We start from the raw sequence: 72,089 nt of genomic DNA, 5'->3' as shown, positions 1-72,089 counted from the left end.
TCTCTTAGTGGAAAATTATTCAGTTCAAGTTTTGCATTAACCAAGATTTCCTTTATTTCATGTATTATTACAGTGGAGTGAATTAAAAAGCAAAGCACTGTAAACATCAAACAGGAGTCTTTGTGTAGGTTTAGCAACAATATAACATTTTAACACTGGCTCATAAAACATAAAGAACCTTTGCAGGGTTTGTGACAGGACCAACAATCAAAGTTACATCTTTTTCAACAGACAGGGATGGTAGAAGAACTAAAAAGTAGAATACATTATTGCTCCAGATACAATAACAATTAAGCATCAAAGAAGAGTCGGCTGACCCTGCTTTGATGGTGGTCAGTGCTAGTGAAAACTTATCAAACTGCATTATTTTTTTGTAGAACCAACAGTAATCTCACAAATTGTACCATTCCTTCTTATTTCAGCACACCCCCTTAGATCATATACAATCGTCTCATGTGCATGTGAAGCCAAAGTGGTGTGGAATGTGTTTTTCACCAGGAATATCTCCACACTTCAACTGTTGATAGCGTAAAGAGAAATGTATCTTTGATATATCGGTATGTGATTTTCACGGTACCGATGGTTTTTGTACAAGGCAGAACCAAAAACACATTTATGTGGATGTAGTACCTGTAGAGGTCCTCTAAGGGAAGCATAACCATGCCGTAACATCAGCCAATCTCAGAAATTAAGTCTACATTAGATAAATCATTTCTGCCTACTAATCCTCATTATTATGAGTGCTCCAACTTTATTTTCCAGACAATGTTCATAGAAAGGTTTCATTGGTATATTTCTGACATTTAAACTTCTGTATAGTTTACTGGTAAATACTGAAATACTAAAACACTGCAAATGCCTGTACAAACTGAAAGCCACAACAGCCAACCCCATGCCACATAGGGGTGACACTGGCTCAGATGGTAAGTGCAGTCGTCTGGCAGTCGGAGGGTTGCTGGTTCAATCCCACCCTGGGCGTGTCGAAGTGTCCTTGAGCAAGACACCTAACCCCCAAATTCTCCTGACAAGCTGGTTGGTGCCTTGCATGGCAGCCAATCGCCGTTGGTGTTTGTGTGTGTATGTGTGAATGGTTGAATAAAAGCATCAACTGTGTAGTGCTTTAGATAAAGGAGCTATGTAAATTCCTACCATTTACCATAACCTCAAACATAAGATTATTTATTTCATGAAAGAAGGGGGTAGGGGCGCATACTGAGAGTGATACAGTAATTTACTGTACGTGCCAGGCTGAGCCAATTAACCAAGCTCTCCTAGACAATTCTATAAATATAATAAGAGCTAAAGCATGACAATTTCATCTGCACAGAAAACAAAGCAAGCCCTGGCAGCAGACACGCTTATAGCATCACTACTGCTTGTATTCCCAACATGTGCTCTATATGGGGAGGTCTCTCGGTCCTGCTCGGGGCTGATGTCTGACAGGGTTTTAATTCCAGGAGCCCTTTTCTGCTTGTGAGTCTACCTGCGAGTCCCCCAAGCCATGACAAATGGAGATGTACGACTCGCACTCAGTTGGGGGGGACAGGGTCAGAGTTCTCCCAAAGCACTTACTTCCCACTGTCTGGAGATGAATAATCAAACCGCAGTGGCAGAGTGACCCCGGCATGATTTGTGCAAAGCAGCATTTTTACTGTGAATGCTAATTCATTGGAGGTTCTAGAGTGACTGAAATGTGTGCTTTTTGATCTGTCACTTTGTCGTATGTGTCTCAGCTACCGCACTTTAAAATATCATTATCAGTGACCATCAAAAAGTTTCTGAGATTTTTTACATAACACATATTATATTGTTCCCTGTGAAGGAGTACATGAGTAATATGTCAAATGTAGCTATATTTGTGTGGTACATGCTTTTCTGGACAAGAAAAATTCATTCATGGAGCAAATTTGTATCAACAATGAAATGTGTTTATGTGACGAGGACACCATGGAATTATATTATTTCTGATGAGGAGACCATTTTAATTAGCTTGCCTGGTCTCCGTGTCAAAAGACATGTTTTCCGTTTGTTCTGATTTTTAAAAAATAAAGCCCGCTTCCTGAGATTATGGATGGTAAATGTAATGGAGCTAGCCTGATAAGACTAACTGCTGCTGACAAGAATAAAAAACAAGATGAAAACAGAAGCAAAGATAAACAAGACCTTTTTCAGCTACATTTTTACACGGCCTACATAAAAGTGATATTTAAAACACATAATTGAAGAAACTATTGAAATGTCAATATTCTTTTGGTAGATAGATGGCCAATCCATTACATTCAGATGGGTGTCATTGATTTCGGACCAAATAATAGTTCACAGCAGTCCTCCAGGTCAAATGTATACATTCTATTTCTGCATTATATTCCAGATAAAATGCAACTAAATATAATTTGTGTGCCCTATCCCTGCTATAAAACACATTTTTACTGAGGCTACAACATGTTAGAACAAATTCCCATTGAGAATCCCTGTAAAATGGAAAGAAATAACCTAATTAGCCAAGTTCAGGACAAAATGTTTGATCTACTCAGCATGATAAATCCCCAGCCACTTTAAACATCTGCCATCAAACAGATTTTATCAATCAAAGTCTTTTTGATCTGAGGAAATATCTCCAGATATATCTGCAAAATTCTCCAAAACAAATAAAAAGAGCTTGACTCTCAGATATTGCCAGTCAGCAAGCCAGACATTATCAGCCATGTAGAAATCCTTACTAAACCTTCTCTTGAGCAGAGATTGAATCATTGCTTGCCAAATAGACATGCTTACCCATACCAACTTTAATCTCAGCAGTGCTAAAAGCAACCTGCTGTATATAAATAACCTTTCTCAAAAGGTCCCACCAAGAAATGGAATCCATGTTTCTGAGGACAGTGTTCACCCTACTGTGAAAAAAGTACTTTCACGAAAGACAAGGGTAACCAGATCAGATTCAGGCATAACAGCAGCAAGTGTAAGTGCAGAAATACACAATGTAACCAGTATGGAGCAAAATAATAAAAAAAGAAAGAGCTTAAATAAAATAGATAAATGAATGAGGATATAATTCAAATCTGCGATAATTGTAGTATAAATGATACATTTGAGTTCCAAAGCTACTACGATGGTCCTCTAGCTGTCTGACGCTATACCACATGCTGCACACCCAGCTGCTCCTTCTATCTTTGGGAAAGGACACACAGCCTCAACAGGCTCCTGAGTAGGCCTACTTTACATGCTGCCATCACATTTAATTTCCTCCCTACAGAGAGAGAGAGAGAGAGAGAGAGAGAGAGAGAGAGAGAGAGAGAGAGAGAGAGAGAGAGAGAGAGAGAGAGAGAGAGAGAGAGAGAGAGAGAGAGAGAGAGAGAGAGAGAGAGAGAGAGAGAGAGAGAGAGAGAGAGAGAGAGAGAGAGAGAGACTGTGTGGTGTCTCCCTCGTAGATACCCTGAGGGAGTTTTGTGGTGACTGATCAGTGCTACCAGTGTGAAAATCCACACCCTTGGGCTATCTCACCATAGGCAGGTACTGCTGCATAAAATGGCCCACAGAAATACACACAATCGCACCAGGGATTAGCCTGTCATTTCCTGCTCCGGGACACCAACTGCCCCCTGTAGGGAGTTACCCTCTTCATGCCCTCTCACCAATTTGCAGTTTCTCAGCTTTTGCCTGACAGAATCCAGCCAGGAGGTACCATTTTTACCAGTCCTGGGAAACAGGGAAAAAGAAAGAGAGATTGAAAGAGACAGTAAGAGAAGGGGACTGAGAGAGAGAGAGAGAGAGAGACATTAGCACTGAACCTCTGATCAGCTCCAGAATTATTGGCAACCTTAATAAAAATTAAGAAAAAAGGCTGCATATAATAAACAACAGCGATAATATGTGTTATGTTCAAACATATGGAAAAACAATATGCTTTTATTTAAATGCAATTACTCTCATGTTAAAAAAAAAATTCAGATAACCATAGGCGTCAACATTATTGACATGGTGAGGGAGGGAGGGAAGGATCACAGTTTGGAATTGTAGAGATTGGTTGTATCTTGGGGTCACCAAGTCTCAAAAAGAACCAAAAAATGGCACCTCCATGCCAACAAACTCTTTGGAATGGTGGCACAAAGACACCCCATACTGAGTGCAATAAACAAAACCATGCATCTGGAGTTTGCCACACCTCATTAGAATTATGACTGGAATAGAGTGCTATGGTCCAATTAGATCAAAATTGATCTCAACATAGACATGTTGACAGAAAAAGAGGAATGCATACAAAGAGAAGCACCTCATACCTAACACTGTCAAATATGGAGGTGGGTCGTTGATGTTTGGAGATGTTTTGCTGCCATTGGTCCAGGGACAGCACTTAATCCTTCTATTGCGTTAGGGTCAACTTTTAAGTTAATATATGTACTAAAATGCCATCTAGTTTTCAAATTTCACTCAAGCAAGATTAACCTTTGGGTCTTCATGCATGTAGACATACATACACACACATACAAGGAGAAAGAGACACATCCTCTTCAATGGTAAACAGATTCTTCAAAGAGATAATCCTGTATTTGGTATTGTCTGGTCATAAATATAATTGTTCAGGGTTTCTCACAGAGCAAGGAAGACCTCAACAGTTGAAGAATTCTCACCATAATGAAGAAAAACCCCAAAACACATGTCAGACAGATCAGAAACACTCTTCAGGAGGCAGGCATGGATGTGTCAGTGACTATTGTCCGTAGAAGACTTCACAAACATATCTACAGAGGCGACACTGCTAGATGCAAACCACTAGCTAGCTGCAAAACAGGAAGGTTGGGATACAGTTTGCTAAGAAGTACCAAAAAGTACCTGCAGAGTTCTGTGAAAAGGTCTTGTGGACAGAAGAGACCAAGATTGACTTGTATCAGAGTGATGGCAAGAGCAAAGTGTGGCTAAAAGGAATTGCCCAAGAGCCAAAGCACCTTCGTGAAACACAGTGTTATCGTTTGGGCAGGTATGGCTGGCACAGGTGATAGCTCACTTGCCTTTATTGATAATGTAACTGCAGCTAGCTGCAACAGAATTAACCTGAAGCATACAGAAGTATCTTATCTGCTCAACTTCAATCAAATACCTCCAAACCCATTGGACGGTGCTTCATCCCACAGCAAGGCAATGATCCCAAACATAAACCGGTCCATTCTTTCTTCTTAATGATGCTCCAAACAGTTTGTTTCGATAAGAGTATTGTTGGGCATACTGTATGACTCAGACTGTCGGAGAGTGAGTATGCGGTATTTTTATTTTTATTTGAATAAGCTAAATCTAAATTGCCAAAAGTCATTATTTTGACCAGTAAGAGGCAGCAAAGCTTCCACACTGACTGAGAAAATGCGACCAGAGGTCGCTCTATTGTACTTCCACTGCAGCTGGTTAGTTACTCTTCCCGTAACACACTGAAATTGAGAAAGAATAAGACAGGCTCAGTTAAAGAGCTTGCTGACCTGCTGTAGCCTATTTAAAACACCACTGCCATCTGCCTAGTCTTCCTGATGTTGCCACTGCATTTAAGGTCTTTTTAACAATTCCAGTGACTGTGGCTTCTGCAGATGAAACTGAAACTAATCAAGACCCCCAAACCTTAGAAGTCCCATGTCTCAAGACAGACTGCGCTAGTGTGTTTTTGGTGTTATTATTATCAAAAAAACACATTTTGATGCAACTTATCAAACCGCACATTCTGTGTAACCAAATCTACAGAACCAAAACCAATGAACTCAGTGTAAAAATATCATGGACAAGCCAAGGCTTTTATCAATAAAAACAAAATTATGGCTGCATGCCTGCAGAGGCGACCTCAGTGACTTTTAATCGGGAAACTATTAGGATTGATTGTCAGAATTTTTCTGTGAACTGGTGTCTAAGTTTACAGAGTTTACGGCTGATATAAGCGGTGAAGGATGATCCGGAGCAATAGTGGGTAGAAGGACTTACTCCAGGATGGTGATGTCCGTGCAATGATTTGAGTTCCAAGTCAAAACAAGGGGGGCAACCGTGGAAAACACTGACTGCAGATAAACTTACTTTCTTAGATAAAAGTTTTTTTGTTTTTTTTTCTTAGAACAGTTAGTTATTTGGTAGTCTCTGAGTGTTCAAGTGGTAAGAGATTATTGGCATTTACTTGGAAACTGGGACTAGAACATTTGGTAATTTCACAGCTCTTGAATCCTACAAACTCTGCTGAGGCAATTATATTTAATTGCAGCTTAATTGTTCTCTTCTCATTTCACATCATTAATGGACCGCATTGACCCTGGTGAAAGGCTAGCAGCTGAGAAACATCCTTCTTCACAAAAGACCCCAAAACATTCTCTCTTCTACTCAAGGGAATGCTTTCAGCTCTGCATTGTGGGTCCCATGTTAGCGGCTCTGCATTTTGCATTTGTTTGGCAGACACTCTGAATCAGTCCAATGCTCACACTATAAGTTATATATTATCACTTTCTGCAGCAGGGGGAATTAGTACTTTGTTGAAGAGTATTGCAGCAATTCCCCACTTAGGATTTAGACCTACAGCATTCTGGCTACAGATCCAGCTAATTGTGTACCACCGTCACCCAACACAGTGGACAACAGAAATTCACACCCTGTAAAATTAACCACCCATTAGTGTTGCTTTCTACACTATAAAGAAGTGTCTGTGTGGTGGACAAGATAAATCATTCACACCACAAAAATGAACCCCCCTTTCTAACTGATTTAGTTTTTAATGCCTAGCTTTTCTGGTATCATTTATTTTCTCTGGGTCTGTTTCTATGATCGCCTATCTGGTTTGATCCATTCCTTTATGGTGACATTTTTTTAATGTACTGAAGCATCGATGATTGGAGGTCATTAGGGAAGGGACGTGTCTCTAAGGGGGTTAAGCAAATGCACCTCCATTTTTCATTCTTTTCTGGCGGGTACGCATGTGATGCAAGGTAGCCTGGAAGAGCCCTGCACTGAGCTAATTTTGTACACTCTATGCAGATGGCACTACAATACATTTTGATGCAGTACGTCATTGTCCAGTCTACTCATTAAAGAATGAAACTGGCTACATGCTCATCATCATCTTCTGGATTAGAAATGTTTTTTTATAGCAAATAGATCCCTGAAATAATCCAAATTGTTTTTACAGTGAGGAGGTCCATTAAAAATGTAATCGTTCTGAGCTGAGTCTTATTCAGTCATGACCATTTTTTTCCTTCACTATTCCAGACAGCAAATTATTCCTTACGCTGTACAGAACTAGACATAGACACATTTAACATTTCAAACTGGACAGCATCACAGCTGGCTGAGTCAGCTGCTGCCCATATATTGGATCATTTAATTTAAATTTCAAACGTAATGAACGGAGACCTTGGTCCCTTTTTTGGAGTAAGAACCTTTTTTGGCGCCATGATTACACTAAAAAAGGGAAAAAAGCTGTTTTGAGAATCCCTGCAGGCCATATTTATGAGATGCAAAACGTAGCACTGCACGCCTGAGTGACTCCAAAACATCAACATCACACTCAAGAGGGAAGATAATAAAAAGCAATAAAGATTAGCAAAAGCACTGAGAGATATGGCTTCATTTTTTAGACTGCACAATGTTGTTAACCAGGAATGAAATAAATAAAAGGAAAAATTAACCTTGTGAGAGTCTTCATGAATGTGGAATATCATGCCTACATTTGTATATTTGGATATTGTAGAATTAATTTAAAAGAAAAAACGAATAAATGCAGTCAAGGCAGTTCAGTAGGCTATTAAGCAAATGGTCCACTGATCATTTTTTGGAAGGAGCTACTCTCAAACAGCAATTAAGAAACTGCAACGTCATCCACTGGTTAGATTATTTTGTAAATGACCTTGAACTGAACTTGAAATGATGTTCCCTAAAATAAAAAAAAGATTACTGTTAATACATTAAAATATTCTAAACATCAGGGAATAGCATGAAGAGAACAGGAAGGGGAGACACAAGGACAAGGGGACCATTAAACACAATGCTGGACTGACCTACTGTAAATATGGCAGCTATAACTATAGGTTTACATTACATTACATTAGTGGCATTTGCCAGACGCTCTTATCCAGAGCGACATACAGTTGATTAGACTAAGCAGGAGACAATCCTCCCCTGGAGCAATGCAGGGTTAAGGGCCTTGCTCAAGGGCCCAACGGCTGTGCAGATCTTATTGTGACAAGACCGGGGATCAAACCACTGACCTTGTGGGTCCCAGACATGTACCTTAACAGGACGTTTCTGGCCACAGAACTGCTGCTGACTGGATGTTTTTTGTTTTTCTTATTATTCTCTGCAAACTCTAGAGACTGTCGCATGTGAAAATCCCAGGAGATCAGCAGATTCTGAGATACTCAAACGACCCTGTCTGGAGCCAACAATCAGTCCACAGTCAAAGTCACTTAGAACTTAGATCACATTTTTCCCCATCCTGATGGTTGATATGAACATTAACTGCCACATGATTGGATGATTAAATAATTGCATGATTAAGTAGGTGTTCTTAATAAAGTGCTCAGTGCATACATCATGACATGCCATTGACAAGTGGTTCTCAGGAACTGCTGATAAGTCTCAGAAGAAGTGTATGGTAGAAGAAATAGCTTTCATAGCATATAAATATGTTTATTGCCAAATCACTACACCTACAGAAAATCGTCTAACAATTATCTTGGGCTTGTTGTGTCTTGTTGTGGTTATTATTAGCATGTATGTTAAGTTCAGCTTGTAATTTGTTGCTCATGTTGCGAGGAAAAAATGATTAAGTATCTGAAAATGGACTCCAACCTTTCACATAGAACAATACTAATTTATGTGTGAGAATACAAAACATAACAAATTCTTTATAAAGTGCAACTGTCCCTAATAAAATCAATGAGTAGCCTACTATTGAATGCAGACACTGATTAGATAGTTGATCAGGGCTGTGTTATTTTCTTAGATTCTTTGGCCATCGAAACAGCCAAGCATGGAAGGGAGAGAAGTAAAACAGAAGCCATAACCATGTGTCATGCTCATGTTGTTGTTGGTTCAATCAAACTGACACCGCACAACTGATTAAGACATAACACCCGGTGAGGAACGCTGGACCAAACTGAGTTTGAAAGACAAAGCAGTCACTCGATCACTGTCCCACTCCTTGCTTTCTCCCCTCTCTAAATTTCCCAATTCTCACTCCCCGGACTGGAAGACAGTAGATTAATCTTCCAATTTCCAGAGACTCCCGGAAACAATTTCTCAGACTTTGGCCATCCGTTTTCCTGCTCTTCACCCACAGAGATGGGGCTTCTGGGATCATGGGCATTTCAACTGAAGCCAACTTCATTACTATACATCTGTCTCTGTATTTTGGGGCCTGTTGCCAACGGCAAAGAAATACCCCATTGACCAGTGCAAGTTAAATACATCAGTATGGCTGTCAGCCACAGTCCACTTTAAGCTCAATGAGAACAAGAAAAAAGCACCACCCTTTATTTGGTGCAAAGTGCTGAGCATGCAGTGGACCTACACTCAGAGAGCACTTTATTAGTTTTTTTTTGACTCATGAAGTCTTCTGCTGCTGTAGCCTATCCACTGAAGAGTTTTGACGCACTGTGTGTTCAGAGATGCTCTTCTGCATACCACTGTTGTAATGTGTGGCTTTTAGCTTCCTGTTCCAGTCTGGCTCTTCTCCTCGGACCTCTCTCATTAACAAGGCATTTTTCTAGAGACTGTTGTGCGTGAAAATCAAAGGAGATCAGCGGTTTCTAAGATATTCGAACCACCCTGTCTGGCATCAACATTCATTCCACGATCACATTTTTTCCTCCATTCTGACATTTGGTCTGAAAAACAGCTGAACCTCTTGACCATTTGTGCATGCTTTTATGCATTTAGTTGCTGCCATGTGATTGAATGATTAAATATTTCCATTAACAAGCTGGTGTACAGGTTGACCTAATAAAGTGCTCAGTGAGTGTATATAGATGTTCCCAACATCAAAGGAACTAAATGGAGGTACAATCAGGGCAGCTTCAGAACAATGAGGTTTCCTATATCATACGTTCAGCAGTCTTAATACCTACCCTGTAATGGAGACTGCCTGCTCTGTTCTGAATAAAACAGAACAAACCTGGAAAAAAGTAGGAACATTTACCCAAAACTGAATTCAGGGGGATGCAGGGATTTGTACATGTGATAGCTTTTTACTCACCCCAGCATGAAGCTTTCAAAAAAACACAAGTGCACTTTTCCTTATTTCAGATAAATGGCCAGACACAATGACTTCATATTTTCCTTACCTGTAAGAGTGATTCAAGATTCTTCCACTGAGATCTCAAGGCCTAGATTGGCCTGGTCATCTGGATAATTAAATTCCTTTGATGTTCACGCTTCCCTCTTTGGACTATCGTGGGAAATGACACAAAGCAAAACCTTCAGGAAATAACTCCTGTTAAGTGGTCATAGAAACACACTCAAGGGAGAAAGCAAAGGACTGGGATGTAAATGTAATGGAAAAGTTCTCTAAAACCCCAAGAAGGGGCTGATCCAATCCGCCCCACAGTAAAAATGCAGCCAAAGGAAAAACATCAATATGTCAATGGCTATTTGAAAGAAAACAGTAACAGTGTCATCATTCTTTATTCTGCAATGTAGCCCTGCATGCTGCCATAAAACCTAATGGGGAAAATGATGATGAAGGATTGCTTCTCAGATGCTGTTTGAAAAAAAGAATGTAGATGGGCACTGGTGCACTTACAGAGAGATGTGTTCATAGCAAAATTATACATTTGTATCCGATATGCAGCATATCGCTCTCTGAGAGGGCACTGTTCTAACAACTCTGCCAGCAGGTGGAAAGTCCTAGGAAAGAAAGTGGTAAAAGGGAATTGAGCTTGTGTTGCTTCTGTAAGCTATGTAGCCACATAGGATCAGGCTTTGTGCTATGCAAATAAACAATAACTGTGGAATTGTGTTGTGAAGAGAAATAAGAGAATACGATTCTATCAATCTTGCTGTTGTGCCCCTGTGCAGTTGTATGCAAAGGCATTCCTATTTGTTTGCAATGGGGAAAACATGATCCTGTGAGAAAGGAAGAACAAATAAGTCAACTTGCACAGTTTCTTCCACTGTGTGCAGTGCATTCTGCTCCTACAAAGTGGGCTGCACTTCAGGAGACAAGGGAGACCACTGCCGTAGGTACACAAGCGTTAAATCCTTCCATTCACCCTGGATCACTGAAATGGGAACAACTGCTACTTTACACAAGTCGGATTAGGCAGAGGTTTAAGAAAAGTAAGATGTTAGAATGGCCCCGGTTCTCAGAAAACACCCAGACAGAGCCATCCAGGTGGAGTATGAAGAAAGGCAGTGAAGGAGCCCTTGTTGACATCATGAGAAGGAGTTTGTGGAAGATACGCAACACTGGCCAGCATCAAGAGACGGACGCTAGAAGCAGCTTGCTGCTTCGCTGCTCTATCCTCTGCTGAAGAACCACACAGTCCCCTCTCAGTCAGTCTACCCTGAGTGGTGCAGCATTTTGCACACCTCCTGCCCAACCACCTGACATACACTGCACTCCTGGCATCTCAGAGGGCCACAGTCTGTTCAGGGCTCTGCACTCAGCCGCCTTTGCTTCCCTCCCCACCACTGGAAACATGAGGGATTGCAACAGAGCTGGAAACCTTCATAAATAATGTAATGTGGACAATGTGGAGGTATTAGAACATTTTCTGGGGTGGTGTGGACCAATAGAAGATTTTTTTCATGGGGCCCAGACTCCCTGGTGGCACCCTGCAGGTCACAATGAGAGGTGATTATTTACATCCATAAGACCTGTGTTGCAAATAAATGAAATGCATAATATTCAGAGAATGACATTGTCATGCAGATGTATTGCTCATCAAAGATGAGTATTTGAAGAGGTGGTCTGAAGGAGAATGGCTTCATATTTCCTTGCTTATTAATAAATGGCTTATCTGGACAAATAGTTATTAGTGAAATTGTAAGGCTGGAAATCTGGCATTATCACTCAGGGCTGGTCAGCTTGCTGGCTTCCTCTGGTATTGTGGAATATGTGGCTGTAAAGTAATTTAGGAGCATGCACCATTAACCCCCACTATCTCCGCACCCATACGGGCAGGAGCCTGTGGGGGAAGACTAAGGCCTCCAGCCGTAAAACTCGTTACGACGGGGCAACATCCTTTACGGCACGGGAAGGTTTCAGAGGGCACAGCCTGTTGGGCCCATTATTCCCTTCAAACCCCCCTTTATTGCTCTCTCCCTCTTTTACTCAGTCACTAAATGATGTGTACAGCATTGGATGTTTCATGACAGTCAGTTTAGATAATATTCATGTTTGGTATTATTCTGATTGTTTCAGTGTGACTGGTGCAATGGTTTTATTTCTGCAACAGCAAACCCTGTACATCATAACCAACCAGGAGAAGCTGTGTGGAGCTCTGCCCCAGTGAAAGCCATGTGCCTCAACCCCCCTGCGCTTCCTGGGGAGGCGTGGCTCCAAATTACAGATGGGTGACCCATTTTTAGGGTTAACATCAAAGGCCAGATTTTGGATTTAAGGACAGCAAACTAAGCAATCTGGGAGAATGCAATCAGCCTCCCGTGCACTCCGTGCACGTAATTTCTACGTACAGGGTGTCTGTAGCCAGACTCCCGTATGTAGCTTTTATTACCAGGTATGACTTTTAAGACTCTGTAATTTGGTTTGCATTGTAATGTTTTTTATTTGAAACTAGTGTGTAATTACGTATGTAACCTGCCTGGTAAAATAAAATTGTTAAAACTTGATCTGTTTGGTTTTCCTTACTGACACTTAATGTTACACAGGGAATGCGTGGTTTACCCCCTCGAACTGGTCTAGGGAGGATGATTATTTCCACTTACTGTATCACGGCATATAGCACCCGTAGACCTATGTTGGTAAATCCCTCGCCTCCGCATGGTAGTTCATTCATGTCGAGCACAGCCGTAGCTATGTTGGTCTGCTTGGGTCCCTAGGCTGTAAACAGATATACCCGAGAGTAGCTATTCCTGCGACCTCTGTAATGACTACAGATAGCTAGTCAGTTTGTGAGACGTGCACATAACACGCGATGTGACATGCGGTGGTACCAGCAGAGGATTGTTCAGCGAGTTCTTCTCAGTACAGGATTCCTATAGCGATCAAGTCAAAATTATAAATAAGACATCCACTAAATGTGGACAACTAATCTAAATTATTATTCTAAAATGGAGTCAGATAAACGAAGGTGAATCTATTGGCCCTATTGTGGAGATTCTGGGTCAGCCCGGACCAGTAAAGAGCGGAAGGCAGAGTGGTACTACTGCCTTTGTATCGTGGTTTGTTTATTGGCTGATCTAGACTGTCTGCATAGGGGCCACTAATTTTTATCCCTATTAGTATTCTTTCAGCAACACCAGAAGGACGAGCACGCTGATACCTTCAGCCCTCGCTAAATTCCGTCGTTGGGTTAGCTGGGGTATTACAAAATGTTATTATAAATAAATATTGTTTCAATATGCAATGGACAAAAGGCAGAATGCAATCACCACCTCCAAACATAGCCTCATTTCAAGGCCGTAACTTTGTGTTGAACATTGGAGGGGCTTGCTAATAGCACTAACACTCTCCAAACTAACTGAAATAGGCTTACAGACTCATTTAATTTATTTACTTATTATTCCTTCTGTAATGTGCCTCTTCAGAGCAATGTACTTTCTTTGTTTTTAGACCATGCATCAATGCTGCTCAGACAAATAGTTCTTTAAATATATTAGCTAATCGATTTCACAGAATTCATTGGAACCAGCATTTGTCCTTGGACAGTAATGGGGTCAAAATAAGGGTACCAAACAAGATCTATTCATTTTTTAAACTTTTGACCAAAATTGAGCCCCTTGGCTCTAATGAGTCCTGAAAGAAACAAGACGCATGAAAAGCCAGAAGATACACACAGTGAGCCCTTTTTAGGTATTTATTAGACTTATTTTTTAGGGTTCTACTGCTGTAGCCTATCCACTTCGAGTTATGATGTGTTGTGTGTTCAGAGATGCTCTTCTGCACACCACTGTTGTAATGTGTGGTTATTTGAATTACTGTCACCTTCCTGTCAACTTTGACCAGTCTGGCCATTCTCCTCTGTCTGACGTCTGTCATTAACAAGGCGTTTCTGTCTGCAGAACTGCTGCTCACTGGATTTTGTTTTGTTTTGTGCACCATTCTTTGCAAACTCTAGAGACTAATGTGTGTGAAAATCCTAGGAGAGTTTCTGAGATAACCAAACCACCCTCTCTGCCACCAACAATCATTCCACGGTCAAAGTCACTTAGATCACATTTTCCCCATTCAGAATGGGTTAATGTTCACATCAATCTGTCCCGTATCTACATGACTATATGCATTGCACTGCCGCCACACAATTGGCTGATTAGATAATCACATGAATAAGTAGGTGTAATAAAGCAAAAATGTTCCTAATAAAGTGCTCGGTGTCTGTCTCTCTCAATTCAGTTAAATTTGCTTTAATGGTAAATTGCCAAAGTATACAATATTATAAGCATCAAAGATTAGAAACAAATGAACAGTAATCCATTAAAACAACAAAATCTCAAAAGCAATATTTCATTTGGAATATTAAAATCAAATTGTATTTGTCAAGAGTGCTGTAAAATTATGTATTTAATGTGTTTTTTATGCCAGCTTTTATAAGGACATTTGTAATTTTAGAAGAACTAATACTAATTTGGAGCATGAGACTCGTTAGTATGGAGGATATTTGGTGGATTTACAGTGACTCCAGAATTATTGCCACTAAATAAAAATGGAGAAAAAGGCTGCATATGATAAACAACATGGATAATGATCTATATTTTATGTTCAAACATATGAGAAAAATATACTTTTATTTCAATGCATTTACTGTCATGCTTCAATGTTTTTACTAAGTAACCTAATTTTCTTCTGAAAGCCAAAGGTAGCCTAACAATTATTGTAAATTAAATCAAACCAGTGAAATTGGCAATATTTAGTTAACCTCAGTCTAAAATAACTATATTGTGTCATTCCATCACTTCCTATTTCACTTGAGTATAAAGATATGCATGGAAATTCTCTTTGTCAACCATCAGCATGGGAAAATCCAAAGGACTGTCAGTTCATGGGACACAGATGGGTAATGGGTCCAAAAGAATATATAAATTGTTAAATATACCACTTAGCACTGTAAGGGCAATAGTAAATATTCATAAAACATATAGAATTGTTGCAAACATGACAGGAAGAGGATCCAAGTTCAATTTATCTTCACAGATGGTTAGGAAGGTGGTGAGGGAGGCCATAAGTAAGCCAATGATCGCAGAGATTAGTTATGTCTTTGGGTCACCAAGTCTCAGAAAATATCATACAATGGCACCTCCATACCATGCTATGGCCAGATGAGATCAAAATTCAATGCTTTGGCCATAGACACCATAGACATGTTTGCTGGCAAAATGGAATGCATACAAGGAGAAGCACCTCATACCATCTGTCAAATATGGCGGTGGGTCATTGATGTTTTGGAATTGTTTTTCTGCCAGTAGTCCATGTTCTGCATCCAGACTTAAATCCCAGAACAAAAACCTGTGGTCTGAACTAAAGAGGATATCAATGATTCTGAATCAAGTTCTGCATGGAGGAATGGTCAAAAAACCATCCAAATGTGTTCTCAACCCAAACCTTATCTCAAATTATAGGAAAAGGCTCATGGCTGTCATCTTTGCCAGGGGTTTTTGTATTAAATCAGGGGTGCCAATAATTGTGGAACCAGTTTTTTGGGGAAATTCCATAGAATCATTTATAAAGCACAGTGCTTTACACATGTTGGAAAATAAAGCTCTTGTCAATAACTGTATGTACGAAATACAGTATTTAACAAATTATCATAAATCCATAGAAAATCCACCAAATTCTTCGTCTTTCCTCCTGAGAATAACCAAATCACACAATTTTACCCTGATGCAGAAAGAGTGACAAGCTTCTTCTGTAGCATTTACAGGTCTGTAAGTATGTAAATAAAATGACAACCTACATCTTCCAATTTAGCAGAGCACAATCTTGCTGAAAGAGTGGCAGTGCGGCATGCGTCTTCAATATGGACGAGTGAGTCTGTTAATGGTGACGGTCACACATGAACAGCTCGTTCCTGCAGAATGAATGGTAATGGAGGAGGAAAACAGCTCTGCATCCGGGGACACTGTAACATGCCTTCTCTGCGCTTCCGTTTACGGCACGGTGAATAAGAGAAATGGCGACTCCTCTTCACAAAGACCAGCCGCAAGTTCAGCCATCAGGCACCGCAGCTCATTAGCATCAGCGCCTCCTCTCCCACTGCGCTGTCAGGAAGAAACCTCACACCCTGACCTGACACCATCGCTGTCCCTCCAACGTGCCCTTCATTTACAGTCACATTCCTAAAATGAAATTGCCGGTATACATGTACAAACTGTCACAAAATTGCCTGGTTGTCTATATTTGTGTATATGTGTGTGTGTGTGCGTGTATCCACAGATATAGCATTTGGTTTTAGTAGACCTAAGGCAGTGAACAGTACTATTCACTCTGCATTAAGAAAGACCATAAGGACCTACAGGGGTCCTCTTTGAAGTTCATGAGTTAAAAGATCACTTGACTAACCATGAATCATCTTTTTACTAATGTCTGTAACAAAAATACATTCAAGTGTGCATAAATGGGCAGTACAATCTCATTAACCCGATTTGAAACATACCCCTTTGATGATCATTAAATAATTAGTATCCATTTTCCAACTAGATATAATGCACCCATTTTTTAATGTACTCCTAATACTATGCAAATGGGTTAATTTAGAGCATATCCACCCATCTCCCAGTACCCTCATAATACACTTTACCTCAGGTTCTTTACTCAGACAGGCTCTTGCAGAGTTGTTGATTTTGGTCTTTTTCCATTTTCTGGCCCCTTAAACATTTTAATAGTCAAATGAGACTTAAAGGCAATTTTGGCTTCAATATATGCTATAATTCTTTTGATAATAAGTAACATTATTATTGTCAATGATCAGCCCGAGAAGGGACATTGCTTGTTCCTCAGTAATTATCAGTATCAGAGCATTCCTCATAAATAGTTATTCGGTTGATAAGTTAGTCATAAAGTGCTGGAGTAAGGTTAATGACTTACTTTCCAAATTTGGGTAAATAAAGCTTTGGCTGTGTTACCGGAGAGTTGGTGATCTTGGAGAATATCTCTGTGGGATTGGGACAGGCAGTGGCTGGTTACCATTGTCACTGCAGTACCCCTTCTGCAGATTCCCTCCCTTCGGAGAAAAGAAGCTAAGGCAAATATAGTTGAGACTTGAGTTAGGTGTTGTTCCAGAAAGCACCTTCCTGCCACAAATAATTCTGAATCGGAACACTGTCCCTTCCGATCTTCAACCTGAGAAATGTCTCCCTTTTCCCGACCATTGCTACATGATGCCCCTTGTGGCAGGGAGGAGCTGACATTCCAATGGCCACCTGTCAGCAGCTGAGACACTCTTCAAGTCTTCAAGAAGAAAACAGACCAGCTGTGACTCCATTTAGTCTGATGGGAAATAATGGGATAAAAAAAGAAAGAAACCAAAACAGGAAGTGAAATGCATTTACGATGTGGATGTGAGAACTAACAAAATGAGAGGTAATGTCATGATTTACTATCACTTTCTTCACTATCACTGTGAGCCACAATGCTCTACCATGCAGGCTGCCAGCATCTGTCAACAAACACCTTCCTGACTTAATGTAGGATAGGTAGGAGTATATCAGATCATGACACTAACCATATGATCACATCTGGTTTATCTAAACTCTGACCGGCAAACTCCTAAGCTTTCAGTGCCAGCTCAGTCGATCACAGTCACCCCACAGTCAAGCCTAACTGAGAAGCTGGAGTCCCATCTGCCTCATTATTATTGTAAAATATGTGCTGTATAATGGCTGGCTCCTTCAGTCTGGACACTCTCCACCTCCACACTCAAAATGAAGGGCCGTGCCCAGGGCTGAGCCTGGAGTGCAGGGCTAGCGGGAGCGGGAGGGGCTGGAGAGGCCCTGAGTCAGTGATCAGCTTTGCAGCCAGGGCCCGGGAGACGCACCGAGAGCGGCTCCCCCCACCACCACCGCTACTTAACACCAAAATTGATTTACACAGAGCCACAAATTGCTGTTGGGGGATTTGTTCGTACATGTGGTCAGGTAGGTCCCCTGAAGTCAAGCAGAAAGGCTAACGAGAGGCCAGAACCTTACACAGAAAGGAAGGAATGATATTTCACAACTCTCACTCATTTGCAACCATGTCAGGTCCTGGTTTTCCCAAGAGCCCCCCATCCCCCATCTTTAAAACAAAATGTTGTTGGTTCATCACAAGGCCCACAATGAGTTCCTTGGAGACCAATGAGGGATAGTGACCCCACGGTATACAGTGCCGTAAAAAAAGTGTTTGCCCCTTTCCTGATTTTCTGATGCCATCCATTATTTTATATTTCCCACACAGAATGGTTTCAACAAAATGTAATAATAGAAAAAGGGAACATGAGTAATCAAAAAACACATTTTAAAAATGTATTTAATAAAACATGTATCAAAGACCAAATAAATTAATCAGTTAGGTATTCCATGATCAAAGGAAACTCCAGAAGAGATGAGAAAATACATCATTCGGGAAAGGGTTACAAAGCCATTTCTAAAGCTCTGGGACTCCATTATCTCCAAATGGAGAACTATTGGAACAGTGGTGAATATTCCCAGGAGTACCTAGTCCCTTAAATATCGCAACAGATACAGCGCCAAATGCAGCAATAGATAACGGGCCAGAGAAGACGAGTCTAGTTGGTCCAGTTCATGCAGCAAAAAGACTTGTTTTCAGCATAGAATGGCTAGGCAAAATTTCCTGGCTTAAGATACAATAAAGAACTTAATGAAAGGAAGGTAGCCTACCATGTGTATTGTGCTTAGCGTGGAATGGCCAGTGCTGGTAATACAACATTTGCAACAGCCTTAGCTAACTTTAAACATGAAGCTGCGAAGCTGCATCATGACAGCAGAAAGCATGGCAAGTTTAAAATTTGTATCTTCTTATAAGCAATCACACAACTCATTCTCCAAACAATGGGCCTCATTTATCGGAAAACCATGAGAAAATGTATGCAACAACGTTCTCAAGATTCATGACACAGCTTTTCTTTTTCTTTTTCTTTTTGACACGCGTAGACACAGCATACGTGTGCATTTGTCTGTCACCAGCATATCCACATACGTCTGTATGTTGATAAATAAGTAATCGTAAATCAAAGGCGCGTGCACAAAATTTGTGATTAGCATAAATTGACGCCCCTAAAACACCATATGCATTTAAAAAGTGATAGTCGAAAAAACATACGCCAATCAGCCATAACACTAAAACCACCTGCTTAAACCAGTTTTTTCATGATTAAAAATGATTTAACTGTATAGACTTAATAGTGCATTTTATTTTTATTTTTTTTATTTAAATATCTTGGTACGTACAGATGTTCATGATCACGTCTATCTTAATAAGTGCTCCAGGATGTGTAGATTTTTTCATATTTAGAAAAAAATAAAGGGCCGCCATATTTAAAAATACATGGGATCTATTCCGACATAAATTTCACCACATGCAGTACCATGTAATTCCAACGGAAGGAAGAAGGGTGAAACTGACGTAGTAAAAATGCCATGCATTTTTAAATATGGCGGGTGATCTTTATTTCTTTTTAAATATGAAAATTTCTACAGGTCCTGGAGCATCTGTTAAGATAGACGTCATCGCGGACACCAGTACGTACCAAGATCTGAAAACATCCACCATATTGGTTTCACAGTTGGGATCCCACTCACCGTTTCATACTGTAGCTGTATGGACACAATAGTTGAGAGAGAACCTGCGGCAGAATCGCGGGCGTTGAGACGGCACAGAGGTGTCCTACATCGTCCTGTGCACTTGCATTGCAGTAAACACTGTGCTTCCGCAGTATCTCAGCATTCCACTCGCCTTTGCATATCGGTATTAAATCAATTTCATACCTTCCCTACAACTACTATTCTAAATAGATTTAAAATAATATTTTTTTACATTTACAAACTTTTCAATCATTGTTACCCCAAGAACCAAACTATACCATTTTTCCACGTCGATTTGGATAAAAGCGTCTGCCAAAATAAAATGTAATGTAAAGAAGATGAAAATGTTGCTAGCATATATTACAAACCTTATACAGATATATCATACAAGATTCTGCTTTTAGTTAATGAAATAAAATCATTTACTTTATGATGCAGAACAAAATACAGTTTGGTATCACTATTGACAATTGAAATAACACCATGCTAATCATACAGTGCTGTGAAAAAGTATTTGCACCCTTCCCGATTTCCTCTACTGGAGTGGTTTCAGATCTCAGACAAAATATAATGTTAGGTAAAGGGAAGCAGAGTAAACACAAAACATATTTATGTCATAAATTCAATGGAAAATGTTATCAAAAACCCCTATCATCCCTGTGAAAAAGTAATTGCCTTCTTAAACTTAATAACTTTAGCATCACATTTAGCCACAATAATTGCAACCAAACCCTTCCTATAATTTATCAGTCATTACACATTGCTGTGGATGAATATTAGCCCACCTGTCCTTTGTAGAAGTTTTAATTTAGACAAAATGAAAGCATAAACTGCTTGTTTCAGGTCTACAACATCTCTCCAAAAGGAGATGACTTGGCACAGTGGTGAATCTTTGTCTCCAAGGGCACAGCGATCCCCAAGCCTCATACAAACAGTCAAACATGGTGGTGGTAGTGTCATGGTGTGGGGCTGGTTTACTGCCTTAGGACCTGGACAACTTGCTATTATTGAAGGAACCATGAATTCTGCTCAGTACCAGATCGGTCCAGTCGTCTGTCCGTGAGCGGAAGCTGAATTGTAATTGGGTCATGTAGCAGGACAATGATCCAAAACACAAAAGCAAGTCCACATCTGAATGCATGAAAAGAAATGCATGAATGGAATGGCCTTTGGAGTCCTGACTTGAGCCAAATAGAGATGCTGTGGTGCGACTGGAAACAAGCAGTTTAATGCTCAAAAAACCACTACACGACAGTCACTACCAATTTGTCAGAATTAAAGAAGTTCTTCACTGAATAGTGGCTAATGTGAAAGACTGATATCAAATTATAGGAGGTGTTTGGTGGCAATTATTGCTACTAAACATGGTGCAAGCAGTTATTAAGTTTAAGGGGGCAATTACTCTATAATATACAGGGGTGATATGGGCATTAAAAAAATTTCATTAATATCTAATAAAAAATGGATGAGAAGCCCTGGCTTTCCCACGCATCACCCACATTAAAGCAAAAGGCGCCAATAACAGTTTTCATCTCAAAATTAAACTGAAAACTTGTAATCCCCAAGGGAGGAAGAGTATGACAGCAGGAGACACACCGCTACCGAATAATGTGAATATTGTGCAGTAGAAAAGCACACAACTGTATACATTTTATTTGGCATAATATGCAAGTTACGTGTGCTTTAAAAAAAATATTTCTTGACATGAAAAATACCATTCAATGTATATTTGTACACCAAATGGTTTCAGCTAAATAAATCACATTTGCTGCCCCCTGTGATTATTTATAGTAAATGCAATGCATTAAGAAACATTACTTGGAAACATTTCATTTTGTAGTGTAATGAAGGTGATCATTTAATTAATGTATTCCTGAATATGGTAAACAGATAAGAGTTGTGCAGCAATTTAAAAGAAAATGGATATCAACAATGATTATATTTTCAGATTATTATTTTAAATGAGAAGAAAATGTGAGCAAAATTAACAAGGTAGATAAAAGTCCTATTTTACACAGAAATTCAACTAAGTGTACACATGAACTGTTTTGGTTCAGGTCTCATCTTAATTCACTCATTTGGAAAAGTTGTTTGCCTGGTCTGGTACTATTCCTCACAATAATCAGATGCATGAACATACAGTGCAGTCTAAAACAGCGGTGCAGTTTCTGTTATTTTAACTCTATACTCCAGCAAATTGGATTTGAAATGAAACCATGACAACAGGGTTAACCTGCAGACTGTCACCTTTAATTTCAAGGAATTTACATCCATGTTTATCCCTGAAGGAATTACACCCCTTTTTTTTTATACATAGTCTTTGGCCTCTAAAATGTGGGGACTAATTGGATAGTTTGCTTCTGATTAGTCAGGCTTATTCAATGACTTAATCACTTCCTTGGTATCGAGTCTTAAATCTAGGATTTTGCATCAATGAAAGTCATGGAAGCCATTTTGAGGCTGAGAAATAAGACTGAAGACAGAAACCTAGATTTTCTTTCTTTAGTGGCTAGCTTGCTAGGGTGTAAGGTTACCCCCTCTCCAGCAAAGTAGCAATGTACCAGAAGCATGTCAAGTAGTTTTGGGTTATATCTCTGAAAATGCTAAAGGTAGTGCTGGCGGAACGCACTTTCATAAGAACAGCTCAGTTTAAGGAGGAATTTCCCTTTTAAGAAACAAGATTTTGAGAATGTATTTCCAATTTATTTAAAATGTTAGCATTGCTATTGTTGAAGCAAACTTGCATTTGGCAATTTTGCTTTTATAAGGTGGTATAGTAAAAAAAAAAAAAAAAAAAGTATAGGTTTGACAGTATGAAGACCTAAGGTTCGGCATATTAATGTTAAAGCCAATCATCATCATCGCTCACCCTTGGGAGAGAGTCCAGACAGCACTTTCCCCTAGGAGTCACGGTCAGCCATCATTGTTGCCCAGTCCTCCCCGTCAATGCCAGTATCACAGCAGATAATGGCAGTGTAGCTCAACCACCAGCTTCCCGAAGGTTTCCATAGCAGAACATTCCATATGATTTTTTTTGTGGCCATCAAATAGAGTTTGTCTTTCCTTAAAGACGGGCCAATGTACGCCCTTCAGTAATTACACCCATTAACAAATTTTCTCTGGATTTCTTTACATTAAGTCTTGTGGGTAGTGCCACATTAGTTCGTGCAAAAATTCTTTTAATTTTCCCAGAACTTCACTCAACCTCTTTAACCTCCATTAAATTATAGCTCTCATTTATGTTGTACCTGTAACTATCATCTTACAAAACTGCATATCCTTCCTGTCTGCGAGCAAAATAGGTCCATTCTTAGGTTCACAATTCACTGCAAAAACAGCCAAGAAATTTCAGCATAGAATTATTTTATCAAGTTTTTTCCAAGGTAAAAACAAGAACTTGAAAGGGTAATGCCCATCTTATTAAAAAGGTGTTATTGCCATTCTGTGAAGCACATTACCACAGACACTGAGTGGTGAAGGGCTCGATTTATCTGCTTTACACAGACATCCAACTTTGGATATTGCTTTGACCTTACAGCAAGTTTAGTAAGTACACAGAAGAGACAAGAGCCACAAGTATAAAATACATCATTTTATTTAAGACTCAAAAGATAGTAGGAAAGACAGTCCTCCAGTCACCGTTGTGTTTAGATTAGTGGTCTGAATTTCTGCAGATTTAAGGCAAAAGACCTGGCTGAAGCCATTTATTTATCAGATCTGTCCTTGGTCTTGTGTTACATCTGTTCCTACACAACCTTCGCATACAACAAAAACAAAAAGATTCTGCTCTTACAAGTCATTACATCTACTTCTGGCCCTGCCAAAGGGTATTTTCTGAAGCCCAAGGATAACATATGCGTATGAATATTAATTAGAAAAACCGTTGTGCTGTGGATTCCATCATTCTAGCATCAAATACGTTGCAACTGTTCATGAATATTCATGACCATAGAACCACTCAATAGAAACCTTGGCAATTCATTGGACCAGACCAAATTAACTGCAGTCAAGCATCTTGAACATATACAAGCTGTGACCAATGGCAGTGGCAGAACACTTTGAATGCAGAACCTAACAACCCGTGTGGCCATGGGTTCATCATGCTGACTATTGTGACTGAGGAATGTAGACACAGCTGAACAACCATGCTTTCCCAAAGGCAGGGCCTGAATGTGCCGTTACAGGCCTGGGCTCGAAACGGGCCCTCTCCATTTAACCCACGGAGGGAGCAAAACACATTTAAGGCAGTAATTCCACAGGCAGCCACCCTTTGAGAAACCACAGCATCTCCATGTGATAGTCAGCAGCAATTTTACTTTCATCAAACACCACAATTTTACTTTTTACCAATTTTATTTTTATCATTTGTACTATACTAATCCTGTACCAGCAACCCAGATGCAAGCTAGTAAAAACATGACCCCGTCAAATGGCACATCTTAGCCTCGTCACACCATATACCGCTGAAGTGCTTTATTTCATTCAACGACACACTAATGGAATTCTCCCATTATCGGCTTTTAGGGATTTTCATTGCATTTGTGCCCATTACAGAGCGCTTCACAGATTTCCAATCGTTAAAAGGAGCCCAGGCAGAGGCTAACACTTATTAAATCTACAGCTATGAGCGATTTGCGCTGAACATTATACCGCAAAGCCCAGCTTCAAACGCTGTGATCAGCATTACCTGTGTAGCGCAGTGGTGGGACTGGCAAGCCTGAATTCAATTTGTAGAAAGGCAGAAGTCCTCACCGCGTGTATATGCGTGTGCCCTGCAAGCCAAAGACTGCAAATGATTTCTCATGAAAAAAACATCTGGGTGATTGGGGGGGCTTACAGATGGAGGGGCTTACAGTTTATAAGTGCATGTGCCTTAACGGTAACCTTTTACATAACGGCACCAACCACAGACACAGACCATCTGAAGGTTGTGGATGCGGGCAGCATTTTCATTGAGCTTACCCTTCCCCTCTCCACCTGACTGTCAACAGAACAAAGCCAGACCATTACCATAGCAATTAATTCTGAGGGTAACAGAACCTTGAACCAGTCATTGGAACAGGATAGCATTTAAATTCAACTTGTAAATTCCCTCATGTACAAAATTGTGGCGGAAAAATAGTTTAAAATTATCGGTAGTAAGGCAGAACAAACACAATGCAAAAATAGGCATATACAGTGAGCTCCATAATTTGGGACTGACGTTTTCCTTGATGTCGGCTGTATGCCAATTTTAGTTTTGTAATGAAAGCTCTATGGTTTCCCATTTCAGAGTACCATAATCGTTGGGACAAATGGCTTCACATGAGTTTCTGATTAGTGACCTGTTCAAGGACCAGGGCCAATGAAAGTCAAGGAAGCCATTAGGTTGAAAAATAATGGGGAAATAAACAGTCGAGACATAGGCCAAACCTGAGGCTTCCCAAAATAAACTATAGAAAATCATTAAGAAAGAGGGCACTTGGGATGTGTTAAGTAATCAAAAAAGGGCCTGGTATGCCAAGGAAGACCTCTACGATTCATGACCGAAAAATTCTCACCATACTGAAAAAAAACACCCAAACACCTGGCCGACAGACCAGAAACACTCTCCAGCAGACAGGCATGGATGTGCAGTGACTACTAACTTCAAACAGAACTACAGAGGCTACATTGTAGGGTGAAAACCCCTAGTTATCTGAAAAACAGGATGACCATGTTACCTCCTTCCTGTAGAACTCTGGAAAAAAGCCTAGTGGACAGAACAGATTAAATTGTATTGAAGTGAACAAGAGCAAAATGTGGAAGCCAAGATCCAAGATCCAAAGCAAACCCCCTCATCTGTGAAATATGGTGATGGGGCGGTTATGAGTTGACAACATATGGCTGCCACAGGTACTGGGCCACGCTACAGTTAAGATTTAAAAATATATATATAAATAAAAATAATAACAATAATCAAGTGCCGACTACATCCCTCGTTCTTGTTGACCCCATTGACCATCTATCCATTGGAAGCCACCAGGAGTACAGTATTATAAATGACATCTTGAAGGTTTCAGGCAATATATTTTTTGGACACGCCTAGCCTTGCATGGCATTGTCATTCAGAATGTTTGTTGAATCCGACGTGGCACACTTGTACTAGCCTTCTGCACAAAGAGAAATTAACGATAAGTACACAAACATGTTCTTGCATGAGGCCCAATGATCCTAAACACATTTTTTCAAAGCTAAAACCGGGAAAATTCTTGATCCAAATCATTCATCTGGTCTGAACCCAACGGGACATGCGTTTCATATGCTGAAGAGAAAGTTTAAAGGCAACTAGCCCCCGAAACACACAAGAGCTGAAGATGGCTGCAATAAAGGCCTGGCAGAGCATCAGAGAAGATGCTCAGGACCTGGTGATGTCTATGGGTCACATTTAGCACAATCACTGCAAGCAAAGAATATGCGCAGCACAAAACAATTACCTTCATTCAGATAACATTAATATGCCCCAAACATTATGGAGCTCATTGTATCCTTGCAGGCAGTTAAGATGAATAAGATGGTGGTTCTGAATTTCAGATAGCTACCATCAATAAATACTACAACCAATCAATCAATGGCAGGATGTAATCATAAGAGAATTAATTAAAGGATGTTTTTTTTGGTACTGCATTATTTTGAAGGGGGCAGACTTTGGTCTTCACAGATAGCACTGGTTTTCTCCACCACTGTCTCCAGACTCGGAGAGGGCCTTCACATTTTTGTTGAGGCCACTGTGCGCCATACTGTTGGAGCGACTCCCTCCATTAAGGGTGTTCTGCAGACAGTCCCTGTGGAGAAGATGGTCAAAATAACAGGTTAAGATTCAAACATTCATTCGTACATGGCGAGTCCACAGAACACCACCCAGTTTCTACAAACATGAGCAATGTGACTGGCATATTTGGTTTACTTAAGTCCTTGGACAAATAGGCCTCCGAAGTATATATACAAGAATTCCGAAATCACAGCTTGCAGAAGGCTTTTAAAGCACTGCATTCAGCCGCCTATGGCATTTCATGTGCTGAATATTTTCTGATCTTTAGCCAAAATGTAATAGTAAACAAAATGAATGTCTCATTTAAAGGACCACACTCATATCTTTAGTGTGTTTGAGCATTTCATATCATCTTTGAACTTTTGATGAGTGTTCCAAACTGAACCAAGTAAAACGATTGCAATTTTGATAAGTATGTATGTTTTGGGGTCAAACTCATACTTTTCTGAACGTCTCCAAACGGAGAACACTAGGAACAGCAGAGGCCGGCCAAAATTTCACTGATGATGCTGAAGTGTAATTAGGTCATACAGCAGGGGAATATCAAGACAAAAGTCTACATCTGAAAGGCTGAAAAGAAAATTACAGTTTTGGAGTGGCCAGTCCTGACTGACTAGGCCACTCCAAGTCCTGGCAGGACCTGAAACAAGCAGTTCATGCTCAATAACCTGCCAATTTGGTTGAATTAAAGCAGTTCTACAAAGAAGAGTGGGCTGAAGTTCCTCAACAGCGATGTGAAACATTACACATTTTGTCTAAAGATCTGAAACTATTCAGTGTGACAAATAATAATTGAGGAAATCAGGAAGGGAGAAAATACAGTATGCATCACAAAGTGGTTACTAGTCAACACTAGACACATCCTGGTATGTCCGAGAGGTGCGAAACAAAGCATAAGTATTACAGCACTCAGCCACCTCTGAAGTCAGCTTGTCTGCGGTGTGGGATTTTATGCACTTGCTCAATTACAGCCTCCTAATCAGCAATCCCTTGTGGGACGCCAGACATTCATCTTTTTAAAGCAAGCCATGCGGACTCACTGATATTTAAATAAAATGGATGGCTTGTCCCACGAAATTAGCTCACCGTAACCAACTATAAAACCCAGCGAGTCAGCAGAGAATCTGAACAGCATCAATACAAAAAACAAACAAAAAAAAGTCCAATGTCTAGTTATCACACTTCATCTTAAATGCTGGGAGATTCAATGGTCCGAGAAAGCAGACAAAGTTGAGCGAGATCAGTAAATGCAGACAAGAATTTCTGCAAAATGCTTTCAGACAAACTGATTGGAGAACCCAATTAACCAGCTCAGAGAATACCTCTAACGGGAGATAAAAATTCAAATCCGCTGCATTGAGCAAACTTTCCATGCTCCATTATCATGCATACCACAGCCCTGTGACAATGCATCTTAGAAACAAACCGCTACAGCTGTAACCATCAACCTACCTGAGCAAAGACAGCTGTGCTTATGTCTTTCCATCATCTTTCTCTGGCCACGATTAATTTATTGCCTAGGGGGAGAAAAAAATATATAATCACGATTTACTACTCAAAACAAAATTCACAATTATAAAATAGAACATATGATCACTTTCATGCATGGCTTACGTTAACACTGCAAAAAGTCATGCAACTCAAGCTTATCAGATTAACAATTTGGCTTGATAAGAAATTACATTGGAAATACACTCTGCACATTATATCAGGCAACATTTACACAAATTACGCAAAAGAAAAAATAGCAGCTGCTAAACTGATCTACAGATATTGAATTAGATTTGGCATCTGAAACTATTTTCATTTTTCTTTTTTCCTTTTTTTTTTCTTTTCTTTTTTAGCAAGAGTTGCATTACATTGTGTTCAGGGGTATATTAAATGTTAGTACACAGTTTATTTTGGAAACAACCTTTAACTGCATTTTTAAAATTGTGTTTTTTTGCTTTTGATATTTTTAAAAAATATATCTATGAATCTTTTAAAAACAACTTGCACGCAGTTACTAGCAGTTTATATAGAAAACACTACTAAATTACAGATTTAGGGTTAGTGTTACCTTTTTCTGATGAGCTTTAGGTTTAAGCATCCTTTCTCCTTTGCACTGCGATTATTTTCTTTAATAAAAGCAGCCAACGCGTCTTTGCATCAAGCACGACATGTATGCGCCCTGTAAGCTAGACTTGAATGGTTGTTTAAAGTTCAGTTATTTCAGAAACTAACAATACATTTCTCATTAGGAGTAAGATCACATTTTCATTAAAAAGTTTTATACAAACCCAGACATTAAGGCATTCGATGCCTTTCTCGCTAAACACATTACCTTGGTTAAAAAGGAAGCTATCAGGATTATTTTATAGAGGACAGAAGGTCTTACCTCTAGATCCTTTTTAATATAAAAAGAGAGAGAGATAAATATAAGTGTTCTTTTATGATCAGAATCAGACATCTTTAACATCTCCTTCTGTCATTTTCTTTTTAAAAAAAGTCTTCAAACTACATGCATTCATTTAAATTTAAATTCTAGTTTGAAGATCAAGGACCTACAACTGTTATTAAATTAGTTAAAAAGGTATTTCATTATTTTATGATGAAGCAGGAAAAAATAAGCCAAATTTAGTTTGATAGAAAACAAACTAGGCTTTATTGACAAACTGCTGCAAAACATTTTTGGACAGATATTTAGTTACCTATTTAGGCAAGCTTACACAGGTAGCATTATGCATTTTATGGAGAGGGTACAGATATTAATGGCAATATACATTTTTGGAAGTTTTATGTACAAATGTCGGGTCGAGCTGCAGTATCCCTTTTGAGAAGACCTTGTGGAGACTTTGTCCCAATCCTTTGCAAAACATTTGATTACCATTTTTTAGAATTTATTACTTCATTACACAAGGTCGAACCCAATTTATTTTTTTCAAAAATTGAGACAAAGCATGGCATTCTCCAGATAAACAGGTTTTAAATCACTGTAGTAATAAGCCAATAAAATTACTTGACACTTTTTGAATTCAGGATTTTAGGACATTCCATCTCAACAGTGTCTAATTGGGCTATATTTCAAAACTCTTTGAAGTACAATACAAAATATTATGAAACCTAAATCTAAATGAAGCACTTTTAAGACTATTTAAAACAAATGCGATGAATACATTACGTTGCTGGAATTCCATTTTTCTCCATTAACTTGTTAATGTTTCTAGCCTATATTACATAATTGAAATAATTTTACGCTTTTTTTTATTATTATTTTGTAAATATTTAACAGAACTTTGAAATGTAGCCTAAACGGGAATCTGCAACTGTCACTTAATGGAGTCACTTCTTTTTGAAGTAACACAAATTAACTGTAATCTTCAAAACTAACAAGATCTATAGTAAGAAGACTTATCCACATTTGTATTTTCCCAATAACCAACCATTTAAAAAAAACTCCAACAATGCAAAAAAGCAAGGGGGAGGATATAACAGAAGCAAAATTAAAAGCCTATGAACAAATGTATCCGTGTTGCCTGATTCATCTTGTATAGGTTCAATGTTTCCGTAATGCATACAGGTGCCCGTTTTCAAATAATTAAGTCCAGAGTTAAAAAAAAAAATAAAAAATAAAAACAAAATAATAAATTGAGAAATCAAACACAAAACAAAAAACAAATGGAAAATTACTTTTGTCTGGGTGCTTAAAGCGAGAGCTGCCATAGGAGACAGTAGGTTGTCAGGGCAACGTGTTTAATATGAACTTCCTCTTTGCCCATTTCAGTATCTTCCATAAGGGTGTTCCCTGTACGGCCCTTTGGTGGTTGACCTCGCTTGGGGGGCTTTTCCACCGCCAGAGGCCCGGTTTCCGTTCCAGTCATCCTGACCTATGGAGAGGAGGGGTACACCAAAGCATAAAACTAAAAAACTAAACTAAAAGCCAAACCGAGTCTTCCCGTTCTTGCCCTTTCCTACCAGTTAGTCCGCCCCCATGGGCTTGCTACAGTCCCTATAGGATTAATTAAAAGGCTCTCCATATTCACTAAAATTGTAGAAAAATCACCGCAATGAAGTTAAGGAAAAAGTGCGACAAAGACACTTGGAAACAGCGTGTCAATCGATTCGAACCGTTTCAACAAGCCAAGCTGCTGTGATTTAGCAATTTAGAAAAAACATTCCAATCTCACAGAACCTGCCTTGAAGACCAACCACAAAAGTGTCTGTTCCCAGCACACAAACCTCACGTCTGATATCACACTGATATTCTTATGAAAGAAGCCGCTCAGCCCCTGAACAGGAAAGTGCAGCGTTTGACATTACACAGCACCCGTATTCTGTCTTACCGTATGGCTCGTAGGCCTCTTGGGCTTCCCCGTGCCCGTAGTCATAGTACTCGGGTTCTCTAGAAGGAAAGGAAGATGAAGGGAGGTGGGTCAGTCAACTACACAGACCTTGCATCAAGCTCTGCTCTTCTTTGACAGAGACTCTGATGTAACATTGAGGCATGCATTTATTGTATTTTCTTTTTTTAAGCAAGGAGGACATAGGACACCTATACGTCATTAAGAGCCTAACTTAAGCCTCTCTGAAGGCGGGAGGTCATAAGGAATGGGGTTTCCACTTAAATACAAAGGAGAATGCATACCCACTCCCGACATAGTTCCTATTTATTGTACATTTTGTGAATGCTGGCTTTTGAGTTTTTGGTTGGAAATCCTCTGGACAACCTTGGTTTTAATCAGACACTGCACATGATATTAAAAGGTCAGGTTAACGGATACAGAGGTACTTACGCCTGTGGTTGAGTGTAGTAGTTGTCATACGTTTCATATGTAGGCTCTGCGTAGCTTTCTTCATAGGTCTGGTGATTTAAAAATAACGATAACACTTAGACTGTCGTTTACGTTCGGTGGCCAATTAAGTCGATGAATCCATTCAAATCGTTGAAAACTGCCTTTAAAAGGTGAGATATGTTTCTAAACCAATTGGAAATCCAAGTATTTTATCAATTAGATTTAGCCATCAGTACACAAAAGTATACACCATATCACTGAGGGCTAAACTGCCAAATGGAAAGTAAAGTAAACGGGCTAGAGGTGTGAAGCAGAGGGAAGGTCACATACGTATTCTTCATAGGGCTCGGGTGCTGGGGGGTGTGACGGGGGCATCCTCTGGGGCCCGGGTGCAGGGGGCCTGGCGCGGGTAGCTGCTCCGCCTCTGGCAGGCTGTGCCGGGGGTCCGCCGCGCCCTGAGGGGCCCCCCCTAGTGGCTCCGCCCCTGGCTGGACCCCCTCGTGGGGCACCTCCACGTGGTGCCATTCCTCGGCCCCTGGGGAGAGATTGGGGGGTGAGCTGGGCGTCAGCACTACGAGTCTCCAATAACCTCCGCACCAGAGAGCTGGATTTCTGACCACAGGCTTCACCACGGCAGGAGCAGGTGCCATTCTGAGTGATGAGCTGAAAGCAGCGCATTTCCTGCCCCCCCTCAAACTCATGTGCTAAATCAACCATTTAAATCCCCAGTATTCCTCTAGCAATATGCCACTTATTATTTAAGCAAAGTATTTCTCACATGCAACAGCAATGTTTATAATACTTTCTGTTCTTCTCGTAAGCCGGTCTGAATATGGGTGTCACAAAATAAATCCTCAATAGGCTATAATGAAGGGCATATCATTCCATTACACTCATGGTGAATTTTTCAAAAGGGGCAAACTCAACTCAATGTAAAACCGTACATACAAAAATGGACTATTAACATTCAACCCATCAGTGAAGCTGAGATTTACATGTAGGGGAGGAGAGGCAGGTCGGTGCAGGTTTACCTGGCCCCAGGTGAAGGCGGCGGTGGAGCTCCACGTCCACGGACTGGTGGGCCTCCTCTGCCCCTGTTCCCGGCCTCCTGACCCCCGTTCAGGTAGCTCATCTCCATAAACTGCTCCTGGCAGATATCATCCATCATATCCTATTTAGAGTACAGAGGTGGCGAGGGGGGTGGGGGGGGGGGGGGTTCCATATTAGCGGCCTTAGGTCTAAACCTTTAGCCGGGGCCAAGTACTAGGGGACAGAGGCTGTAACACTATGGGCGTTACATACAGCCTGGAGGGGAGACTGCCACTGTAATAGCTATTCACTGCTATTACTTAGCATAGTTCTTAAGATGAATAGGACTCGAAATGCAACAGGATGCAATGCATTATAATTGACTGAACAATGTTCTGCAATCCAAAGACATGTGAACCACAGAAAAGCAAAATATCACTCAGGTGTGAGCCGAGAACTGACATTTCAAAAAATGAGTTGGTGTCAAATATTATGTTCATGGGGCACTAAATACATGTGAAGTTTTATACAAAAATACTGTTTAGAAGTATGAAAAAAATGCTAAAATGTACAAGTCATATCTGCTTGGAGACCATTCACTTTGGAATCTTTGAAGCTCAATCTAAAAACTCAGAAAGCAGAACCTTCTAATTCTCACCTCACGAATGTAAAAGCAATCACATTTTAATCCCGTACACTTTGATCTAGAAACAGATTTAAACATTATGAATCATTATTGACCTTTCAAAGGAGAAATGCCATATCGTTAAAATGCTTCCAAGGAATCACAACTTGCTACTAAAGCCAAATACCATTTGCCCTGATCGCACATCTCAGAATGTCAGCTTTGCAATAATTTACCAGTCACAGGTTAACCATCAAAATCCCTGAACAGACCGACCCCATACTCCGTCCCACACGTCTATGGCTCTGCTGCTCACCCGCCTGGACACTACCACCATCCCACAAGCCAGGATGCGAGTGGTGCCCTCATTTCTGCATGCCCCACCACCGCTCACCAAACAGAAAACGCTGCATACTATTCAGCACTTTCCTCTTAAATGGGAAAAGGGTTTACTCCCCCGTGTTCGTGACAGAGGGAGGGGCACATATGGAGAATGGATTTTCGTGCCCTTCATTCAGTCACTGTGCTCTCTATCAGCAAACAATACCGGTTAGTAAAGGCAAATGTGTAACGGACCCATATTCACCATAAAAGCTGACAGGAACATAAAAGCTCACAGGCACTCAGATTTTTACTGGGATCACATTCTGTTCAGCCATTAAACTCCCTCTAAAGCCGTAAGCCTCAGCACTCTGTACAGGCTAAAAGGCACCTGCCCCTCACTCTCCCTGAATTCCATTCGCATTCAGACTCATTTTACTTACCTTCCCAGAACGTCATTCACAACAAGGTTAATGGAAAGCAAACGTTCCGGACTACTGACTGGTCTGTAGAATTGCAAAATCCTCGGATATTTCCTCTGGAAAAGAATAACCGTGTCTGACTTTCGCCAGCCTGTGTGTGTACGACTAGGGGCACTTACCGGGAACAGGAACTTCTTGACTTCCTCCATGGCGTGGGCCATGCGCAGGTAGGCCTCTGGCACGGGGGCGAACACCTCGATGAAGACGTGCAGCTCCATGGACAGGTGCGCATATTTGGGCTCGCCACTTTTTCGCAGGCCTTCCTCCTTATTTCCCCAAAAATAAAAATAAAACGAAATGTGAAATTTACATTATCATTTTCCCCAGACATTCTTAGAGCGATTTTCAATTTATTTTGAACTCCAGACAATGATAAGTCTGCTTCATTTGTGGTTGGAGTGAGCCTTTTCAAGTCAGTCTATGATAAAGCAGATGGCAGACCACAGGTTGGCCAGTCTTCAAAGAGGATTCCAGAAGGGTCCCCTTGCTGCCTGAGATGGGAAATATTTCATCAGGCTCACCTTAGCTTTGTCCCTCATGGACCCTTTTCCCAGCACCGAAATCTTGGCGCCAGTGTCCTCCTGAAGCCGCTTAATTGTGTTCCCCTGGGGTCCCAGAATCTTCCCAACAAAGTTGAACTGAAAAACCGAAATTTAACACAGTCCAACCATTTCAATTAGCAAGACAATACATAACACTTTTAGGTCACAAAAGGTCCAAATATAAAATAAACAAAAATCCTGGCCAGACAATAGAGCAGTATACATTGCATTTATTATCTTTACCTTTAAAGGTTTCAGTGGTCAGGCAAGTGCAAATATACCATCCGGCTGGCAACACAAAAAGGCATGGCACAATACAGCCAGAGATACCTGCTAGGTGAAGCTTCAGAAAGCACACAGGACAGCCTGACCCAAGCAGCCAGCGGAGCTCACCTTAGGGTACTGCTTGACTGGAATGAGCACCCTCTCCTTCAGCTTCACGTTCTTTGCAGTGAAAAGGTCCAGGTAGGTCTCTCCTTCCTCTTTCTTTGGCTCGCCCTTCTGAATCCGCTCAATTTCTGAATGGGGAGGAAGGATTAACCCTGTTACCATCTATTCACTCATGTCAAGACAGATTTTATTAACTGACAAATAACAAGGCAAGAAAGGGCATCATACAAACATAAATCTAGACAAAGGGAATACAAAAAGTATAACATGAGCAGAGAGTCATTTAAACGTGCCTGTTTAAACCATTATGGACAGCTCTGAACATTCAAAACATTGCATACACACTGCTAACCACACACAAGCTCGAACAGATGCAGACAATCATTTACACAGCATATATGCCTTTGCGAATAAACTTCTTAATGCATCTTTATTTGAGCATTATTTGAGCAAGCACCGATTGCTGATTTATGACATTGACCCAAAGGTCATTACATTTTGACTCAAGATTATCAGTAAAGGTGTCCAAGAACTCAGACAAAAGTGGATCTGGGGTCTAACACAGTTGGACACCACAGCACTGAAAAGAAAATGGTTTGAAATGGTTTCAAAATGTTGCACAGAATTGCTTTCATAATACATTTTTCCTGTCAGTTTAAGCAATTGAAAACATTTCAGGGCAGGAAGCATTGTTGAAAAGCACATCAGCAGGAGCATAACCGTAGCGAGAATGTCAAGGGCTTAGCTGGAAAAATGTTAAATTACTGTTAATAATTTTAGAAAGCAGGAAGTCAACAAGCAGTTTCACTGTTCATGGAGAGCACTTCAAAAGATTATCAAGTTGAAATTTGACAAGCAAATGCAAGCAAGGAAGCAAGGAAGGAACAAACTTGACTTGCAAGAGTCAGAGAAACAGTTGCCGTGGTGTTCACACAAACATCTTCATTTCTCTACAGCTTTTTATAAAATCAGCTTGAACCATACAAAAGACAACTATGACAACTATGTTTAGAACAGCATTTCCTGTGTATTTTGCTAGTTTCTGGATGTGATGCTCTGACTTATGGTAGAACCTATGCACTTGTAAGTCGCTTTGGATTAAAAGCGTCTGCCAAATGACTAAAATGTAAAATGTAAATGTAAAAGATGCATGTATAATGTCAAGGAATGACAACAACTCATGCTGCCAAGAAGCAGATCCAACTTAAGCCAATTAACATGCCAATAGTGGTTTCAGCATTTCATGAAATGGCGCTCCAGACCAACAATTGACTTGTTCCCCACAAAGAAATGATGAATTACTGCACAGCAAGCAAAGAATCCTTGACTGTGCCCAGAATCCTGCTTTTCCCTCAAATCCTCCAATCCACTAGCATTTAGAAGTTAATCTTATTTCAGAAACTTAAATTGAGAGCCCATCACATTTAGGCCTACTCAGTATTTCAAGATGCACCAAATTAACACTTTGACCCTTCAGAAACAAAAAAAGGTGCCTTAAATGTATTAACTAATCATAAAATGCACAATGCTAAAAGGAAGACAAATCAGGTCTTTTTGTTAGCACATACATGCAACAGATTATTTATTTTATTTATTTTTCAATCAAGCTCATCTTGAGGAAACTTAGAACACTCAGATTCTTATTTGAGTAATTAACTGTCTACAGAGAAAGTAATTTCTTTGTTTATCCACCCCTTAGAAGGGCCAGTCTAAGGTGACCACTCTTGGCAAGAGCAAAGAAAAGAAAACCCATCAACTGCAGCCAACTTACAGGAGACTTCCCATCCAACAAGTGATGTTGTGGGCACTGTGTATGAATGTACTCTTCTTACCCATCTTCTGCCCCCTACACAACTTACCTAAAGCAATCAACTTTGTCTTGCTTCAAACACAGGATTCCTCTTTCTAACTATTTGCCATGCAAAATTGAGGTTCCAGTGCCTTTTTCAGCAGGTCCAAGGGATACTAGTTATTGGCCCATACATTATCTCTCCGTAGTCATCAGTGCAGAAAAACATCTCATCAATTATAGCCTATTAGCAGCACTAGAAGGCCATGACTTCACCTAAAACATAATCGCCATATAGCTAGAAGCATGCAAAACAAATTGCATGCTAATGCAATTATCTACAGTTAAGCTGAATGCACAGTACAAATACAACTTTAAAAATGGGCAGCCGACAGGGAATTAAAACATGCAGGCACGACTGAACAGCAGAGTTTGGGGAGTTGGAATCACAAATTCAGTATCTAGGGCCAAGCAACATCAAGACATTGAGTGCCTCAAACTTGTCAATGATAAGGACAGAAATAAGCAAATCTATATATATAGCAAATATATTGACAACCTGGGAGTTAAACAGTGACTACAGTGAAACTTGTATAAAACAGGACAAATAGGATGCTGGTACATTTCGCCATCTCCTGAACGGTGCTACTCTGAAAAGACTTATTGGTGCTTTAAAGTCATGCCCCACTGTAGATGTTGCATGCTGTGGCAATCTCCATGCAGTGTGCAGTGTGTGGCAGGTTTTAGTAAAGGACACACCAAAACTACACATTTAACAGTGCCATATGGCACTCAAGGGTAACTACTTTTTTTTAACTATATTTTGCAAACAAAGTGAGTTATGGCGAGTTTGAAAGCGACAGCGGCAATGAAGATTTCAAAGGCTTTATAGCAGAGGATTTAGATAGAAGTTTTGCAGATAACAGTGACCTACATGATAGGGAATAGGGAATCTGAGTGTAATGTTTCTGCAGTGTCTGAGGAGTCAAGAATCATCAGAATGGGAGGAGGACAAAGAAAACTGGACAATATCAACCCTGTGAATGTTCAGCCATTTCTTGAGTAGTGGTACCACTAATATCATCCCACAGAGTAAAATTCTCAACCAATGCCAAACCCCCAGGGATTTGGGTGGAGCCACGTCATATCGGGCTTGGGGCTGAAAGGGTTAAGCAACATCAACAATTGTGGCTTCTGGTTGCTCTGTTACATGCAGAGCAACCAGATATTGGTTGAGTTTTTGGATACAAACCCCTAGAATTATAGGTGTGGGGGAAGGAACAGAAAAAAAACACAAAAAAACATCAAAGTTGAACTGCTGAAAATTAAATTACATTTTTCATTTGAATAACTTTAGTTACTAGGGACTTTTGGTTCAGACACCTTTTACAGCTATTCAAAAGGGCAGGTATGATGGCTAAGAGGCACAGCATGAATTCACTGAGCTTCCTCAGAATCCTGTATGGCTAATAACAGAAACACCAATCAACGTGCTAACTAGCAAGATTTACAATTCAAAAGCTTTGCTTCTGCAAAACCACCACTGCTCAAGCCATCACTCCTTTCCACAAAGAACAAACAAATCAGGAAAAAACCGATCAAAGCAAATGTCTATCACTGCACAGCCCAGCCAATCGCAAATGTCCAGCCAGTTGGACATTTCTCTACCAAGTAGCGCCGAACATGAGGGCAACTCACAATGTCATATAATACCATGAATGTTCCATTTTAAGACCTTAGACTGTTCACATTTAATATTTACTAGCGTTTTATACAAAGGATTCAAAACATTTTTCCCCACTACGTTTGCTTGTTCACAATTAAGCACCGACAAATCCATGCTTTTTATATTAACCAAATATTGAATACATGACAAAGGACATTTCCTCAGATGGACGACTACTTTGACTGCATTTCTACAAGCATATATCAGTTTTGTATTGCAGGATTCCAGCATTTATAATTATTATTATTTTTTTATTTTTTTTAAACGGCTTCCACACACGGACACATACCAATCAAGTAACAGTGCACATCAGTTTTTTGCTGATGCTAAAATCTAGGCAAGCAAGAAACAAACCATTCCAATTTATATTGGCAAACCCTTTGTCAGGAAGGCTACATCTATTCTTATGTACAGTACCTTTCAGCGGTCTGTAAGAGACGAGCCATTAATAGAACACATTTTCTTCATCCTCTAATAGCAGCCCAAACTCACTGCCCATATTATGCATGCCACCATTTCGCAGTAGTAGACTGCTTTACATTTAGACAGTCTGAAAGCAAACCCCACCCTAACTTGCATTTAAGAATGGATCATAATTTAAATCCACTGGCATTTTCAGTTTAGATTAGGCTTATCCTTTTTGGGATGGCAAGCCCGTTGACCAAGTGTTTCTCAGTTTCACCATATAAAAATGTATTAAAGGCAATACAATGATAGAATTACGGAAATTCAACTCGAATGGTATTTTAGAACGGTTTTTCTACCAACACTAAGATGAACGTTGCGCTCCAAGTACAGGTAACCAATGGAATGTTTGCAAAACCACACTCACTGGTTGAGAAAGGCTCTTAACACGGATGATAATTGCAATTAAAACCTCGAACCAAACGTGTAACTTGTATGACAGAAGATGCATGTGAAAGGAGATTAATAAATCGTTCTGCCAGGCGGTGGCGGCTTAATAGCCAAATACCCATCTCGCGCAAGACGGAGAACGTCCGGTAACGTTAGTCAATTGGTAAGTGCAATAAAAAAAGAAAGTTCTATACATGTTAAATCATGATCTTAAATGATGGATTTACAAAATAAGCAGGAAGTCACGGTAAAATAAATCTAGGCAGCTATGGTTTATGGCTGTACAGCAAGTGGGCATGGTGGATACAGTATAGCAAAATTATGAGCCGTTGGAAAAATTCTCATTTAAAACGCACCTGCCAAACTTCATTCCGCGATTATGGGCTTGATATGACTACTACTAACACGCACACAAAATCGAATTAGCCAGTTACTCGGTGTTCAGAGCAAAAGCAATCTACGGACACCCCGATTTAAATACGTCCTCAGTTTCGATTAGTAAATGTATTAACGTCATAAATACTGAAACGTATAGCTACTTTGTTTTTCAGCATCGTATAAATTGTCTACAGTAACTTTAATGCCGTGACTGGAAACCCGTTTCCGAACAAGTAAAACACCGAACACCTATCTAACGTTAATGTACTTGGGTTGCATTGAACGCAAGTTAGATGTAGTCCGCAGATACATGACCCAAAATACACTTGAACTTGGACAGCTAGATCATTGTGGAAATTTTGCAAAAGGAGACGGGCATCTCCATAATTCAACCAGATTCCATACATTAGGTAATGTTAACTGGCCAAAAGTATGGGGATGGATTCTCTCCAACCTGGTGATTAAGTTAGCAACTAATATTATTGGTTTTTTTAATGACAAATTGGGCCTAGCGACAATGTTCAGGGCAGCAGCGTGAAAGTCGCTCTGTCCACCACGGGACACGGGTTGCACACAACAAAACGAGGCGCGCATCTAGCCAACTAAACGAACAGTACCTGAACAAGAGAAGAATTCGTTCGTTTAAAACCAGTTCATAACAAGCACGTATTGTGCATTCCAACTAGCAACACAACAGAACTAAGCTAGCTTGTCATTACTACTGGAATTCACCATATCAGTCACCAATCACGGGAACGAAATCATTAACTCATTATCTTACCAAATTGTAACCAACCGTGCGTGACTATAGCGAGGCTTCTAAAAAAAACTTAAACTGGTCCAGGCAACCGCAATAAGCTAGCAAGCTAATGATGCTCAATAATATTAGCAGCAAAACGCATTTAAATTGCTAACATAAAACTAATGTTTCCATTTCTGAAAACGTGATGCCAGTTGTCTGAACCTAGCGTGTTACCTTATATTGGTAATCCACGATTCACAGAAATCCGGATCCTATTACGGGTCAGTAAAGTAGTCAGCCGTTTCACTTTAACACAATTTAGGATTTTACCTAGATATAAAATTTCCCAAAAAACCTACCGAACCTAACCACGTGTCTCACTTATCTAACGATAGAAGCCGAGGTCGTCAGACCTCCTCACGCTAACGGAGCCCCCGCTTTGTCCTAACCATCAATCCAGCTAACGTTAGCAAAGTAACGTCAATGTTACCCAGCAAAACTACCTAATATTAACCAACAGTCTACTCAGATCATCATACACTTCGTATAGGAAAACTCTCAAGAATAAGAAGCAAGGCAATTTTATAGAACGGCATTTACCTGCAGTTACAAGTTTCATTGCATGGGTAAACGACGAATCCAAGCTGTCTTTTTCTGCAAGCAGTTCAGGAAGATATTTGCTTTCGTTCTCCATTTTGTTATTGTTATTACTCATTTAATATAAATATATATATATTTTTTATCAACACTGTTTTTGTTTTGTCCAGTCCTACGGTGTATGGTGTCACCAGGCTTCGGTAGCTTTTCACCGATCAGTCTGTAATGGCTACCTTCCTTCCTCGCAGCTTGGAAATGATAGAACAAAGCCTGCGACGGAGGAAAAAGAATTTGACTACAGGAAGTGGCGTCACAGAGACCGTCTTGGTTTTCAAAAACTTAAAGCGACAGAAAAAATACATGGCACATAAATTCTGAAACGGGTTGCTCTTTAAAATATCTTTAATCATTAAAACTTTTATTGTGTCTTGTTGGGAATAACCTTTTATTTTATCATGTTCTAAAACGCCGATAGATGTGATAATTACAACCACTAAGGAGGTAATCCTCCCAACTAAATATCAAATAGACACGTGCAAGCAGATAACAGCATAAACCCAAGAAACAAATACCAAAACGACATACATCGGATGTGAAAAATGACAGTATTTAAGAAAGAAAAGGTATATGTATTATTATAAGTGTATTGCAGAACACAGCAGTTCCTGGTTAACTCATTAATGTTTTAATGTCTCTGAGCTAGAAATAGCATTTCAGACAAAATTATATCAAGTGATAACACCATATCAGGTGAAGTTCTGTGATAAAGAAGTTAAAATTACACAAAGCATGGGTAAAACATGGATTGTAACCAACTTGTTGATTTTAGAATGTAATATGAAGTGAAAGTTGCTTGGAAGATAGTGTTGAAATGAAGCTCATGTTTCCTGTTAGACATAAAAGCAAAGTGCAGAAGACTGCTCATTTCAAAGACTGATTCATAGCTATGATTAAATTATATGAAATATAAACCTCAACCCAGCAATAACTAATATCGGCCAAACAAATGTTTACTTCACATAAGAGCAAAGAGCACTTAAAAGTACATAAAAACTATCCCATTCAATCCTAATGGATCTAAAATTCAACAATCAAATCAGTGTTGTTTTCTGTTACAAAATTGGTAAAAAAAAATGCCCTTACAGTATTATATGTGCATGTGTACGAACATCGATTCAATAAGTTCCCCTCTCTTCCAAGTGGATACGATGACTATAGTAGGCTACCGTCCATTGCTCAAGGGTTCAAATGGCTAAACCCCATCTGAGAGTCAAACCCACAATCTTTGACGTGCAAGTCCAGTTTCAAACCACTGGCTTAGTAAAAACTGAAATAGAGCACACTGATAGTAAATTTAGACAACTGATGGTATGATAGCATGATAGCAAAGAATGGTGCAAGAAACAAAAAAATGTACATACATTTCAGAATTTCCTAGCATTTGATGTCTCCCTTTTGCTTTAATGCCAACATGCACTTGAGCTGGCATGGGCTCCACAAATGTGTAAACAACCTGATGATCCATGTTATCCCAGCATTATTTGACAATGTCTAAAGAGCATCTTGTGATGTTACTGAACTTGGCTTTTGTCAGTCTTCAAGTGCCCCCATAAATGTTCAATGGGGTTGAGGTCAGGTGATTGTGGATTGTGCAGCACTACTTGCTCTTCTTTGGTCTTTGAGTAGTTCATGCAAAGCTTAATTTGTTTGAAAAAATTCAAAATTCTAAAATTTATGTTGATTTCCAGGATTACATGAAAAAGAATCCCAGATTTTTAATATGGTCTTAGACTTTTGGACCCCACTGTGTATATGCACTGACCGAGCACTTTATTAGGAACATTTTTACCTTATTACACCTACTTAGTCATGTGATTATCTAATCAGCCAATTCTGGAGAAGCAGTGTAATGCATACAATCATGTAGCTTCAGTTAATGTTCACATCAACCATCAGAATGGGGAAAAAATGTGATATAAGTGACTTTGACCGTGGAATGATTGTTGTTGGCAGGCAGGGTGGTTTGAGTATCTCAGAAACTGCTGATCTCCTGGGATTTTCACGCACACTAGTCTCTAGAGCTTGCAAAGAATGGTGGCAAAAAACAAACAAATCCAGTGAGCAGCAGTTCTGCAGAGAGAAATGCCTTGTTAATGAGAGACATCAGAGAATAGTCAAACTGGTCAAAGCGTCTCTGAACACACAACATCATAACTAAGTGGATAGGCTACAGCAGTAGCCATCTAAAAAAATAAGTCTAATAAATACCTAATAAAGTGCTCGGTGAGTGTATATAATAATAATAACGGGAAAAAAATCATGCTTAATTGATGTATTTATACATGGATTAATGTTATCAGCAATATTGGTTGATGCCAATTTATGCGCCCTTATTGTAGTGTGACCCAACTGATAAATGGAAAATGACAAACTTTGTTTCAGATCACTTTGCATTGGTTCAATCCCCAAGTACAAATCAAAGCACTATTGCTTGTGTGGAGCTTATTTGAGCTGAGACATGAACCCATGGAATGACACCTATTGGACATAATACAATAGCATTTCTCTTGTAGTGTCATCCTGTCTTTACTGTATGCCAGATGCCAAACAAATAAGCAATGATCCAAGCGTTCCAAAAGAGGTTGGAGGCATTATTCAAAGTGAGGTAGGTTAAGCGCTTTGGATAAAGGCGCTATATAAATTCCAACCATTTACCATTTACCATTTTAATGCAACAAGGTTCTATTTTCTTATGTTATTTTATCTTGTTCACTTGAATCCGAATATGATTAAAATGAATTTCTCACAAGGTGAAATTGTGTGGGCTGCAGCATTTCAGTGAGAGGAGGAATATGCAGGGAGAATTGGGGGAGGAATGATCATTAAAGTGTTTTTTCCTGCTTTTTTAGAGGAGGGGGCAGTTATGGCAACAGTTCCCTTGCAGCGGATACCTAAACTTGAGTGGGGCATTCTGACCTTGAAGCCCAGAATATCTGCATGTCTGGGGGGTGGGGGGTCTGGTAACAAGATTCATGTGTATGCATTCGGTTGCCCATCTGCCATACTGGGAGGTGGACTGTGTGCAGACTACATCAGTGTGCAGTGTGGGGGTGCACAGGTGTGTTCACATGTCCTGTGCTATTCAAGCTAGGTTGGGCATAGGCTGCTGTGCAGTCCTTATTGGCATGGGTGGTCAGACTTGCCTGTAGGGGGCCTTCTTCAGCCTTCTTCATAGGGGCAGAAGGGTGGCAATATTTGTGTTGCCCCATTATGAAGTGTTACCCCATGGTAACACTAGGTGCATTGGTCGTTGGTGCAAAGAATGGAGGCTCACTCCTGGCCTGACACAGCCTCTGTGGTATATCTTCAGATGCAATTTCTGTTCACTGCACTGAAATGCCGATGGCTGGTAAGGCAATTAGTGGGTCTTGTTTGTACAAATCATTCTAATGGGAACATTGAATTTTGAACATTGAGCTGTCAAAACAAAAGTAAACCTGCCTCCTACCACAGTGTAGCCTGGAAAAAAATGGTGATGGTGAGAAATCAGTGTGATCTCACTGTGACTTCTTCCAGTTTGTCTCACTCCTGAGGTCATTCACACCCTACTTTGTTTTTGCCGACAGTGGTGCATGTTAGCACCAAATGTCTGTCATTAATTCACTACTTTGCGTGATTGCAGCAGTCAAAAGCTGTGAAGTGCTTTGGGCTTTGTGGATTTGAAACATGCTCATCATGACATGATAGACGGTCCTGAGGGGTCTGCCTTCTCTATCCCTTCTATACACCCATACCCGTTCAATGTACATCCCATTTATTTATTGCTTGAAGACAGCAAGGAGGTAACAACACCCACCTACACACACACACACACACCTCTGCCATCATCACCATCACCAAAAGGCATCTAAACCACCATCAACAGTTATAGATAGAATCTGTGATGACCTTGCACGATTATAAACATTATTTATATTTTATGTCTGATAGGACATGACATTTCATTCTGTCGGCATGTAGGCCCATAGAGTAGCAATGTTATTGACCTTGGAACATTTTAACAACAACTCTAAAAGACTATTTCCTGGGGGAAAAAAAGAACTGCAGCAAGAGGAAAAACTCATTTCCATTACGAAGGGCGGGGAGCCAAAGCTCAGACATTGTTAATTAAGCAGGCCTGTAAGTGTTCAGACTGAGACTGCAATCTGGGGCTGGGGAGTCGTGTCCAGAGGAAAGGCCCAGCATGCTGATCAGAATTTAATTATAGTGTCCCACTTCATCTTGACCTTGTGATCTGAAAACCGTGAGGGCAGAGAGCAAGGAGGCCCTTACCTGAGGATCACGAGGATGAAAGGCTGTGTCTGGATCATACTACTGTTTTCCAGCAGCACAGCTGAAGGAAATTCAAGCTTATTTTTGGAAGATATTTCGAACTGTGGTTCCCTGTTCAAAAAAAAGATTAGACCTTTGAAGCCGAATGATGTAATTTGCATCAAAAAGCACACCCTTTAATCTCTATCAAATAACTCTCTTATTTCTGAATGTAGAATTTTTATTTATTTATTTATTGTTATGCACGGAAGACTCACAACTCTCAAATATATTAAATTGACAGACAGTGAAAGCGGGGTTGTGCTCGAAAATCACGCAACATTTTGGTAAATTTTGGCTGTTTCACTGAGTTGCAATTGAGGACGACATGCAATTGAGAAGGAACTGAAAACAAATCTAGCACTATTATAATAGGTTATGTGTTGTTTATACTGTTTGTGCAATAAAATACAGATATTAATATGTATATATTCTACTATTGTATTTACTGTTTAAATATAACCATTGTTTTTGAGGCAATACAGTACTGTAGGTCAACCTACATTTGTAGGCAGTTGGTCACTTGCTTCAGTAGCTTGTAATCATTCAGTTCATGGCAAAAAAAGAATGATTACTTATTATATTAATACATTTATAAATACCAATTTATTTTTGTTGTGATAATATAGTTAAGCATAAAGTTAATTTATTTTATATTTTATAATGTACTACTATTGCTGTACATACTGTAGTTATTTATTTCTTGTTTAACTGGTTTCAGTATGATCAAAATATATATATATATATATTTGACCATTTCAGGTTCTATAATTTCTAAATGGTTCATCCGATATGGATGGAAATACCTCATTGTACACTTTATTAGATAGCTTGTTACATTACATTACATATTTGTGAATGCAAATATTTAATCCACCAATCATCTGGCAGCAATTAAATGCAAAAAAGCATACAGACATGGTCAAGAGGTTCAGCTGTTTTCAGACCAAATGTCAGAATGGGGAAGAAATGTGATCTAACTTTGATCATAGAATGATTGTTGGTGCCAGACAGGGTGGTTTGAGTAACTGCTCATCTCCTGGAATTTTTATGCAGTGAAACAAATGTTTCTAGGGTTTGCATCCAGTGAGAAGTTATGCGGGCAAAAACAGAGAGAGGTCAAGGGAGAAGGGCTAGACTGGTCTCAGATGACAGGAAGGTGACAGTAACGCAAGTAACCACACATTACAACAGTGGTATGCAGAAGAGCATCTCTGAACTCACAACGCATCAAACCTCTAAGTGGATAGGCTACAGCAGTAGAACAGCAATAAGTAAAAAATGTAAAAGTCTAATAAACACCTAATAGAGTGCTCACTGAGTGGAGGTCAAACTCAAAGTGATAGAGTACAGAACCAAAATGACAAAAAATGTGTCACTGTCCAATTAATTATGGTGCCGACTGTAGTTATTTATTTTATATAAATTTCTTGTTTAATTGGTTGCAGTGTGATCAAAAAACAAAACTATTTTATTTCATCCTTTCTCTGAGCATATGTCTGTCAGGTATTTCTATATATTATAAAGCAATTTTATGTCCTACTGACATGGCTGTATAGTGTGGCTACTCCATACAACCTATTCCTGTAATCTAGGATGATATACCAGAACTCCCATTTTTTATTTTGGAAGTGTAGTAATATTTAGTTTAGTAAGTGAAAATGATTTGTTTTTACATATAATGGGGCTCACCAGCCAAACTATCACATCCAGGCCAACACTTGACATTTTCTGATAGCAACAGGTCCTGCAAAAATGTGTTAGACAAATCAGTAAAAAAAAAAAAAGAAAAAACTGTGAATTTGTAAAAAAAAAAAAAAAAAAAAGTCATCTAAGAAAACTTGTCCATCCATCCATTATCTTAACCCACTTATCCTGAACAGGGTTGCAGGGGGGCTGGAGCCTATCCCAGCATACATTGGGCGAAAGGCAGGAATACAGCCTGGACAAGTCGCCAGTCCATCGCAGGGCACCATTCACTCACACACTCATACCTACGGGCAATTTAGACTCTCCAGTCAGCCTAACCTGCATGCCTTTGGACTGTGGGAGGAGTACCTGGAGGAAACCCACGCAGACACGGGGAGAACATGCAAACTCCGCACAGAGAGGCCCCGGCCGACGGGGATTCGAACCCAGGACCTCCTTGCTGTGAGGTGGCAGTGCTACCCACTGCACCATCCGTGCCGCCACTTCAGAAAACTTGTAAATAAATAAATAAAATTATTTAATGTATTCATAGCTGATTATAACAAAATAAGATGTTTGTTGTTCAGTAGAGAGTAGAGAACAGGTAATTACATTTGTTTTCAAAATATTAAAAGTTACACATAAGCCTTCAATCATTATCTATTGATAAATATGCAAAAATGGTAAAATACTTAAACAATTGCAAAGGCCCACACCGTCGACTTTTGTCGATGCACATGTTACTACATCCCTTTGATGACAAGGTGTTGATTAGGTGTCTCAGAAAGTCAGAGCATAGTTCTTTTCCTCAACAGATGTCAAAAACATGAAAAACTAAAATGAGGCCAGTCCTCATTATTTTATCACAACAAAAAAAAATACAATTCTTTATAGATTTCAGACTGGCTGTCATAACCATCAGGCCTTCTCTAACTAGGACTAGGAGTTTGCTGCAACCTCTCCTCCAAGCTTTGTAACTCACTTGAGAAATCTCTAGTTGTCTAACACAGTTATCAAAGGTTTAGTGCACAAATCAGTGCACAAATGTATGTCAAAGTACTTCAGTATTCCTTGAGAACAGCCCACATTTATCACAGAAAAAAAAACATATACAGGAGTTATGATGTAATTTTTTACAGGAAAAAGCAATCCTTTGAAACCTGTTTCTTTAAAGTGTTTAATTTCATAACAATTTTTAGAAAGATCTATGTGACAGTAAAATATATTTTGTGATACCTGTTCTACTAACTGGCAAACTAAACACTTGCAAGGCTGCAAGTTAGAGACAATTCATAGATTATATACTTTGAAATGCGTGTGTGCATGTATCTGTAAGTCAGATTGTCGATCATTATGAAATACGGTATATGCATATTGGAATGGATTTACCACTCCTCAAAATTCTTGATCTTATATACTTCTTCTTAATCAAACATATGTTTTATTCATAAGATCAAAGGTCTTATTCTAGGTACTTTCATTTTCTCGCTACAAGAAAAAACAACAACTTTATTTTCAGTTCTGTACCACTCTGATGATATTGATTTTGAAACATATTTCAGCTTGGAAAACCAAACAGAAAAGTCTAAGAGATTTTCTGCCATTTGTGCTGGCTTTTGCAAAAGCTTAGATGTGTTGTCTTGAATGTCAAAAAGACAGCTCGGACACACTATGGCTGCTGCTGTCAGAATTTGACTTTAATTTTGGCAACTGAAAGCTATAGTTTGTCCTTGCACTGTATGGTCAACACCACATAGACCGTGCACACAGTCTCCCTACTGTGATGGCTGCCAGAGACACACATCCCAAATGGAGGACAAAATATGCTCTGACTGTGTTTGACCCTATAAGGTGTAAGAGCACAAATATGTGAATAGAATGTTCTGAATTGAAACAATCACCACTGTTAATTGAAAGTAATGTTGCTTAATCTGAATGAATCAATTAATCTTTTGTGTCAGAAATTATTAGTGAAGAAGCCAAATGCAATTGTTTGCAGTTGCATTTTGCATTTTTGATTTGAAATGCTAAAGACCATATTTTCAGCTTCTTACCGTCACACGCCATGACACCCGGGGAGGATAGACGAGCTGGACACAGGGTGATAAATCCGGATCGCACCAGTGTTTTATTTATTTACAGTGGATCAGGGAAGGGAGAGAGAGCAAGAGCAACTCTAAAAATAAACAAAAAATCTTTGCCTGACACCCTCATGGGATCCAGGCAAAAATAATAAACTAAAATAGGCAAAAGAAATCAAACCCAAACTGCTACTCACGCTCTGTCACTTTTCAGTCCCGTCTCTCTTGAACACAGCTCTGTCATATGAGGTTTCATTCTTGCTCATTTTTAACCTGCACTATTATTTTATTGTGGCCTGTGAATACTAACACTATGAGCTAAGAATGAGAAACTAATTATCAACTAAATACATCTTTGTGTGTCCACTTACATATCCATTTTGCATATGTCCCGTGTGCGACAATGCCACTGTGAATAATTGTAATAGAAATGAATTTGTTTCTCAAGTGGAATGAAATAGAAACAGCTGATTGTTTGAAGTACACAGCATATCACTTGTGCTGTTTGTTTTTTAATCATCTATGTTTAATTTTGTGGCTTTCCCAGAAAGTTTTTTGGTGGTTTTGGACAGAAATGTGACTTTTAGAGTGTATTTTGTAAGATTAGGTTAAGGGGCTGTCAGTCACTTTTCATTGTCTGCTTGAAGAGGTGGGCAGTCGGTCTCCAGTCAGTCAAATAATTTAATTACTAAACTATTTTATTTTTTTACTAAAATAAAACTATTCTGGTTCCAAGTATTTCATTTGGTATGACCTGGGAAGTGTGTGAAAGTGATGTGTGAAAAAAGATATCTGTAGTGAGCATCTGTCTTCCTCTTTTTTTTTTTTTATCCATTTGCAATTCTTCAAGACAGCAGCTGCTTGTAAAATGAGGAGATTCAACTATGTAATCAGTGTGAATGCAACTGAAAGTGGACTCTTATTTTCTTGCGTTTGGATTGGGTGTGAATACATGAAGACTAACATTTTCACCCTTCTGTAAATATGCATGAGAGAGCAGCAGCTGTGTTTAGAGGACTGATGTACAGTGGCTTCAGAAAGTATCCAGACCCCTTCACTTTTTTCGCATTTTGTGCTCTAGATTCAATTTTAAATTGATAAAATACTGCCATTTTTGCACCTCACTCAATAACCCATAATGACAAAGAGAAAACATGTTTAGAAATATTTGAAAACTTATGACAAATCAAAAACCTCTCATTTATATAATTATTCAGACCCTTAATTCAGCAATTTGTAGAAGCCCCTTTCGCGGTAATTGCAGCTTGCATTCTTCTTGTGCAAGTCAACTTAGCACACCTGGATTTGGACAGTTTATCCCATTCTTCCTAGCAGATCCTCTCAAGCTCTGTCAGATTGGATGGGAAGTGCCTGTGAACTGCCATCTACAGGTCTCTCCACAGATGTTCCATGGGGTTCAAGTCTGGGCTTTGGTTGGGCCACTCAAGGACAGTCAGAGACTTGTCCCAAAGCTACTCCAGCGTTGTCTTGGATGTATACTTTGAGTCATTGTCATGCTGAAAGTAAACTGTTGCCACAGTCTGAGGTCATGTGCACTCTGGTGCAGGTTTCCTTCAAGGACCTCTCTGTATTTGGCTGCATTCATCCTTCCCTCAATTCTGACAAATCTCCCTGTCCCTGCCTTTGAGAAGCACGCCCATAGCATGATGCTGCCACCACCATGCTTCAAAGTAGGGATGGTATTAGCAGTACCTAGTGCTCACCAGACATGGTGTGCATGGAGATCTTGCCAAAGAGTTAAATGTTTCTCTTATGAAACCAAATAATCTTTTTCCTCATGCTTTAAATGCCATGTGGCAAATTCCAAGCAGGCTGTCATATGCCTTTTGCTCAAGAGTAGCTTCCGTCTTGCCACTCTACCATAAAGGCCTGATTGATGGAGTGCTGCTGTGATGGTATTCCTTCTGGCAGGTTCTCCCATCTCTGTAGAGGACTTCTGAAGCTCTGTTAGAGTAACCTTCGGGTTCTTGGTCACCTCCCTGGCCATGACCCTTCTTGCCTGGTTACTCAGTTTGGCCGGAGTCCTGGCGGTTCCAAACTCCTTCCATTTAACAATTGTTAAGGCCACTGTGCTCCTGGGAACACTCAAAGTTTTAGAAATGGTTTTATACCCATGTCCTCACCATAGATCTATAGTAGCAGTTGACAGACAGTTTCTTGGTTTTTGTCCTGAAAAGGTTTTTGACCTGAATTGTGAGACCTTATATACACAGGCGTGGGCCTTTCTAAACAATGTCCAATCAATTCAATTTGCCACAGGTAGACTCCAATCAAGTTTTAGACACATCTCAAGGGTAATTAATGCAAACATGATGCACCTGGCCACAATTTGGAGTGCCACATCAGAGGGTCCGAGTACTTATGTAAATGAGAGATTTCAGTTTTGGATTTTTAATAAATGAGAGTGAAGATAACTCAACTGTAAGTCACTTTGGATAAAAGCATCAGCTAAATAACACATCATTAGTATTATTATTAATTACCACCTGTATTTATAACTGGAGTGACTTTTGGAAGAGGAGCAGGTTAAATGATATACATTATGTACAACTAGATTTATATAGCGATATTCCTGTCACGTTTCAGGTCTGTCTCACCATGTTTTATGTTGATTTACGTTTATTCATGTTGTCTTAGTCACGTAGTGTTTTATCATGTATTATGTTGTCTAGGTTCGTCATGTTGTTTAGTTATGTTATCGTACGATTTTATTACCTGGTTATGTTGAGTGATTATCGTCTTAGTTTCGCGTTGTGTTATGTTTCGATGCTTGTTTATTGTTTAGTTAACTGGTCGTTGTTATGCATACACTTTTACATGTTTTTCCGCAAACCTTGCGTTCCGCCTTCTCTCTCTCTCTCTCTCTCTCTCTCGTTCTGTCCTTCACTCCCCTTATGTTCTATTTGTCTATTTACTAAAACTACTAACGCTAGATCAGGATTGGGTAGAAACTAACAAGACTAATCATGTGTTCATGTTACCTTACGTTTCTCGTGCATGTCATTTACTAATTTACTAATGCTAGGGCGGGATAGGTTTATTACTAACGATTACTAATCTCCTTGTTAAACTTGTCATCCATCGCACCTGTTTTCCATTTCCTTGCTACGCTCTTACTAATTGTCTACACCTGTCTACACCTGCATTTATAGCCCAGTCGCGCAACTGTTCACTGCGAAATTGTCTGCCTCTGTCTTTTCACGCAACTCTTGAGCATTACTTACTGTCTTGATTACACGTTACGATCCACGCCTGTTACTGACCATCGACCATTGATTTCTGTTTTGTGACCTTCGTTTTGTATTTGTTTGGCTGGATCTTCGTGTATGGACTTTGTTTGTATTGACTACGCTCCTGGAACTCGTCCCGAATAAAGCCCTAACGGGACTTTATCTTACTATTGTTTCTGAGTCGTGCATTTTGGGTCCAACCCCCACGCACCCGTCTCAGAACAATTTCGCCACCATGGACCCTGCTGACTCAACTGCCATGTTCCACGCCCTCCAGGAACAAGGAGCCATCGTCCGGCAGCATTCACAAGGAATCTCCGAGCTTCACCTAGAGATTCGTGAACTGTGTGCAGAGATGAGGAGGCTCGCCGTTGCGGTCCTGCCACAACCACGGGAGGAACCCACCCACCCACCCACCCACTTCCCCGGCGGTCAACCCCTCGGGAGCCTGGCAATTCCGGGAGCCCCAACAACCCCCCCCGGAGAGGTTCGGTGGAGAACCTGAGAGGTGCAAGGCGTTCCTACTCCAGTGCGAGTTTGTATTCAGACAACAGCCCCAGACCTACAACAGCGACGACCGTCGGATTGGCTATGTGATGGGACTACTCAAGGGGAGGGCGTTGGATTGGGCTACGGCGGTGTGGTCCGGGGGATCTTTCCCTCCCCGTTACCCAGCCTTCTCCGACGAGATTCGTAAGGTGTTCCAACACGCATCCAGTGACCAGGAGCCATCCCAGAGACTGATTGCTCTGCGCCAGGGACGGAAGACCGCGGCAGACCACTCCATCGACTTCCGCACCCTCGCAGCAGCTACTAGTTGGAACGATGCAGCCTTGGCGAATCTCTTCCTGGCCAGCCTGAGCGAGACGCTCCAGGACGAGTTGGCGCGACTGGACCCCATCACCCAGCTCGACCAACTCGTGCGCACCACAATCCGCCTGGACAACCGCGCCAGACAACGCCGGTCGGAGAGACCGATCCTTCCCGGCAACCCGTACCCCAGGCAGGGCCCAAGTCCTCGACGTGAGGAGCAGCAGTTGGAGGGACCAGAACCCATGGACCTGTCCCGGGCCGGTACCAGGGTCTCGACCGAGGAACGAGCACGCCGCAGAACCACCGGTTCGTGTTTCTACTGTGGGAGGCCGGGTCACACCCAGGCTCGGTGCTCCTTCAGGACCAGGCGACCAGTAGAGGTGAGAGCAGTCGACAGGCATGAGGGTGTTGACAGAGAGAACCATCGTCCCACGCTCACCACGCTGTTGATTCTTCCCGACAGAACAACCCGGATTAACGCGTTGGTGGATTCTGGAGCGGACGCCAATCTCATCGACGAAGTGTTGGTGTCCGAACTGAACATTCCCACCCTCCCTCTACCCCACCCTGAGAATGCGCGGTCGCTGGATGGAAGGACTTTCTGCCGCATGACGCACATTACCATTCCCTGTCAACTGGTCATTTCTGGGAACCATCGAGAGATGATCCAGTTCCGCGTCATCCAGTCCCCCAATGACCAACTCATCTTGGGATTACCCTGGCTCCAGAAACACAACCCCACGATCAACTGGAGTTCCAATCAAGTTCAAGCCTGGGATTCTAGATGTCATCTGTCCTGCTTGCGTTCCGCTCCACCACCAGCTGAGGGAGCACCAGCTCCACCACAGACTCCCAAGCCCTCCCTGGAAAGGGTTCCCACACCTTACCATGACCTGGGCGCAGTATTCTCCAAGATTCAAGCTCAGTCTCTGCCGCCTCATCGACCCTACGACTGCGCCATCGAGCTCCTTCCTGGTTCGTCACTTCCCTCAAGTCGCCTTTACAACGTCTCCAGACCTGAAAGGGAGGCTATGGAGACATACATCCGTGACTGCCTGGCTAACGGACTAATTCGCCCTTCTTCCTCTCCCGTCGGTGCGGGATTCTTCTTCGTCCAGAAGAAGGATGGCTCCCTACGCCCGTGCATCGACTACAGGGAGCTGAACAACATCACGGTGAGGAACAAGTATCCTCTGCCCCTGATGGACTCCGCGTTCCACCCACTTCACGAGGCCACCATCTTCACCAAGCTGGATCTTCGCAACGCGTACCACCTGGTCCGGATCCGCGAGGGCGATGAATGGAAGACCGCCTTCAATACCTCTCTCGGACACTTTGAATACCTGGTCATGCCATTCGGCCTCACCAATGCTCCTGCTGTGTTCCAGGCCCTGGTGAATGACGTTCTTCGGGACTTGTTGGGTCGCCATGTGTTCGTCTACCTGGATGACATCTTGATCTACTCCACTAATGCCAAGGATCATGAGAACCACGTCAGGCAAGTTCTACAAAGGCTTCTAGAGAACAAATTGTTTGTCAAGGCAGAGAAGTGCGTCTTCCACTCCGACACAGTTGAGTTCCTTGGGTTTATCCTAGAGAGGGGACAGATCAGGGCGGATCCCAAGAAGATTCTGGCGGTCACCGACTGGCCCACACCCACCTCACGCAAGCAACTCCAGCGCTTCTTGGGATTCGCCAATTTCTACCGTAGGTTCATCCGTTCCTATAGTCAAGTGGTCTCTGCCCTAACCAAGCTCACGTCCCCAGCAGTGCCATTCCGGTGGAGCCCCGAAGCTGAGACGGCCTTCACCAAGGTCAAGAGACTGTTCGCTTCCGCTCCCATCCTGGTACACCCCGACCCCACCCGCCAGTTTGTGGTCGAGACGGACGCTTCCGACACAGGGGTGGGAGCAGTGCTCTCTCAGGTGGCGGCCGCTGACAACCGACTACACCCCTGCGCCTTCTTCTCCAAGAAGCTGTCCCCGGCGGAGAGGAACTACGACGTTGGAAACCGTGAGCTGCTGGCAGTCAAACTGGCGCTGGAGGAGTGGAGACATTGGCTGGAGGGGGCCGAGAAGCCGTTCATCGTTTGGACCGACCACAAGAACCTGGCATACCTCCAGACAGCCAAAAGGCTGAATTCTCGACAGGCAAGATAGGCGCTGTTCTTCGGGAGGTTCAACTTCTCTCTCACCTACCGTCCAGGTTCGAAGAACGTTAAGCCCGATGCCCTGTCCCGTCAATTCAACACCTGTTCTGAGCGTGAGATCCCCGAAAACATCCTTCCTACCTCCTGCACCATCGGATCCGTCACATGGAAGATCGAGGCGGTAATCCAGAGGGCTCTACGGGAAGAGCCCGATCCCAGGTCCAACCCCGGATTACGCCTATACGTCCCCTCAGCCGCTCGGACACAGGTGCTGCAATGGGCCCATTCATCCCTCCTTTCCTGCCATCCCGGCTTTACCCGCACCTTGGCGGTGCTGAAGCGGAAATTCTGGTGGAGTACCATGATCCCCGACACCAGACGCTTCATCAAGGCCTGTACCACCTGTGCCAGAAGCAAGGCCTCCCACCAAGCCCCTGCTGGCTTACTCCAACCTCTGCCTGTGCCCAGCCGACCCTGGAGCCACATCGGCGTGGACTTTGTTACCGGACTTCCCCCTTCCGAAGGTAACACCACCATCCTCACTGTGGTGGACCGATTCAGCAAAGCGGCACACTTCTTCCCCCTGGCTGGATTGCCCACCGCCCAAGAGACCGCAGAGGTTCTGGTGAGAGAAGTATTCCGCATTCACGGACTTCCCTCGGACATCGTTTCTGACCGCGGCCCCCAATTCATCTCCCAAGTTTGGAAGGCATTCTGCGTGGCCCTCGGGGCCACAGCTAGCCTCTCTTCGGGCTACCACCCTCAGTCCAATGGCCAAACGGAGAGGGCCAATCAGGATCTGGGGGCCGCTCTACGCTGCGTATCGGCAAAGAATCCAGCCGGCTGGAGCAAGATGCTTACCTGGGTGGAATACGCACACAACACCTTACCCTGCGCTGCCACCGGAAAATCACCTTTTGAGGTCTCCCTGGGCTACCAACCTCCACTGTTCCCTGACCAAGAAGCCGAGATCGCTGTTCCCTCCCTCGCCATCCACATGAAACGGTGCGCCAAGGTTTGGAGGGATGCCAAGGCCGCGCTGCTAAGCACGGCAGACCGTAATCGGCGTTTTGCTGATCGCCACCGCACTCCAGCCCCGGCCTACAAACCAGGTGACTCCGTCTGGCTGTCCACTAAGGACATTCCCCTCCAAGCCACTTCCCACAAACTGCAACCCCGCTTTATTGGTCCCTTTAAGATCCACAAAATCATCAACCCATCCTCTGTTAAACTGTCACTCCCTGCTTCACTTAAAATTCACCCCACATTCCACGTTTCCTGTATTAAGCCTGTATCCTCTCACCCCATATGTCCCCCGGATCCCCCACCACCTCCCCCCCGCATTATTGACAACCACCCCGCATTCACGGTTAAGAAACTCTTGAACATTCGTAAGAGGGGCCGTGGGGTGCAATACTTGGTTGACTGGGAGGGCTATGGCCCTGAGGAGCGTTCCTGGGTCGCTCCCAGTCTCATTCTGGACAAATCGCTTATCAGAGACTTCCATCGTGACCACCCTGATAAATTCCAAGGACCGCCAGGAGTCGGTCGTTAAGGGGGGGGTCCTGTCACGTTTCAGGTCTGTCTCACCATGTTTTATGTTGATTTACGTTTATTCATGTTGTCTTAGTCACGTAGTGTTTTATCATGTATTATGTTGTCTAGGTTCGTCATGTTGTTTAGTTATGTTATCGTACGATTTTATTACCTGGTTATGTTGAGTGATTATCGTCTTAGTTTTGCGTTGTGTTATGTTTCGATGCTTGTTTATTGTTTAGTTAACTGGTCGTTGTTATGCATACACTTTTACATGTTTTTCCGCAAACCTTGCGTTCCGCCTTCTCTCTCTCTCTCTCTCTCTCGTTCTGTCCTTCACTCCCCTTATGTTCTATTTATCTATTTACTAAAACTACTAACGCTAGATCAGGATTGGGTAGAAACTAACAAGACTAATCATGTGTTCATGTTACCTTACGTTTCTCGTGCATGTCATTTACTAATTTACTAATGCTAGGGCAGGATAGGTTTATTACTAACGATTACTAATCTCCTTGTTAAACTTGTCATCCATCGCACCTGTTTTCCATTTCCTTGCTACGCTCTTACTAATTGTCTACACCTGTCTACACCTGCATTTATAGCCCAGTCGCGCAACTGTTCACTGCGAAATTGTCTGCCTCTGTCTTTTCACACAACTCTTGAGCATTACTTACTGTCTTGATTACACGTTACGATCCACGCCTGTTACTGACCATCGACCATTGATTTCTGTTTTGTGACCTTCGTTTTGTATTTGTTTGGCTGGATCTTCGTGTATGGACTTTGTTTGTATTGACTACGCTCCTGGGACTCGTCCCGAATAAAGCCCTAACGGGACTTTATCTTACTATTGTTTCTGAGTCGTGCATTTTGGGTCCAACCCCCACGCACCCGTCTCAATTCCACAGTTCTACGGTTCTGTATTAAGTAGGATGCATTCTAGGCCTCAAACTGAACCAGGGCATGGAACTAGTTTCCACTGAGTTTTTATCCCAGTTCTGAATTCTTCTAGTGTTTTACTCATAGAGAGTACTACATGCTCACAAAGCAGTTAGCCTTTAGATGTTCATGTGTGCAAGTTCATGACTGTTCCACATGTCTGTCGAATAAGCCTTTGTGTGTGTGTGTGTGTGTGTGTGTGTGTGTGTGTGCATGTGTGTGTATGTGTGTGTGTTTACGCGAATGGAATATATGTTAATATGACATTTTTGGCCAATTAGCAGACGTTGTTGCTGTCCAGCACACGGTTGTTGTTCACTCACTATTCTATGATCTGTGGAGTCATCTCAATTCTCTCTTTCCACAGCACAAACAAACACATGGTTTCTGAATACTTCATTAACCAAGATTTCCTGCATTAATGTAGCTACCTCACTGCACAAGGACAGCTTTGCCTTAATAAATAGGTTTCAATTACAGCCATTGTTTAAGCAAGCAACATGGACACAAAATCTCATTTTAAATAAAAAAGGAGATGCTGATGACTTGGCCAAATAAATAACTGTTCAGTGATTGAATTGAAGCTCAAAGTAATCCTTGAGTAAATTAGTAGGGCTCTGTGAAAAGATTCCAACTTTAAGGATCAAGCATCTATCAGACCGCTGGTGGCGCCAGCTACTCGTCCGGGACGGTTTTGCAAATCAGCACTGCAGCCATTTTCCAACAACAGGACCACTCACCAACTGTTTCGCATTATCTTAACAGCTGATCTTCATATCGACTGCCAACAGCTGATGGACAGCTGCGCTCATGTTGAGTATATTTTACCCTTATAGATTGAAATGAAAACTGAGCATTTACATGTCTATTAAATAGCCTTTATTTGAATCCCATCACACACCTATGGGAATAAACAACAGACCACAGCTCATTTCAGCCTCTTTGTCAGAGTATGACTTAACATGCATGCTTTAGTACATACCCAGGTGGTAAACATAAATAGAACATGTATGGCTAATATGTAAAACTGTTCCATTTCCATCACGGAAACATGCCAGGGTAATTACTGTGAGGTACATAATGCTACAACATAGCGGTCTGGCAGTTTACTTAAGAGAACATTAATTGAACGAATTTACTTGCTGTGTCCTATATATTGATGCTGCAATGCTCTGAGGAGTTCCAATAGTGTTCCCAAGGAAATGACAGCATGCGCATCACACACAGGCTGGTATACAAGCTCTCCCCCAGGCTGTTTTCCCATTTATTATCCAGCTTCATCGTGCACAACAAATAATATCACCACCTCCAAAATAAAAATGACTTGAGAATATGCCAGAGCTGACAGATTATAGCTTCATCCCCCATCTCCCTCATCCCACATTTAATTTGTTTTTCCTTACTTGATTAATTAATTTTGTGATGGATGTTACTTCTTTTTATTTTCTTCCTGTTATGCAATTTAATAAATCTGGCATGAATATTTTACAAAGAAAACATGACTCATGCATTGCACAGCTATAGTTAATATATAGAGTATAGTGAAACTTTTAAAATAGATTTTTACAAATCTCTACCTTTCCAGATAAGAGCAAAATGTATCAAAGTGAATCATTTCATCATTTACTAATGATTACATTACATTACATTAATGGCATTTGGCAGACACTCTTATCCAGAGCGACGTACATGGATATGTGAAACAGGAGATGAGCTTAAATCCTTTTGGTGAAACTAGCCATGCATTTTGTTTAAATTAAGCAGATGCCTAGCTGCAAATGACCTCTTTCTGGATAAATAACATTTACACAACTACACTTGCCAAAAGTGCTAGAGCATAAAAGGAAGATGGCAAGAGAGGCAATGCATGATTGTGGTGTATAACAAGTTCCCATTCTCTGGGATTGCCTTTAAAAATATTCTGACCAAAACCAATCCCTGCTCTCCAGTCACATGGAGCTGAAGAAAACAAGAAATCCCTGACAGATTTTATTTGATTTGCAATTTATTGCATTCCCCTTAAAAGATAATCCCTCAGAGGGCTGGAATCCGAGCTTGTTTCTGAGGAATGACATTAATGACTTTTAAACACTGATGTTGGGACTTGGTTGCCATGGTAACCTGTCCCTACATGGCACAAAACATCTCTGTACTCAGATTAATATCAATCAAGCATTTAATAAAATTTGATTTGATGTAGCACACATTAAATGTGAGAGAGAGTGTGACAGGGTATATTTCATAGAGAAAAATGTGGCTTGAAGAGAAAAGTATAGGCTTCAGCAGTGAAATTCACAGATTTGGCTAGTTTTGAAAAAACAGAATGAATATGTGATCAGTCTCGGTGTGATGTGAAACAGCAATGCTTTATAGCTATATGTCATTTTCTACTGAGCTGACAGAAATTGCAATTCAGCCCACAAGGGGACAGAAAGAACCCTCCCCAGCCACGAAACCATGGCTTCCTGTCTTGAAGCTAAATGGAGGCTTTTTCCAACCATGGCAATGGCTAAAGTCATGGGATTTGAAGCTAGATATTATATATATTTGTATACCTGTGTGAAGCCAAATTTAGCATTACTGAACACAGTCTGGAAAAACCTATGCAGTTGGTACCACATTAGAAATACAGAGAATAATGCAGGTCCTGACAGTGTTGAGTGGAATCACCTTGGGGGCCATGCTGTAGTTCTACGGACCTGAGCAGGCTTGACGGCTATGACATCCTCCACGGGGGAAAATGTTTCTCTGGCCTTGTAGAGAGCAGCTACTTGATGACCTTGGTACTGTGGTGTTCTGCGGCCTAATGACGGATGGAGCAATTCCTGAATGTTTGTCCTCAGAGAAGGGCCTCAGACATCTGACAATTTTTTTGGGGCATTTTCTGTGGTCTAAGCAGTGATTAACTGTTTTCCTCAAAACAACATGGCTGAACATGACTAATGCTGATGTAAGTCCTAACTAAAGAGCCTCATCACACTCGCATGCCATTCTGGGCTCTGCTGCACCAGCTTGTAGGATGCGTTTTAGTTTCACAACTGATAAAGGACTGTCTGCTACATACACGTGGGACCATCTACAGAGAACCAAACATTTTTTCTGTAACAATTTTCTAGTTTTCTGCTGCCAGTCAAACCAAATGTATTCATTTAGCAAATGCTCTTATTTTTACATAGTTTTACATACAATCCATTTATATAGACAGATATTTCACTGAAGGAATTAATTAATTACATTAATGGCATTTTGGCAGACGCTCTTATCCAGAGCGACATACAGTTGATTAGACTATCCAGGAGACAATCCTCCCATGGAGCAATGCAGGATTAAGGGCCTTGCTCAAGGGCCCAACGGCTGTGCGGATGTTATTGTGGCTACACCAGGGATCGAACCACGACCTTGCGTGTCCCAGTCATGTATCTTAACCACTACACTACAGGCCGCCCTTTATTAATTAATTCAAGCTGCGTACAGCAATCCCCTAGCAGGGATTGAGTTACTAGCCCAGTTCTATAACCATTATGCTGCGCTTAAATGAGACAGTCCTCATCATGTGGCCACATACCCGTATGAAAGCAAAATGGTCATTGTACGGACGCATTTCCCTACAATGATTTATAGTCTTTAATTCCTAGTTTGAAAAGTGTTGATATAAAGACAAGTATATTTTGTCAGCACTATCATCTTCAATGATAAGTGGTAATTCTGAATTATTAATTATTTGATTGATTTTTACAATTACACCGAAACGCTTTTTCTTGACGGCAACTTTGTGGCATAGTTTATCAAAAATGTAAAATGCTATGTCTACTAACGGCCACTGGGGGGCCATGTATGCCTTATGAATATGAACAGGTGTCCAGGGGCTTGTATCAGGAAGCAGGATTACAGAGATAACTGCAGTAGTAAAACCAGAAAAGTCTGGAACATGGACTAAAGTAAAAAGAGCTGTTCCACATTTTACTCCTTTTCAAACTCTACCTTAGTCCTCCCTTCTGATTTCCCCTGCCCCTCCTTTCTGATATCCCTATCCTTGTCTAACCCCCCCCCCCCAAAAAAAAAAAAAAAAAAAAAATGCACTTCTGATGACAACTATGTTTAGAACAGCATTTCCTGTGTATTTTGCTAGTTTCTGGATGTGATGCTCTGACTTATGGTAGAACCTATGCACTTGTAAGTCGCTTTGGATTAAAAGTGTCTGCCAAATTACTAAAATGTAATGTAAAATGTACTCACTGCACAGCTATCTCCTTAAATCCTGCTCTATGACACAGGCCCCAGTTCTGGAGGGTTGCAGTGTCTGCTGGTTTAACTCCAGTTCTAGAGGGCTGAGCTGTCTGCTGGTTTAACTCCAGTTCTAGAGCGCTGAGGTGTCTGCTGGTTTAATTTCAGTTCTGGAGGGCTGCAATATCTCCTGTTTATTTTGGTAAAACTATTGTTTGGCCAATATCTTTGACTGTTTTGATTTTCCTCAGCCTCATAATGGCTTCCTTGACTTCCTCATTCCCTCATGTAGGTATAAAGCCTTGAATCAAGATGTGATGCAGAAAGCTTCCTTATACCTGCACCAGGGAAGTGATTGAACACACCTGACTAATCAGAAACACCTTTGGATCCATTTGTCCCAAATATTGTGGTGCCCTAAAATTAAGCAATTGTATAAAGAAGTGCTGTAATTTCTACATGGAAACAAAAATGCATTTATTCTATTTATTTATTTATTTTCCCCCCAAACGATTTCCTCCACATGCTCCTGCCCTGTGGCTTGGCAGAGGAGATGCATACACCTCACTTGTGGCAAAAAATAAAATAAAAATCCAGATCTTAAGATCTTAGAAGGGGATGGATTTCCAGTGCAGGGGAGTGTGATTATGTAAGAGATTCAGCAGAAAAATAACAAATAATACAGACAGGGCCCAGACAGATCCAGGGCAGGTGTTTTTATTTATTCTTTCTGCTTCTTTGACACTTGAAATAAGGCACACTAAAAAGGCTACTGTGAAAGCGGGAGCTTGTCACTCTCAAGGGTGAAGGCATAAAAGAACCCTGAGCCTGCTGTCTGATTAATTCTTTAACAGTGCAGCAGGGTTGTGAGGAGCTCATGCTTTTCATTTAGTTTTCTATGCTTTCTGCCTGCTTGGACCTAGAAACCAAAGCATGGGTGAATCACTTGCATGTAACAGAATGCTACAGAAGGTGCTACAGAATGTAAGAGGAGCTTAGTCTGTGGGAGGTAGAGCACTTTAAAAAGTTAACTAATGACAAAAACACACACAGGAGAATAACAAAGCTCAGCCTTATTTCATTGTATGCCTGGTCTCTAGACTGCCAAAAAAAAGTATTAATTATCTTTTCTCAAAGCTCTTTATTATGTATTGTAAACTATTATATTGCTTGCTTTTGCTTACCGTTCCAGCCCAAAAAGAGGGCAGGGCTGTGGGCTTGCGTTTCTCCAGTACTGTCAAATGCTGCTTAGGTCTCAGGGGGGTGGGGCAGAAACAATGCCGTGTGGCAGTGACAAAGAAGGCAAGCTGAGACGTGAAAAGGCTGCCTCCCATGAAAGTCTCAGGATGTGTGAATCCCAACCAATCCTACATTGTGTTTTACTTGCCTTGTCCAAAGGCTGTAAGATCTGTTTTCCATTCATGCTATTCTTGCATTTAAGAGATTCTGGTCGGCAATAGATCCTTGAGGGCCGAGAACTGCTGGTCAGGTGTGAAGACAAACTGGCCAATCACTAACTGTTCAGTTAATTACTCGGGATAAAAGAAAACCAGGGCTGGATTTTGATTTGAGGGCCAGAGTTGATGATCCCTGTAATTATGGAGCTTTCTGCACTGCTATGATTACTATGGATATTCTGTCATTGGTTTCATGGTTTTTCACAATGAGGTAGCACATCTTTTAGCTTCAACAATAGCAGACAGAATTTGAAACATTGGCTACATAAAATGTAATATCTTATTAGGTAATAGAAAATCTGTGGTCATGTTGCTGAACCTCAATGAATCAGCACCTTGCCCTTGTAAACTGCATGTGAGGAGCAACAAATCAGAGGACTTTTAACTGCATCCAGGTTTGGTTTAATTTTAAATTAATCTTTTTTTATGTTTTTTTTTTTTTTTTGAGACAGGAACCCCAACCCAGATGGCAGAAGATTGAAACCTTATATCAGGGCTATCAAACCCTGTTCCCAGAGATCTACCATCCTATAGGGTTTTACTCCAACCCTATCAATGCACACCTCATTCAGCAGAGAGAGATCTCATTGAGCTGTCCCTGCCTTCAGAAGGTGTGCGGATCACTGCGCTCAACCAGCGGAAGACGGAAGGAAACATGTATGTTCAGCGGTTATAGGCTTCAAGTCTTTATGCTAAGCTAACACATTATGCTAACATGGAAACCCAGCAAGTGAATGCACAAAAATGAAAATGAAATCAAACGTGTTGTCTGGGTAAGTTGGAAAAAAGTAAATTTCCCAAAATGTTGCTGTATTCCTTTAACTGTGTAATCAACTGCAATTGATTAATTAAATGCAGAGTAACAATAAAAACCAGCAGACCCTGTCACTTTCCAGTACCAGGGTTGGAGACCAATGTGTAAATGAAGAGGGCTATAAATGTTTTGACTGCTTACGCTCTGCTCCCTTTTTTTGTTTAACTTTGGTTCTTGTGACTTGCCACTGTTTCTCTGTTCATCCAAAACCATCAGTACTCATGCTGCTGTGATTTCCTGCTATGATTTCGACATAACAGCTGGAACAAAAGGAAATGGTATTCCAATTGCAGTTCTTCACAAGCTGCTTGTAGACATTTCCATATGCTCATGAAACCTTAATCCCCAAATAAATATATAAACTGATATTTCTGTTTTTTTTTCTGGCCCAGAAGCATTAAAGCTTTTAGTAGCTCATCATAGCTTTTAAACAACTGACATGCTATGATATTAACAGCATTCAGTTTGTCAGAGTATAATGAATATAATGATCACCATTTTAGAGTTTAACCATTTCAGTCACAAGCATAACTACTGTAAAATCCCAATATGGCACTCTTGACCTTTTCAACCAATCAAAATGACTGCTATACTATAGTTTTGAGCTCCAATTAAAACCATACTTAATTTACCCTCTGGGATTTAGAGCCACTTCATATTGGGCTTGGGACTGAAAAAGTTATGCTCAACCAGTTCAGGGTGTCCAATCCAAAAAGGGCCAGTGTGGAGGCACAAGGACACCTGATTCTACTAATTAACTAATCATGGTCTCAAGTAGAATCAGGCGTCTTTGTTATGGGCTTAAAAATAAAACATGTACCCACACCGGTCCTTTATGGATGAGATTGTACGCCTTCAGGAGTTGAGTCTCGTGGAACTCTACTGCTCTCTGGTGGTTATTTAAGCAATAACTCACGACAGGCAGTGGTATATTAGTTTGTGATAAAACCAGCTCCCATAGGAATCCATGGGACTGGAAAGGCGAGGCTGTCTCCAGTTACATATAGTATATCTCGATGTTTTCATTAGCCCCCCAATTCCAGTCCTAGAAGGTCACTACTTCTTTCAGCTCTGAATCAGTGACAAGCATTCCGGCTATTTTCAGTGAGTCGGAGCCTTTGGCTCAGTTCACCAATAAGAGTCGGCTCTTTCGGCTTCCACTCATACAACTGAACTATAGTCGTCTAACCCAGCGGTCCCCAACCACCGGGCCGCGGACCGGGACCGGTCCGTGGGTCATTTGCTACCGGTCCGCACAGAAAGAATAAATAACTTATTTTATTTCCTATCAGGAAATATTCCTATTTTGGAAAAACCGGATTATCTTCCAATTACATCCGTTTTGCCTACGTGCTTTACGCATGTCAAGACTTGTGAAGGCTTGTCTCGGTACACGTGATACCCCCAAAATTAAAACCACAAGCTAGCTAACATGAGTAAAAAACAAACGTCTTTGGAGAGCTTCTTTGCAATGTGGAAAAGGCCCAACGAGGAGACAGAAGAAGAGCCTACGAATACCAAGAAAAAGAAAGCTGCATTTAACAGACAATACCAGGAGTCCTACTTAAAATACGGGTTCCCGTATTTTAAGTAGGACTCCTGGTATTGTCTCCGGTGATTCTCACGGTGAAGCTGGGTTTTCTCTAGTGACAGCAAAATTATGGAGTAGACTAGAGATAAAGAACACACTGATCCCACTGATTCAGCGTTATGGTGAGTTGTATTTGTATGCACTTTATATTTGTTTTTATGCCGGTCGTACCATTTTATTTCGTTGTATTTATCCCCCACCCCTTGAACCGGTCCGTAGCACAAAAAAGGTTGGGGACCGCTGGTCTAGCCAATTCACAAATCACCGCTAGAATGCAGTCTAATCATTCACCGAAGAGCCAGCTCAAACTAAGAGTATAAACCTAACCTACGTAGTTGTTGAATTTGGTTATTGTTTCGGCCGTAGAGAATCGTTGGATTTGACAACAATGTTGTTCTCTCGGAGGATTTACCATCCACTATTCTGCAGTTTAGTAACGTACACTTGTGTAACATTAAAAGGTAAGAAACTATTTTATTGTTCGAGGAGAGTTTAACCATCAGTTCTGGGGTTTAAATCTCAAAAGTAGAGCGTTTTGGTAGAACCCACCGAGCGTCTTTGTAAAAATCATGATACTTACAACATGAATGTATTAGAATGCTCCTGTCTCTATCCTATGAAATACCATTTAGCCCCTTTCTACCATCATATTGAGGAGAATAAGTTGTAGCGTAGTTTTGAGTTAAAGCCATACTACGTAGTAATGTATGCAGGATCGTATGGTTTCTGGGAGTGACCTATTTTTCTTTGTGTATTGTATGTGAAAAGCATGTGGCCAAAAGAAGATGACAGATTGGTCTCCATGATAGTGTTTTCAAAATGCTGAAATGTATTGATGTTTATTTTATAGCTTTTACAATTGCATAAATTAATTTTTCATACAGAATCGTCCATTTCAACACCCAGAAAATGTCATTTATGAATACTGAAAAATAACTGTATAGTGTCTAATGCATAACACATGGTACATTTGTATTCTTTTTTTCATTACGGTTTTATACCATTGGGCCACCATGGGCAATTTTTAAATGTTTTAACTTCCTATTTCTCCTAAAAAGACAGAAAAAAGTACAGTATAAAGAACAATATCACGTATACATTACATAAGTGGTTAGTTATAGTTCTGGCCCAATTGTGCAGTTTTAGTTCTTATTAATATATTTAAATTAGTATTTTCTTTGGTTGCACCACTTGACAATGACCAGTTATGCCAGAAAAAAGGCAAATTTACTTTTTATTTGAAATTACACAGATTTGTGAGTGTATCATCAGTTTATTTATTATCAATTCCTAATGTAAATGTTATTTATTAAATGTATTTAATGTTCTCAAACCTCTAACATGACATATTTCAGTTGTTACAACTGTAAATAGTTGCACCACTAACTGACTTTCCAAGCTCATTTTGAATTAAACCGGCATCTTGCATAAATGTACAGTCATGGACAAAAGTATTGGCACCCTGCAATTCTGTCAGATAATGCTCAGTTTCTCCCAGAAAATTGTTGCAATTACAAATGTTTTGGTTTTAATATCTTTATTTGTTTGGCTTGCAATGAAAAAACACAAAAAAGAATAGACAAAAATCCAAATCAGATATAATTTTACACCTAAATCAAAAAAGGGCCGGACAAAAGTATTGGCACCCTCAACTTAATATTTGGTAGCACAGCCTTTTGAAAAAATAACTGAAAACAACCATAACTTCCTGTAACCATTAATGAGTTTCCTACACCTCTGTCCACAATGGAGTTTGCCAAAACTTACCTGAGGAAGCCAAAAACATTTTGGGTGAACGTCTTGTCGACAGATGAGACTAAAGTAGAGCTTTTTGGTAAAGGATATCAACACAATGTTTACAGAAAACAAAATGAGGCCTTTAAAGAAAAGAACACAGTCCCTACAGTCAAATATGGTGGAGGTTCCAGGATGTTTTGGAGTTGCTATGCTGCCTCTGGGACTGGACTCCTTGACTGTGTGCATTGCATCATGAAATCTGAAGCCTACCAAAGAATTTTGGAGCGCAATGTAGGGCCCAGTGTCAGAAAGCTGGGTCTCCGTCACAGGTCATGGGTCTTCCAGCAGGACAATGACCCAAAGCACACTTCAAAGCACTCAAAATGGTTTGAGGGAAAGCGCTGGAGAGTTCTGAAGTGGCCAGCAATGAGTCCAGATCTGAATCCCATAGAACATCTGTGGAAAGATCTCAAAAAAGCAGTTTGGAGAAGGCACCCTTCAAATCTGAGTGACCTGGAGTAGTTGGCAAAAGAAGAGTGGTCCAAAATTCCAGTAGAGAGGTGTAGGAAACTGATGGTTACAGGAAGCGATTGTTTTCAGTTATTTTTTCTAAAGGCTGTGCTACCAAATATTAAGTTGAGGGTGCCAATACTTTTGTCCGGCCCTTTTTTGATTTAGGTGAAAAATTATATCTGATTTGGATTGAACTCAAATTTATTCATATATTTTTTCAATGAATAAACATCTTTAGAATCACAACATATTTTTATTGTTTTCCTGGGGTCAAACCACATGAAAGTTGAACCAGCCTAACCATGTCTCAAAAATGAATTCAAATATATATATTTGTGGAAGATCTACGAATCTGGAGGCCACTTGGGGTCTTCTTTACAATGTCCTGTCTTTTGTTTTCTTAAAGGCACTTTACATGAAATTAAATGTAATTTACTTTTTAGTTTTCCGTCTCAAGACATATTGGCAATTATTTAAAAACAAAATATCAGGCAGGTAGACCACACGTTTTTGCAATTTTATTAAAGTTAAATTGTGGAGTCCTCTGGGAGGGTAAAAAATAAATTCTACAAATCTTGGGCTGCTAAAAAGTGTAAGCCAGTAATAATTAACATTCGGTGTCATGCGCTGACTTCCCCCTCCCGGAGCATACATTGTTAGCCCCCACCTTTTGGCACCCATGCCTGTGGGGGAGAGCTAGAGAAGGGCTCCTGGAGGAGTCTTCCTGGGCCCCCTGGGGAGCCCCCTTCTCTCACATTCCTTGAAGGGTTTGAGCACAGGAATACTGGAGACTGCATAAAGATGTTTCATGATAATCCCAGGTCAGAATATAGTAATGTTTGGTGTTATTCTGATTGGTTCAGTGCGACTGGTGTAATGGTCTAGTTTTTGTAACAGTCTACCTTTGATATCATAACCATCCAGGAGCCGAGGGAAAACTGGGCAAAAGCTGTCTCTGTAGAAGTAATTTGTTTTAGCTCCCTGACCAAGGTCTCACTGGTGGGAGTTTGGCTGTAAATTCCAGATGGGTGACCCATTTTTAGGGTCAACCCAGCCCTACGACACTGGGTATCCAAAGGCAAAGTGGGACTCAGGAAGGGCTGCCATTTGTGAGGAACCTGAGAGCTGGGGCTTCTGGTATGTGTCAACAATACTGTTTGGACTACCTTTGGGGAGGTTCAGACCAAAGGAGATAAGGGGAAGATATATAGTGGTTGTATGAGTGGTTAAGGGCAGTTAAGTCATGGGACAAGAATCATTGGTGACCTCTCCCGTGACCCCACAACTGGTCACTTCCAAGGGGAAAGCCTGTTTGTATGGATGTGATCTGGTAAAATCAAGGAATCGGGTGAGATGCATTTCATACCAAATGGAGTTTAATAAACCATAGTTTCAGTAACTCAAGGGATTCCTCTCTGGGAATCATCTCATTTTCCCTACTTAACAACCCCCAAGAGTGGGGGTCTAAATTCCAGATCTGACCACCCCTCCAGGTTGATTTATGGCACTGCCGCCTGGTTCAAACATATGATTTGGCATAAAAGCAAGTAAATAATAACCTATCTGCCTGCGAATAAATTATTTTGTTTGTAACTTGCGTGATCTCCATGACTCTAATTCATCTTGTACGTTTTTCAGCCTAAATTACGACTGAATACTCAGGGGGACAATATTGACCAAAGACCAACTGATCAGTGGGTTTAATAATAAATACCTGTTAGGATGCGCATATATAATATTAATTTTGGAGTAAGCTTGAGCTCCGTTAAAGGTGGCAAGTTTCTCCATTATAATTGCATAAATCATTATAAGTTGCAACTAAGTGCTGAATCAGGGGCATAGCCTAGGTTCTAGCTTCCAGACCTAGAAGCAGAGTCTGGAGAGTGCTGATACTGAACCGAGTGTGTCTGTGTTCCACGGCGGGTATAAGACTCAAGCCCTCTGACTGTGGTGGTTACAACAAGTGTGGTGTTTACAACAAGACTTCGGGACTATCGGGTATCTGTCCGTAGGGAACCGCAGTTTTAAGTCTCAGTGATTGAGGCCTGTATCAGTGGTTGCGATACCTTTGTGTACTGGGCCCGATGTTACGTCACAGGGCCGCTGGGTGCCACTGCAGATACTAGTCTCCACCCCTCTGGTGCGCTGCTACAAGGGTGGGGAATCTGCTTAATAAAAAAGGATGAATTCCCTGATTACATCTTTTATCCTATAAGGATATATTAAATTATTTAGGCATAGGCCAAACGTAAAGTGCATCTTGGTGCACCATATCAGTTTCCTCTGCTTCACTTTGTGTGCTCTAGCTGCACCACTGTGAATGCAGAGGATTTATATTATTATATACGGTATACTGCATGTCTGTGCATGCCATTTAGGAACTGTTAGTTAATAACACTAACATACTTACTTGGATGTCAGTTAGATTAACTGTGGCATGTGTGTACTTAAAAATCTAATTGTATGTTTGTGTGGTTGCTCCCACTAACACAAAATATATATATTAGAATATTTCCTAGACCATAGATAAACTAGTTAATGCCATGAAACGAACCCTTTAAAGTTTTCACTGATTTACAGTGACCTGTCGCATCTGTACCTATACGGTGAGATGTTTACAACAGGAGAGGTCTTTATAGCCCAGTAACACTGAATTGGCTTATATTTTGGAAGGTGTTCCAAATGAAAAATGCTTAAGCAAATTTAAGAGTAAAAGAGAAGAAGCAATTCCTCCTCTTATTTACATCCCTGGGCATAAAACCTAATAAGGGGGGTAATTTTCTGGCGAGGACTGGTTCACTGGTCATTCTACTCCCCCCACAGTTTCAAACTTCTCAGTTTCTCACTGCTCCCTCACAGCTCCCACTGCTCCCTTTGTGCGTCTTGTCTCTCCTTCCCTAATTGTTTGTCACGTGTGGTGTTACTTGTTGTAAGAGCAGTGAACCTGCACTCCCAATGATTTATCTTGAGGGAGTGTATGATTTGTTTTGTTTTGATGTATTGTTTTTGATCAATTCTTTTATTTGATTACAGATTTATGCAGACATTCACCCTGCATAAATGTGTATATTTTTATTGTTATTGATTAATTCTTTAATTTAATTACGGATTTATGCAGACATTCATCCTGCATAAATGTGTATTTTTGTTTTTGTTTTTAATCATTCTTTAATTGGACTTATGGATTTATGCAGACATTCACCCATACATACATCTTGTATTTGGTATATGTTAGTTTTAACCTTCCCAGCATTCTGTTCTGCATGCAATATACTGCAATGTAGTAGTATGCATGGCTACAGGCTCAGCTCGATAATTTAGTTTCTGAGTACTTAGGCAGACCTGCCGTCCAATACTTATAGGATAATTCACAATCCTCATTTATATCAAGTTTGGTAAACCAGATGATCACTGGTCTCAAACATATCATTAATAGTTTACAAAAAATATATTCACGGCTGTTAGATCTGAAGCGCAGGCGCTCCTTTCTATCAGCCGTTCACTTATCAATCAGACCCATCGAGCGTGTCTTAGCCTGCAGAACATATGCCGAGGGTGGTTTGCTGCTGCCAAGCAAGAGATTCTGGACCTTTGTCTGCACAAGAACCCTTGTCATGTCATAAGGGAGTTCATTAAAGCCTTAGACTGGCATAGGTGGATTGTGTCAGAGCAAAGGGAAAATATTTGTTATCCACCTCTTTTATGTATGTATTGTTTGTATGTTTATCATAAGTAGTTGTACTGTCTGTATTGGATTCTTGGTTTCTTTTTCCCTTGATTCACCTAAAACAGGTCTATCTAAATTCCACTACCATATGCTCAACCTGCGTAGTAGTGAAGTGATTCAGGACTTCGCAATGGGTCAGATCTGCGTTCTGAGGTGAATTCCGCTGGAGGTGGACGTCTCTCTGTGGTGGAAGGACACTATTTCTGGACAGTGTGCGTGGTCTCTGA

The 72,089-nt window shown here is 40.8% G+C and overlaps 2 protein-coding genes across 7 annotated transcripts in view; one reads left to right on the top strand and one right to left on the bottom strand.

The window, feature by feature from the left end:
* Positions 1-23,506: 23,506 nt before the first annotated feature.
* khdrbs1b (KH domain containing, RNA binding, signal transduction associated 1b) lies at positions 23,507-41,210 on the bottom strand. 3 transcript variants are annotated; one of them, XR_009709589.1, is made up of 11 exons: positions 40,971-41,210; positions 34,884-35,008; positions 34,470-34,586; positions 34,068-34,214; positions 32,523-32,662; positions 31,822-32,026; positions 31,492-31,559; positions 31,042-31,100; positions 30,389-30,585; positions 28,172-28,236; positions 23,507-26,732 (listed from the first exon to the last, which is right to left on the bottom strand). XR_009709589.1 is itself a non-coding variant. In XM_061255150.1 (9 exons), exons 1-9 carry the CDS (start codon positions 41,083-41,085, stop codon positions 30,479-30,481), a joined length of 1,083 nt encoding a protein of 360 aa, XP_061111134.1. In that variant the 5' UTR covers positions 41,086-41,210; the 3' UTR covers positions 29,335-30,478. The 3 variants fall into 3 exon arrangements, 2 of the variants coding, with proteins under 2 accessions (XP_061111134.1, XP_061111136.1); XM_061255150.1 differs by lacking the exons at positions 23,507-26,732; positions 28,172-28,236 and having other exon boundaries at positions 29,335-30,585; XM_061255152.1 differs by lacking the exons at positions 23,507-26,732; positions 28,172-28,236 and having other exon boundaries at positions 29,335-30,585; positions 32,523-32,638.
* A 24,269-nt stretch (positions 41,211-65,479) lies between these two features.
* The window catches only part of LOC133136239 (CD276 antigen-like), a 12,639-nt gene continuing 6,029 nt past the window's right edge, over positions 65,480-72,089 (top strand). Inside the window, exons 1-2 of one of the 4 annotated variants that reach the window (XM_061253547.1) lie at positions 65,933-66,007; positions 66,252-66,346. In XM_061253547.1, the coding sequence (XP_061109531.1) occupies positions 66,274-66,346 (73 nt within the window). In that variant the 5' untranslated portion in view covers positions 65,933-66,007; positions 66,252-66,273. The other 3 variants (XM_061253549.1, XM_061253546.1, XM_061253548.1) reach the window with 3 other exon arrangements.

This window comes from Conger conger, chromosome 9 (genome assembly GCF_963514075.1).
Source record: "Conger conger chromosome 9, fConCon1.1, whole genome shotgun sequence".
Lineage (NCBI taxonomy): Eukaryota > Metazoa > Chordata > Actinopteri > Anguilliformes > Congridae > Conger > Conger conger.
The sequence above is the reverse complement of the archived record's forward strand: the minus strand, read 5'-3'. Positions and strand labels throughout refer to the sequence as shown.

Coding starts and splice junctions, on each gene's coding strand:
- khdrbs1b (XM_061255150.1), bottom strand. CDS start 41,085: ATGAGTAATAACAATAACAAAATGGAGAACGAAAGCAAATATCTTCCT. Junction 35,009..40,970: donor AATGAAACTTGTAACTGCAG/GTAAATGCCGTT, acceptor CTCCCCATTCAG/AAATTGAGCGGATTCAGAAG. Junction 31,101..31,491: donor TACTACACTCAACCACAGGC/GTAAGTACCTCT, acceptor CTTTCCTTCTAG/AGAACCCGAGTACTATGACT.